Source organism: Pseudoliparis swirei, chromosome 19 (assembly GCF_029220125.1).
Source record: "Pseudoliparis swirei isolate HS2019 ecotype Mariana Trench chromosome 19, NWPU_hadal_v1, whole genome shotgun sequence".
Taxonomy (NCBI): Eukaryota; Metazoa; Chordata; class Actinopteri; order Perciformes; family Liparidae; genus Pseudoliparis; species Pseudoliparis swirei.
The window spans coordinates 11,922,042-11,994,130 of record NC_079406.1 but is presented as its reverse complement, the minus strand read 5'-3'; the positions used below and the strand labels follow the sequence as shown (position 1 = coordinate 11,994,130).

Here is a 72,089-nt window from a genome sequence, read left to right as displayed (position 1 = left end):
TATGGACTGTTTCTCCACTTTCAAAACACCTGCCACGCTGGGGCAGATGGCCAATCAAAGTCGATACTCTCACATCTCTGACATTGCCAAACAAACGAAATTCTAACAAGAAAATAAAGGGTTAGGATTAATGGGAAAACATCTCTTGGTTGACATAGGATTTGTGAATATTTTGTAATGGCTATACATTCATCATTAATTTAAGCCTCATAAAAAGTGTTATCTTGACAGATTATATTCTTTTCAACACAGTATACTCAAGGATGAAATAGCACCAATCTATCTTGCTGCTTTTTTATTGCAGCTCCAAAGAATGCTGTACATTCACCTCCTTACGATTTATCCCTGCATAAAGTGTTACATCTGTAAAATAAAAAAATAAAAAGAGTACCTCCCGTTAGAAGGGTTTTTATTGTAGTGTCACATTTCGAGCACCGAGGAAGGTGCTTTAATTAATGAATGAATTAATTCAAATTTCTTTGTTCCACCACCCATACTATCAGACATCCTTTCTGATTTAATCTTTAAAATGAACATTATACACAGTTAAGAGGCTTTACAAAACACAATTTGGTAAATTGCGCAAGTGAAAGTATTTATCAAGGAATTGCAGTGGCCATTTAATAAGTGGCACTTGAACTTGTCATGTATAAAAACAATTAATGTTGGATCTAAGTGTTTTCTCTAATATGTGTTTAACTTCTGTTTAACCTGATAACTTTTAAAACAGTGGAAAGTTGAATGATCCTCTATTCGTTCCCCGGCTTCAGAGGCGCTGTCACTTCACATTAGCGATAACAATCAGCTCGACCACGGCCTCCTCTGTCTGGCAATCAGTCTGAGAGTCTAAAACACCTGCTCATGTTAGGCAGTTTCCATGGAATAATGCCGTAATTCCAGCAGGAATTGATTGGGATGGGGGAGGGGACGTGGAGAAAAAGAAGGAAAAGGAAAAACAAATATGCGCCTGCACATACAGTAGACTCAATTGGAAAGAATGCCACTATTTGTTTTTTCTAGCGAAGGAAAAACCTCCCCTCTCTTACCATGGAAGATCATAGAGGTTTTGTTTTATGAGATGGTCTGCATGCACCACTTCCAAGTAAATTACGCCCCACTTTACCCTGGTGCAGTCTGCCGCCCCCTTTGATAGTTGTGAAGAAAATATGAGCGGTTATATCTGCTTCGCCGTGGGTACCTTTATTTATTTATGGGAATTAAATCAAAGTTCAGGCTTAACTCTGTATTAAGATTTTTGTTAAAGTAGAAAAGCCACTTTCTTTTTGAAATTCCCTGAATATCAAATAATATTAAATAAAGAGGCAGACCAAATTAAACATGAAGCCTCTCAGCTCCTTACTCACCTTTATGTCTTTGCGGTATTTCCCGTTTGCTGTTCTTGGAAGACATGACACTCTTTTAATTTGTCCCAAAGCTCAAAGAACTCCCTCCTCTTTCAGACACTTTTACAATCCATCACTTTTCTTCAGACACCAACTGTTTTTCATCAGCGGTATCTTTATTGACACACAAAAATGCATTTGCTCATACAGTTCAGTCATCCACTGTAGTTATAGCTGTTGCAGGAGTGGTTCTTCAAGGCTGCACCGCACACATCGGTGGGAATAATTCTTTCTTTTCCATGTTTCCACCATTTTGACAAATACAAGTATTCCCACTCCTTTCAGAGGGGAGGAAAAGTGTTGCAGTACTTGCCAAGGTCAAAGATGATGCATGGAAGACATGATATCAAAGGGCTGGGGAGGATTTGGAGAGTGTGCAAGCACACCTCTTGGGCCCTGGAGAAACACAACTTTTCACACATCCATCATCCCACAAGAGCACCATTAATATTGACATTCTTCACCCAGCATCTTGCTCAAGCTGGATTTCTCTTTCCGAACGGGCAATCTGAATTCCTTAATTCCTTTCAGAGCATCTGTCTCATAACCTTGTCTTTGAGCGTATGTCATTTGCTTTGACAAATTGTACTTCAGTGCAAACTACGGCCACTAGTGGTTACCAGAAAAACTATATGATTATGTGATTAGAAAGATGAAACAAACTGTGTCTTTTCAGCAATTACGTGTGGATAAACGTGTGTTTGCACCTGATTTTTCCAAGCTATTCATCCTCTATATCAATAGGAGTGGTAGTGACTGAGAATTTGATCTTTTCGATCTAGATTAACTGATGGAAAACGATCTGTGTGCGGTGGAACTTTCCGCCTGATCTCGGAACAGGTTGTCATGTTACTTGCTGTTTACTTTGTCTTCTCAACCTGCTAAGACATGAGATATTATTTCCCCACTCACAGGTATTCTACGACCTGTCTCCCCTGAGCCTGCACACACACAGACACACACACTCAGCCCCCCCCCCCCCAGCCCCCCCACACACACACATGTACGCGTGCACGGACAATTTCCCCCTTGGTTAATGGGTGAGTGAAAGAAACATTCCTCAACCGGGAGAATGAGGTGCACTGAAGGATTGTCTGTGTGTGTTTGTGTGTGTGGGAGAGTTTGTGTGTGTGTGTGTGTGTGTGTGTGTGCGTGTGCGGGAAGAGTAAGACAAAGAAATCATTTCACTGCAGTATCTTTCCTCCAAAGACAGTGAACACAATGAGCTGTAATCCCTCCTGTTGCAGTTCAGGAGACACACACACACACACACACACACACACACACACACACACACACACACACACACACACACACACACACACACACACACACACACACACACACACAGGCAACAGAGACACACTCGTGCTGTGGAGCGAGGCCAGGTGGATTACATCAGGAGTTGGGTATTACTTCAGGTGACGCCTTGTCATCTGTAGGGTGTCGGCGTTTTACACAGATATTTTGCAGCGAACTCTGGAGAGAGGCATTTTGTCGAGGCAAAAGCAAACCATCAAAGAAATAAACATGTTGTCAAGGCAATATCAAGCATGTTCCCTTATACCTGCGACGAGGAGTTGCAGTAGGCCTATTGCCGCTGTTTCTCTACTTAAACACCTGTGACACACGATATGAGCAAAACCTGGGAAAAGCATGGTTGTGGTTCCCTTGGGGAAGTTGGGGGGACAAGGGGATGTGTGCGGCCTGAAGAAGTGTGTGTTCCTGGGGTGTTTGCCATGCAGCCAAGTGCGTTGAGCTTAGGTGCTGCTGGTGTGTGTCCAGCTGGACCTGCAGGATGTTTTTATAAGGGAGGCCCCCCTCACACACACACACACACACACACACACACACACACACACACAGGTGCATTTAACTCTGACTGCGCAGGGTTACGTGGTCAGTGCACCATGCGTCACTGCGCAATATGTTTGGTATGCAGCGCGTAGGTCGTGGCGGGGCCTTTCCTGTAGCCGCTGTCTGCTTCATCGCAGCCAGGCTCGTACGCCTTCTCCTCTCCGCTGTCTATCTGTCAGAAGGTTGTTCAAAAATCTGGAGGTTTGGTCTGGCCTGCCAGGCCTCAGAGGGACCCCCACTTGCATGTTTCCCAAAGGCAACAGCAGCAGGAGGAGGAGGCCTGATGCTTACAGCCAGTTGTGTGCAGTTACAGTAAGTGCCTGGCTATTCACCGCAAGGAGGAATACATAAATAAATAAATAAATAAAGGGAACTCCAATTCATAACATTTTAATTGGCTTTTGGGGCTTAGCTGTGGTTCGCCTGTGGTTACCACGGTCAGGCAAGTATGGAGCGCAGCAGCCACTGGATGTTTTAGGCTCCTAACCACACGAATGATCTCTGCAAGACACACACACACACACACACTGAGCAACTACACTCTCATTCTTTCATTCTCTAAAGGCCAAGAGTGCTGTACTACAGTGGTTGGCATTTACTTTGATGAAACCAAACGTCGAAATCCAACTTCCTCTTTAAACCGTGTTAGAATAGCTGAACACTGCAGCAGAACATCCCGGTGAACCCTCTAATAGGCCAAACTTCTCCTCCAAACAAGTCAAATCAGACTGCAAACACACTGAGCTTGTTTCTGTTTGACCTCCCGTTCTGCTGTCTGTGTGTGCGCTGAGTGTTTTGATGTGTTTTGACTTGAGGCTTTTGCGGTGCGTATGGTTCCCATACCATTTGGAGCTGCACTGGATGCGATCCTGTCAGCATGCCCAGGCTCGCTGCGATGAAATGTGCAAGCAGCATCTGATGATGTCATTACCTGTAGGAGCTTTCCAAGATGTTTCTGTGCACCTTCATATGTGCATGCAGCCTGTGCATTCCTTATGTTTGCTTATAACATGGATTACGTTTCAGAGTGGCCCCTCAGTTTAGATGAGTTGATATGAAGGTCTGGACAAGAGTGTGCCCGTGTTTTCTACTGTGTGAATGTTTCCTGGCTCCCTAGTGATTGATAGAAAAGTCCCCAATTAGAGCCTGAGTTCATGTCCCACATCTGCTGATCCCATCCACCCAGCTCCAGGAGTTTCCTACCTATTTATGAGAAAGCCATCCATCCACCTTCACGCCTCCTAATCCCCCAGCCTCCATTATTCCTGGGAAGCTCAGTCACCATAGAAATCAAGAGCGAGAAACAGAAAAACAAAACAACTATAATGGGGGAAGGGGAAGGGGAATGTAGAAGAAGAAAACAGGGAATGAGGCAGGGAACAGTTGTGAAAATCCTCCAAAAGTCAAAGCCCTGTAAAAATATATTTACAGAAAAAGAGAGTGAAATAAAGAAAGAGAGAAAAAGAATCAGCCATGGAAGTGTCAATGTGGAGCTTGTGACGCATTGTCGGTGCGGGGTTTGCCTGCTCAGGCGAATGGTTCTCAGGGGCTCTTTATTTTTGAAGCTTGACTGCAAGGGAAAGAGCCGCCAACCCTGACAAGCTGCTGGAGGAGCCCCGCATGGGGTCACTGAGTGAACCCCATCCCTTTCAGACAATACTCACACATGCTCCTTGTGCACGCACACATGCATTTCGGTGAAGATTATCAGCGTGGTGCACACTTACAGCACATATCCTCATATTGTGCACAGGCTCATCAGAGTGTTACTGTTGACTGTTTCTCCATTCTACCATTGTTGGCAGCCTCTTCTATCCCTTCTGTCCTCTTCACTCCACCTTAAAACAAAGCAAAACACTTGCTCGCCTTATTACTCTGATGAGAAATGTCTCAAATAATCTGTGGCCATAGAAACCACTCATAATACAGACAGCAGAGAGCCGTGAACAAATTCAATCTTGCAAGCTAACATAACATTTCCTGTTCAAGTGCATTCAGATACATGTGAATTGTCCTCCTTCTACCAATCTATCCATGTGTTAATTTGACAGACTGGTGCTTGCTGTTACATAATGAGGACAGCGAGTGTGAGAGGCAAAGAGTGATAAACCTGACATGTTATTGTTTTGATCGGGAGAATCCCTTATTAAAGCAAAGGTTAAGCCTCCAGAAGGCTGGCTACTGGCTGGATGATGGGATTAGAGAACACATAATTGTTCAACAGTCACATGTGTCATACAAAGAGAAGCCAAACTCTTTGTAATGAGGATTAGGTGTCTTTTCCATGGATTCATTTATCTGTTGTGTGTAACATTATTGTGTGTTTTGGTGATTTGTGAGAGCCTGTATCTCTCCCATCCCGACTGTCTTGGTCTGATTGCACACATGGGTCAACTACCTCGTCTTTCCACTGTGCACTTTGTGAGATTTTTACTGTTCAGTGTGGACACAGAGCACCATTGGCCAAAACCCGTCAAACTAGCACAAGCATGTTTCCTTGCACAACAAGTTGTGAACTAATAGAGTCTTAGTGTTTGGCAGCAGAGCAGGGTCGAAGTGAAACCCTGGACCTTGACTCACCTCGGCAGATAATTTACGTGTTATATGTGTGTTGATTCACGAGAAGACATAGTACTTTATGAAACCTTCTGTATTTTGTGCTGGACTGATGAAGCACATTGGCGTAGTCTTCTTTTAGATGCCTGTGTGAAGCTGTTTATTGTTGTAATATATTAATTGACTCCCACAGGCACAATAAAGTCAAATGAAATAGCCACAGTTGTGTAAATCCTCCATCATAAGGTGTAATAACAGCAGATTCATGCGAGATTGACATTTTCATTTTTTTGGCACCACTTACTAACAAGGTCCTCTTTACAAAAGTTGTACTGACTGATAACTTTAATACTGAATAGAAGGACATTCAGTCATGCTTTTTGGGTTGCCAGGTTGCTAACCCTTGAGTCAATCAACAAGCCCCTAAAATGGACTCTTTGACCACTAAAACCCATCTATTAACAATGTAATTAACATGAGCTTACTTAGTTAAATCAACCCCTTGAATCAATTTAAGGGGTCTTTCTTATTGAGATAAAAGAGACAAAGAGACAAAACATGTGTGCTAGATGAGGATTGTATATAACCTGGCAACACCAGAAGTGCACTTCTTTATATCTGCTTTATAGCATTAGTAGTTAGAGTTATAATGTTTTCAGGTTGACAGTCCATTCTCGTGAATGTGGTTAATCATAAACGTCAAATGGAATTTTTTAAAAATTTGTCACAAATGTCAACATAGACTCAAGGATTATGAAATGATGTAGTGATGATATTTTGAACAGACATGGATGTAAACTACAACATGGCTCCATGACTGTAATTCGAGGTAATTTTTGATACAGTCATTAATTGCAGCTTAAAAACCCTTCATAAACGTCATTTTATAGAAAGTGGTGCCCTATTTCTGTTCTTAAAGTCCCAATGAAGCGGAACTTAGAGTGGCCTTAACTTCAGTAGATAGAACAGTTACAAAAGGGATTTAAATCAATTCCTTCATATTTGATTGGACCGCTAAAAAGTCGACGGGCTTAGAATGTAACAGATACGGAGCAACAGAGGAAAGCGACTCCACACACACCTCACTTGTTGCTAAAAGTAGCAGATTAATTGATGGATGGGTGACATGATATGAGTGGTTGAAATATGTAGGTATAACTCATGTAAACAAATGTTTATTTAGTTTTACAGGAAGAAAAGATGATTGGATCTGTTGAGTGTAAATGCAAACTGGAGCGTGTCCTGAAATAAGGTTTGGCTGTGTCGATGGGATACTTGCACTGTACAGCAAACTTCAGAAACAGCATTAAACATTACAGTCACATTGTCATTTTACAGCCTGTTTTAGAATTGCTCATGACTCTAATGTAGGAGTGAGGCAATCAGTGTATGGGAAGCTCAGGAATCTAAATGAACTTTTAAGTGCATATTTGTGTAATGAATTTTCTTGCACGACAGGCAGTTCAATTGTGGGAACTGGTGGACAGAGCAAGTCCACACGGACCATCAAGCTGTCTGACGTGTTTGCAGGCTGAGCTGTTAGCAGACTCAGATCTAACTGCTGCTGTGTGGACTGTGTGTACATGCAAAAGAAAAGTGTGTCACTGATCACTGAAGAGTGAAGACAGTCAAAGCAGTTGGTACCCTGAACAACCTTGTTCCTCATTGTCACACGGACATTAGTAAATTATGTGTTCCTTGTTGTAATTTTAGAATGTATGCTTATGTTGATAAGTTCATGTCTCTGACTTTGAACTGGACAGGCTGGACTTCAAGGTCCCATATTTTAGAAAGTAAGATTTTCATGTCCTTTTGGATTATAAAGCAGGTCCAAGTGCCTTAATAGTATCAGAACGCTCAATCCACAGAGTAATGCACACAGCCCGTATTCAGAAACTGTGCCTCCAAACGAGTCGTCAGATCCCCATCATGACAGTTGACACACACAACGAGTCCCCGGCTGCAGTATACATCATAACAGCAGCATGTAAAGTTACACCACTGCAGCTCAGCAAAAACAAGATATAGTTGTAAATTACTCTTCACAGATGAATTCTGAGTGTCTGGCCTACATTTATGTATCAATTCTGTTCTGTCTTTGACTGTGTTGGCGATTTGACGGTGTCTTTGTTTTGTTAGAAATAAACTAAAAAAGCTGAGAGTGTGTGCGGTCCTGCTCGTGTACTTCTTCAACACCCTGAAAAGCGTAAAATGGCCCTCAGTGGAGCGAACCTTTACACTGCCTATCACTCCATTACCAGCCGTGCCGCTTGACTCAGGCCAATGTGCAAAACATCTGTGGAAAAGGCCTCATGCCTTTTCTTTAATAGAGTGTCCCTTAGAAACATTTTTCCTACTCCCCATTTTTATCAGAAGCACAGAAATACCCACCCACTTCTGTCATGTAAGATTGGTTTGCCTCCAAGTATGACATGATGGAGCTCATCTGGATTGAGTTAGGGTGGGGCACCCTGTGGAGATAGAGTGGACAGGAATGTCATTACTTAATTTATAAAACCTCGTTAGTAGCTCAATCACTCGACTTTTAGGATGCAGTCCCTTTGTTCAGAGGGAGCCCCTGTACCATGACGGTGCACCATTTTGCTTTAAGGAAATGCCTGTCACCCCCCTCCACACCACCTCAGCTCCTGTTTCTTGTATGTTACATGTGCACCACATGTTGTGCAAATTTCAGCACCATAAAAAGTGTTTTCTCCTGCCATTCAGGCTGTAATACACAGATAGTTCGAGCAGGAAGCTACAGTTTGGTCATTCCATTGGGGTGATGCAGGATGTTAAAGTATTAACTACGTGTAATAATTTCCCTTTCCTTCAAAACCCATCTAATATCTTTACTTACTTACTTATCCATGAACATCTACAGTGACTTCATACAGTCCCCACCTCCCCGGCCTGCCTCTGTTCACACACTGAACATGTTCTTGAGCCTTATTCAAGAAAGCCAATAGAAACAGCTCCCGAGCCATGTGCTACAGCTTGTGTGCTTAGGTAATTTTGGGTAATTGGTTGCACATTACATTAGCAAAATCTCTGATGAGAGTCTCAGTGAAATCCTGTCAAGTAATGGGAAGCCACAGAGATCCGTAAACAAAATATTAGCCATGCATGTACGTTCATTCAGTGTGATATACATTTTTCAAATTTAGGAACAAAAAAACACCAGTATTGGATTGGTACTTGTTTTACAAGCGAGTTGAGGTTTGAGGATTTGGTATTCGGATAGATATTGGATGGATGCATACCTAATTTTGCACAAATAAGTGCAGAACCTTCATGATCATAACATCGGTTATGTTATCTATCAAAGTTATAATCAGGCGTCAAATCATGTTATGTCTTCTCAGTTTTATTGAAACTAGTTGTTATAACATTCATGTCCTTGATGCATTTTGATGTGAATGAAAGCAAATTGATGCACAGAAGGGAAGGTGTCCTTGTATGTTTGCCCTCAGGCCAGTCCCGTGGCTGAGGAAGTATTTGCGTAGGTGATTGTGTTGGCAGTCTTTTCCTGGTTCAGACACCTCGTGTCCTTCTGGTGCTGCGTCTGTAAAATCCCTGTTGAATGACATTTTCTTTTTGAGTGACATTTCCTCATGAAAGATTTAAGTATGAACATATTTCCATTTTCCATTTGAATCTTTCCAACCATAAGATACTGTCTCCCAATCAATCTTAGTACATTTATTTTTGCGAAATAAAAGGTGATTTGTGAAGACAACTCACCCTTTTGGACCTCTACATCAGAGAGAGTATTCATATCTCCACAATGCAGTTGCTGTTTATGGCAGATTATAGTTCTTGTAACCATTTATGCCAGCATAGTTGAAATAACTCACATTTTCATAGTCTTTTTTTATTACGTGAGAAGGGTTCTAATGAAAGAAATCCAGCTTGTTTTCCAATCCTTCTTGTGCATGTCGAACACTCAGCCCAGGACCCATCAAAGCCCGGCCTCCCAGTCGGTCTTTGATGCCAGCGCAGAGCAATCAGACTAATTGGCCATGGCAACATTGGTGAACAATATCAGAAGGAGAAGAGGAGAAAAAGACAGGCTTGGAAAACTGAATCAATATCATTAATCAAAGGCAAGAATCTGCTAATAATGGTGTCTGTTTTCTATTAGTGGCCAAACACAGACGTTAACCGTTCGTGGGGATAGGGATTATCTGGCTGAAGCTGTGGCCCCGGCTGTCCTCGGCACGACCAGAGACAAAAGTTCACAGTTGAGTGTGCAGAAGAGTTCACAGTTCTCATCGCCCTTAACCACAAAACAACGAAACACAGCCACATCTCTATCTGTCAAGGTTACATTGATGGTACAACACACATCTGCAGGTGCAAGTAAAACTGACAACGTGCATAACAGAGAGGTAGAAGATGCAATTTCATCACTGTATTATATGTATCAAAAGAAGGAGCTGTGTGTATGTGTGTCTTTATTTGCTTTAGACACAGCAGAAGAGCTGTCTTCGAAGGGCAGACGATATGAGTGTCTGTCAGATTCAAAACAGGCCTAATCATCCTTCCTTTGAGCAAGGCTGTCTGGACAGCTGTGAGTGTTGCTCTTCTGTCTTCGTCAACCAGATCACGTCAAGTCACAACACTAAGTTTCATTTTATTTAGGCAGCATTCACACCAAATCAGGCGTTGCATCCTAGTCGTCAGTCCTACCATTTAGTAGAACGTGGGTTATGAGCTTAGCCCACACAAGAGAAACACAGCAGCCTGCAGTGAAAAGTTAAAACAGAATCAGCTTTTGGAGAAACACAACCGGACATCCTCCTGGGATAGCCAATGACAAAATCGGTGATCAATGAACCCTTCAAATCAAATAAGTGTGACTAGAATGGGCCCTTAAAGTGACACTCCCCTACTGCTGTACAAGCCTGCACTTCTTACCGCAACGGCTGATTTGGTGTGAATGCCATAAATCTGTAATACAAATGTTTGGCTCCACTTGGGACAGCATAAGCAAGAAAGGTACACCAATTATTACGTGGTTCTGTTACACTAAACCACCCCTTTTTTATGGTGTTAGACCATGGAAAGAGTGTGAAAAAATCAAGACTCCACTCAGCACCGCACTGAGCCAGCTTACGTGAAACATAAAGTCCCAAGCAGCTTGTGAAGGGCCGTTCATAAGACCAGTCAGGCACCCTGGCCTCCAGCGGCACATACGGACCGTAGCGGCATTTGTAAATTGGATATATGTGAATTTTTCTGTGCGCATTTAGGAATCTTCGTGTTTTCATTTGTGAGTCTCTGTGTGCATTTGCAATTATTGAGACTGACTGAAATTTATAATAGTCTCTGGAATGGCATGCCATAGCTCGCGTTGGGGTCACTGTAGGTGTAGTCTGCTGATCTGATGAGGATTTACAGTCACGCTGAGACCCAAAGGACCCCGACTAAGGTTCTGTTTGGACTATCGAGAATCTCTTTCCAGGCAGCTGTCGGCCTGGCCAGTGGCTCCGGTTGGACTGCAACGCTGGATCCAATGCAGGGGAGACAAAGTCAGCTGCTAGGGTTTCCATGACACTGCCAATGGAAAGATAGAGCGTTTAAAATACATCAGTGGAAATACCTTCAATGAAAGCAGCTTTCGCCTACTGATAAAAGAAGCTTTTGACAAAAAAAAGGCCCTGCTCTCCTCTGATGTTAATCAAGGTGGTTGAAGGTTTTAAATCACCATTTTAGATGTTTTATTACATAACAATCGTACTTAACAAACCCTTTTGCCGTAACCCATTTTTACAGAAAATGTTGGTAATTCAGTCCATCACTTTGATCTAGACTGAAATATCTCTTGGATGGATTGCTATGACATGATATGTTCATTTATGATGCCCAGAGGATGGATTCTACTGACTTTGGTAATCCTTTGACTTTTCCTAGCGCCATGAAGTTTACATTTTTATTTTCGAGACAAACAATCATGTCTCCATCTGGATGTATTGTATTAACTTCAGTGTTTCCACAAGTTTTTCTATTGTGCCATAATTAGGTCAAAATGTAAATACCTGCTAAACAAATTCCCATCAGCATTTGCTGTACTTTAGGTTTAGTGCTAATTAGCTAACTTAGCACTAACCTTAGATCCTGAACATGGTAAACATTACACCTGTTAAACATCAGATTGTTAGGATTGTGTCTGTGACTGAATCTAAAAAGGTCCTAAGATTCAGAAACAGCCCTGTTTATAATGGCAACAGACCGATTTTTCTTGGTTTTCATTTTTCTCATCACGATTACACAGCGTGGACCCTCATCATACAGAGTTGTACAACTTAGGGGGATACTTTCTTTACAGTATAATTAACAACTTGCAACACATGGTTTACATATTATTTTCTATTTATAAGCAATGCGAGATAATGAAGTGTGCCTGCTGGCAGAGGCAGAGATTTAAACAGATTTATTCGTCTGTCTGTCTGTCGGCAATTCAAAGGCATGTATGTAGCAGATACAGCGTCCGGTCCAGGTTACTTGGGGGTGCAGACAGGGTCAACAACATGTGCTATGACTACCAACCAGTCCCCTGGAGCTCCAGACTGCATCTGTTACATTCCTCACAAAACAGAACAAAACACTGTCACCCTGTTTGTTTGGGTAACCCGGAGCACATCAGTGACTACAACAGGGTGCTTTAAATGCAAACGTTGAGTTTATTTAATGTGGTTTACAACTCTGTGCCACCTTTGGCTGCCGTCTCTCACAGAGCTGGGTGCTCCGACTGCATTACTAACTCAATAAGCCCCAATCCACCCCAATACTCTTTCTATTTGCACTTTATACCTGGATCTTTCATTACAGCACCCCCCAAATTCATGTATCCTCTTAATCTCTTCTACCTATGCTTGGTTTACCCTCCTGTCTGCTCCTCGCTCTCATTACTCCTCAGCCATCTCGTCTCTTTCTCCATCTCCTCCCACATTCATCTCTCTGTTCTATTTATTCTACTCTCGCTGTCTGTCTCTCTGCCCCTGTGTGTTAGATTGGAGCATGGAAACAGATTCCCTTAAGTACCTGCTCAGGAATCTTCTCCACGATGATAGCTCCAGACCCTTTCCATGCAAAACTGGGAAAACAGTCAACCCAAACTCACATTTTCAGATGGGGAAAGAAAGGAAGAAAAAAAAAAGCCATTAAAGTGTTTTTGCAACCTTTGAAATGTAAATTACTGTCACTGATGGGGTCACCTCTTTGCTCAAGGCATTCGTCAGAATATTTATGAGCATGTAATCTTGGAAAGCATTCATTCGAGTATGGTTCAAATGGGGTGCTCATAAATTACCGTAAACTACCATAGCAAGAGACAGATGAGCTGTTGTCACCCAGATTTTCTTTATGCCACATTACTGCTCTGTCAGAGCTCAGTTCTTTGTGTGAACTGGCTCTCATAGAGCTGCGCACATCTGGCACTAGAGTGCTGACACTTGAGTAAACCTCTGTCCTCTCACCAACCAGGTATATGTCCTCAAGTGAGTGTGAACTGCAATGTGCTAATGTACCATCAAAGGAACAACAGATAGAAAATAAGATATGTTGATGATTTTCATCTGGATTTTTTATTATCGCTAACAGTCAGCAATAAGTCTTAAACGTGTATGTATGTCTAAATAGTTCCATATGATTAATCCTGAAAGTGACAGCCTGATATATTGTGTCCATCTTGTGTGTGTGTTTGTATATAGGCACAGAGATGTGTATTCAGAAGATGAGTGACGGACACCCATGGTAGACTGAGAAGAAGACTGATTTGATCCCATGTGAACCTAACATGGTTGCGTCAGTCGGACTGGATCATCAGAAGCCAATGAAGCTTTCACTGTCTAACTTTATTCCCTACTGCACCATTAATGAGTAATCTGTTTTCTGAGGCAGTATGGACAAAAGGGATGTCCGCATATTCCTTGTGTGGTTATTGCTGCTTTCAATACCTGCTCTAAGGTTCGATTCAACACATTCATTTCCTGTGAACAGTACCTTTTTCCTTGTGTTTGGTATTGTGTATGTTGTGAATGTGTAAAGCTAAATGTCCCCGGGGGACACTGGAGGCTGCCGTACGACACAAAGCAAACAGCATGTAAACCTGTGAGATGATAGACTTTCCAGCTGCCTTCTGTGTCCAATTGTTGCAGTCTTTTTTTTACCCCAGCCTCTGTTTGTATCTCACCAACGGCACTTAACAACCACTTCCTTTTCACTCAGTCAAATAACCCATGTTGATACAACCAATTGTATTTATGGAAAGTCAGCTTGAGGTGATGAAAATCAGCCTAAGTGAAAAGATTGCCTTTTGTTCTCACTATCTGCATGAAAAAGGGGGTTATCTCCAGATCAGATTTTCCATGAGGTATTTTAGTGGGAAAGAGATGGGGAAGTTTATACAGAGCACAGACATTGTTTTAGCTTTCAAAAGGGCCCTTGAAAGTGACAAAGCTGCTACAATTTCCCTGTGATATTCCACTCCAAATATTATCATGTGGTTAGACACAATGTATTATTTTATCACTTGGAAAAATGCAACTAATCTGTTTGATGACAAGCACAGAGATCGAGAACAATGATTGTGATGAAATATGTTTTTAGTTTAGATCCTGTCAGCATCAAGGCAATGAATAGCGCTCCACGCAGGTTTTCAAGGCAACATGTGATTTAGAAATCGCCCATGAGTTCGTGACAAGCACACGGCGTAACGAAATGCCTTTATTAAAACGCGTATAGCTCTCCTTCATGGTGTGGCCATTGAAATGTCCATGATTGTCGAGGACACGCAGGTCTCCACCCTTGAGCAGATTTATTTTCACACATGCTGGGTGAGGTGTCTGCAATTCCTCCCTGCCCTGTCATTGTTTGTTCTGCTGTTAAGTGTGAATATGAGCAGAGGCCAGCCAGAAACATAGCCTTGTTTAAGGGCTTTTCCTGCTCCGCTGAGTGCCGTATGCTGATGTCACACTAACCCAGCAGCTTTCCAGAAGTCTGTGGTCCGCCTTGTCCATCAGTGGGGTGAAAAGCAGACCGTGAGGATATGCAGCCATCCTCAGAGTCAGAACAATTCGCTGTATGACGTACAACAAAATTCATAAAAGCATGCAGTATTCTCCCTGATTCCAACATTACTTATTCATACATGCACAATTCACCAAAAGAAGTTTCTCTGCCGTTCTCAGGGCAATGCATTGGTGTTAATAAGTTAATGGGAGAAGGCGTTAGGTCTTATTCTGTGTTGTGTTCAGCTAAATTGCAAATGACGTGTGTGACTATGTTCTGTGAAGTCCGAGTTGTGTTTTCTTGTACTGGTCTGTCTCTCTAATTATTCCTGTACTCATGTCTGATTTTTGCACACATACCTTTTGTCTAAAAGTGGGCAACTCAAAACAACTCTTGATCACCTGGACGCACACCAATGACAATATGTTTAGATGAAGGCAGACTTTCCAATATGTGCTCCATATTGACTTCAAACGGATGTGCACATGATGAATTCCCTGTCCAGACACTGAAGCATGCAGTGAATGAAATGGAAATCCTACCAAACACAGCACTGCATCATCTTGCAGTGTTGTAATCTTTTTTTATACAATTAAAAATACAGTTTGTAAAACAAATAACATCTCTGTTCCTCTTCCTATTTAACACACACACACACACACACACACACACACACAAACATCTCCCAAATGAATCACCCTCCCAAGTGCTTAGCATCATCAGCATTCCCTGAACCAGCTGCGACTGCAGAGCACAACTGCATGACATGAGAGTCTCAGGGGTCAAATGAAATGCACACTTTAAGTGCCACTTCATCTTCAAGGCATAACAGTGAGCATCAGCTCAGGAGCAAACTCAAATAACATCGCATTGTGTCGGCCTTTGTGCTTCTCTCTGCGGTTATTACGGCTCCGTGGTCGTACATTGTGAAGCAGGGTTCTCTTGCACTTTTCTGCTGACACGCATGACTTCTCCTCCAGCCCCTGCTGTCTGTTTATGTCGATAACAACCAAGGTGAGATGGAATGCACCTCCACCACGCTACACACACACGCACACACACACTCCCCCCCCCACACACACAGACCTCTGAGACGATGAGGCTGCCTCAACTTGCTGATATGAGCTGTTCGTGTTTTACTTTAACGCAGGGGTAAATGTTTTGATTAAAAGGCCGTTACTATTTTGCTAGTCACAATGGCTTTGTAGTGGAGGGGTTTGCTGCCGTGCTGACGGATGGACGGCCGCTCCCTGCCTCCAGCGAGCGGTTGAATGAGAGAAGAGTTGTCATCACCCAGCTGCCGAGACCATTGCCTGAATAGAGAGGAAGACAAAGGGGGATTGGGGGGGTCAACGAGAGCAGGAATAGGATGGAGAGCCAGCGACAGACAATGTGTTGAAGTGGGAGAAGATGTCTGGGAAAAGAACAGGCTTTAAGAATGAGAGGAGAGAACATGTGTGATGGAGGAGAGGAGGTCCGTATTGGGCGCAGCTAACCCTCACACCCCTATCCCAGAAGGCACTGAAGAGATGGAGTCTGCATTACCTAAAAGGGGGGAAAGCAGGTGGTACTGTGAGGCCCACAAAGCCTTTCTACCACGCCTGTGATCAACAGTCCTGCTTGGCTGTTAGAGTCCACAGTTAAATGCTCCGGTGACTCTGGGGTCCCATGACATGATGACAAGTTTCAGAGCATTTATTAATGCGGAGACTATTACGCTGGTTGTTACGCATTGTGTTAGACGGCGACGTCAGAGGATGACGCCACGTCATAAATGTTCCGAACAAAAGGAAGCAGCTTCTCTCCAAAGGGATGAAGGAGGAATACATGGGGTGTATTAAAGATGAGCTTGCACACTCGTAGACAGAGATCAGTGCTGATAGGGCACTTTATATCAGTTGGTTTCCCAGTTGTTTTTTTCTCTCAAGCCTCAATCTACTTTGATGCAGATGTCAAAGCTTGAATAGTGGGATTAACATGGCTATTGACCTCACGTTACACTGTTATCATATTTAAATCCAAATCTGAGATTATTTTACCAGCGATGGTAAATGGTGTTGTGTGAGCCGATCAGATGATGTCTGTGGCTGCAAGAATGTAAGTTATTTGTCACACAGTGCCTCCTATTGTAGACTGCTGCAAAGTGCATGTTGTTTTACCCCAGAATGTTCCTTTAAACACAGACATATAACTAAATTGCACATTTAGATGCTAGCAATTTCCTCACTTAGTGTGCAGACATTCTAGTTGGTTCTGGGTTGGACACTGCATGATTCTTTCTGAATTCCTTCAACACACCATTGGGAACCTGTACCAGCAGAAAGTAATTCTACAATTAAAGAAAAAAAACAGGAATACAGTAACATTTTACTTTGAGCATTGTTAACTTTGGTGTTTATGGGAGGCAGCATTGAGACATGTGAGGCAGACAGGATGAACAAAGTGGTGAACCGGCTGGCCGCCATGGGGTTTAACCTGACACTGGAGACTGGAACACAATCCCTTTAACCTCCTCGTGGAGGAACTAATGCATGAAGCACACAGCGTCCACCTCATAGGCTACCGCGAAGGTATGACAACTTCCGGAACATTCTGACCTATTGGCTCACTCTATAGCTACTACACACAGTACAACACAGTTGAATTTCTGAGTTTGTATGCACTCATTTGGGGGTTTCTTTCTTTAAAAAGATTTTCCTTTGATGCATCTCGTGTTGGTGCAATGCACAACATGACCCCCAGGTATCATGACATGTATACTAGTCAAGTCTAAAAGTTGAGATGTTCAAGAGTGTACATTTGGGGAAGGTAAGGATAAAAGCAACTAAATATCACATTAAAATCAAATGAGCAACAACCTGAGATGATGTAATTTACATAACATTTTAATTGAGAAGGTGAACATCAGTATTTATGTTCAAATTAAATGGATGTCAGCAGTTTTCATGGCTTAACTCAAAGAATGTTGATCCAATTTTCTCTCTTGGGAGGCAAACAAATAAGGATTTCTGTGTGTGCGTGTTTGTTTATTTGTTTGTTTGGCCTGTTAAGATTTTGACAATAATCCAGCTGGTTGTGTAACCTAATGAAGCACACAGGACTAACCATTACTAAGATACACTCATGGAGCTGATTGACCAGATATGCTAAACTAAGCACTTATTAATTCCAATGAATACAACTCCGTGTGCACGAGGGAGGCACATTTTGGTGTTAAAGGACCCAAACTGCAACCATATACAGTATATGCAAATAAAGTGTATGCAATATAATATATTTTGTTTACAGTACAATATAGTAACTATGTTCATCTCACTTTTAGTTAAAATCATTCATGTGTATGAGGATTGAGAATAACCACATTGTAATTGTGTTCATTTGTAATTGTGTTCATAGTCTATTTACAGCATGCCATCGATGAAAAGGCCTAAGTCTCGAGATAATAGTGTTTCAGTTGGCATGTGGAAAGATTAAGTAATTATTTGGTGTTGTTGTGATGCAAAAATGTGTTCATGTTTTGGGATTTTGTGTGTCGAGTTTCGACAAAGACGGACAGTTTACTTTCAGAAATTGTGTTTTAGTAATCTCCAGTTCATGTGCATCTGGGGACATATGTTGCTTGTTATCCTCCGTCTCTCTACCCTCGAAATTTGTCTCTGGTGTCTACTTTATAGGGAATCCCGTGAAAACAAAGTGGGGAGAGAAATTTTGTTCTTGGCACGAAAGGTCTTGGCTGATAGAGCTTTGGTGGATAGAGTGAGTTGTTCATTAATTGGTTTGTGTTTAATTGACACTGTAATGAACCTCAACTTGATCCCAGTCTGCGAGTGTAATGTAATGCACTGAAGATTATGCAGACATTCAGAACAATTTTTTTAATTGGATTGTTTTTCTTGTTATTTTAGAGAAAATAATACCAGAGCTGGTATGGCAAACAGTCGTGACTATAGATATTATGTTCTACATCCTGGTGGTGCCAAAACCTTGTCAAAGTTAAATACCGATTCTTACCCGGAATGCAGATGAAGTGGGATTTGTTATTATTAATTATTAAGTTCAGCTGATATTTTGATTTGTAAATGCTATACCTATACCGTATTCTACTTTTTTTTTTACTGTGGTTTGTCAACATGTAAGAAGCATATTGTGGCGGAATGTCTTCTTTTAATATGTGTTATTGATGATGCATATTATTATGTTCCAAAGCTCAGAAGTGACGAAGAGACTTTGGTGACTGCGGACATTATATGAGGAATCATTGTGTCTGATTATTTCTTCATAAATTATACTATTGTAAATTAACTTGATTTTTTTGGTTCGTTTTCCTATAATTTATCCTTTTTTAATGCGTTCTAGGTGCACTACATGTAACATGTAAAGTTGTATTTCCATAATACTGTAATAAATTACAATTTTAGAAATCCAATTGCCAAGCGCAGGGCTGTCACCTGGTTTGCGGCGAATCGCTCGCCGATATCACTGATGGATAAATCCCAGGAATGGTAGTCGAGCGCAGATCAGAGTTTAGGGGAATATGGCTCTCTCCAGAGGTTTGAGATGCTGTCAAAGGGTTTTCTCTTGGATACCTGTTCTTATAATAACCTGCGTGGTGTTGTGGTCATACTACGCCTACGTATTTGAGCTATGTCTTTGTAAGTATGATGAACAGTAGATGTTTACCGTTTTAATTGTAGCCATCGCAGATTGCCGCACAGCAGTGTTGATAACAATATCGTGTGAAACAGAGCAGGAGCTAGCAAAATAGGCGGAAGTGGTTGATGTTGTGCGCTTTTATTAAGTTAACGGAACATTTAGCTATTTCAAAATTTACTGGTTATTAAATGTGTCATTGCTACTAAGAGGTTAGTGTTCATACATAGTCTATTGTTGTGTCTCCTCCAGCTAGCTACAACCTTTCAGTCTGGCTCGTCGTGTTAGCCGTTAGATGTTGTGCCTCTTTTGATAAAGTAAGGGGGAACAGATGCTGCATTGTTGCCAGTCTCTGGCACCCGGTTTGTGTTTTTATTATGCCATATTCTTGTTTTTACAGTTACACTCACCAACACACTGGAACAAGGTGAGTTGCCCACGCATGTTTGTGCTATAAGCAGTGTACAATACAGTGTGCTACACATTACATTACTTTTATTGTTTGGTTGTTTAGTAAATTAACCCACCTGGTGTGTGTGCTTGCAGTGGCCTATCTATTGGTCTTTCATGTTTGTTTTGTGATGTTCTCCTGGACCTATTGGAAGTCCATATTTACCCCTCCTGCATCACCATGCAAAAAGGTATCCTGAACTGTTAAAGATGACGGACTGAACGCCGTGTTATTGATTCATTGCACCATAAAACGGTAATATAAAGTGATATGCCTTTGCTTCTGATGCATGTGTGTTGTTCTAGTTCCAGCTGTCATACTCAGACAAGCAGAGATACGAGATGGAAGAGAGGCCAGATGCTCAGAAACAAATCCTGGTTGAGATTGCAAAGAAACTGCCCATCTTTAGTCAAGCTCAATCTGGAGGTAAATGGTCCTTAAGTAATTTACAAATTGTTACTCGGCAAGGATATTATTTCATATGGAATTATGAACTCATTTGCCATATCTCAAAGTTAAAGGAGTTACAAGGGAGGTACACTAGCCACAGGCCGTCATCTCGAAAATAATCCGTGAGTGTTGAAAAGAAGTTGGCGAGGGCAATTAGCCTTGTGTGTGCTCTTGAGCATCCCCCATCAAGAGTATTCAGACAATGCATCTCTTTCATTAGTGCTGATTACTAAGAGTAAGTCCTAGGCTAGAGTAAGTCAGCTTAGCTCAAATGTTGTTCATTTAACTGGCCATCCTTATGTCTCCAGCTACCAGGTTCTGCGACCGCTGCCAGGTATTGAAGCCTGACCGCTGTCACCACTGCTCGGTTTGTGAAACGTAAGTCACTTTCCTTCTCAATCCATTTATCTACAGAGATCGTTCAAGGCAAGGAGAGACTGGTTGGCCTGGGAATGTGGTTATGACTAGAATCAATCAGAGCAGATGTTTACCACAAATAATCAGATCACACCTTTTTATCACACGTGTAAAGAAGGTTGCATAAAAAGTGGGAGATTTATTATATTAAAGTATTTACTGATTTAATGTATCTGTTGTACTGTACACCTGACGTCAATCTGTTTTTCTTTGAAGGTGTGTCTTGAAGATGGACCACCACTGTCCCTGGTAAGTCACTCAGCTTGCATTTCCTTGTTTTAAGGAATGTATGCATTAATTATGTGCTGATGCCCAAATGTACTTTTCTTTTAGGGTGAACAACTGTATCGGCTTTGCCAACTACAAGTTTTTCCTGCTTTTCCTCTCCTACTCAATGCTGTACTGTGTATTCATTGCAGCTACAGTCTTTCAGTATTTTCTCAAATTCTGGGTGGTAAGTGTCATTAGTCTGAATGATCACTCGTGCCTAACATAATTTAGTTATATGAAACAGATGTAGTTGCACATAGTCAGCACTATTGCAGTTCCACAAGAATGGAGAACTAAACCCTAGGTCATGAGTTATACCTTTTTTTGGGTTTCTTTTTCTCCTGTTTCTCTCGCCCAGGGTGACTTGCCGAATGGGCCCGCGAAGTTCCACATCCTCTTCCTTATGTTTGTGGCCCTCATGTTTTTCGTCAGTCTCATGTTCCTCTTTGGCTACCACTGTTGGTTGGTTGCCAAGAACCGATCCACTTTAGGTGAGGATTTACATATTTATTGGAGAACCCCTAAGATTTTGCTCATGAACCTTTCTCACTACCTTGTAGGTTCTTTGTTTGATTAGATGTGGTAGAATTTACATCATATTCTAATTATTTTTCTAGAGGCCTTCTCAGCTCCAGTTTTTATCAATGGACCAGACCGAAATGGCTTTAATGTCGGCACACGCAGAAACCTGCAGCAGGTATTTGGAGAGGATCGGAGGTTGTGGTTCATTCCTGTTTTCACAAGGTGAGTCATAAGAGACAGCAAGTTAAGATCCATAATAAACCAATTTTCCTCCTCTTGCTCATTAATTCTGGGGTGCTGCTTATTTGGCATGAGCATTTGTTAAATATTAGACATAGCTCTATACAAGAAATGTTTGTAATTGACATAATTAAAATATAAAACCAGAGAACATAATGCCACACAACATGCATGTCATTTATATACTATTAGTTAGTAATGTGATAGAATACAGGGGATATGGATAGTTGACTGTCTGCAGAATACAGAGATGTTTTATATGTAGCCGTGTTGGAGCTAATTAACAAAACGTAGTATGAGGAATTGGATCATTGGCGGGGACGTGCTAATGGTCATGGTTCCTTAACTAGCCTCCATCTTTTGTTTATGCTCTGGACACATCAGCCAAGGGAATGGCCACTACTTCCCCTTGAAGAATCGTAGTTCTGAGTCCCACAACCCCTTATTAGCCAATGAGGACATGTGGGAGGAGTCGGACGATGGCTCTGAGGATGGAAGCTTGGGTGAGTCACTTTCATTTTGTCATAGGCATATTTATACATCCATGTGTTCTTTGCAGTTCATTGAATACAAACTGCAGTTCAGTTTCTTACAACTTTAATCATTTAATATATTTTGTATTCAAGTAAAAAAAAAATCACCTGATAAACTGGACCAATATTGTTAAATAGTTGAGTCGACGACTATGTCTTAACCCCAGTAAATATGCCAATATGAATATGAATGTGAGGTTTTGGGACAGGGATGTCTATGTGTAAAGATTGTAAAGCACTCTGAGACAAATTTGTAATTTGTAAAAAAATGGGCTATACAAATAAACTGAATTGAATTGAATACCATAATTGATAACTGTTTGAGTGGTAATTCATTTTAATTTACTCTGAATTTATTTTAAAAACATGTGTATGTGCTTGTATTTGCAAGCAAAAGCCTTCCCAAATACTATAATGTTGCAATAATATAAGTTTTCTTTAAATGAGAAAAGTGCATCCTAAAGATTTTCCTGAGCTGCTCAATATCCCAGTATTAGCACCACAATTTAAAGGCAAACATTGTTTTTCATGCACTACTCGTCTTGAGATTTTCTGATATTTTGCTGCCATAACATAGTTTCTTTCAAGTGGAAAGGAAACATCCACAATTCAGTCAGGTGTTTGATCTATTGCTCATAAATTCCCCAATAGCTTGCGTATTTAAACATCACATTTTCCCAATTATTTTAATGTCTGTAATCAACATTTGAAACCTTTCACTTAATTCTGTCAACAAAATGAAATTAAAATGTTGAGACTGGTTTATCTAATGTCCAGATTAATATTCTGGAAATATATGCAAATTAGCACACATTTGATAAAGAATGCCTCATTTGCATATTGTAACATAACATTTCAGAAAACTTGTAATTCTTAATGTAAGTAATCAAGTAGAGAGGTTTCATGGTGATATCTTTTAGTTAAAATAATAAAACAAAGTCATTAAGTTGCAGTAAATATTGCATTACCAAACCAAAATTGTTTCCCTTGTCTTCACATAAAACATGAGAATCATTATTATGACTCACTAGTTTTCTGTAATTCCATCATTACCATAATAGAACATTCTTGAGCAGTTGATCTGGTTTCATCTTAATAACCTAAACATTCCTTTACTCACTTTTGTATCGTCACAGACGGTACTGGGCACACACCTCCAAACCAATAACTCTTGTCTGTATAAAGTCACCAGAAGCAGTTACGCAACACAATTTGTCGCCGTGAAGCAAAAAAGACTTCTGACAGTGAAACAAACCAAAAACCCAAATGTGTTTGTGTTCAGTAATCTGGAGGCACTGATCTCCTCTGCACAAGAATTTGTTTCTCACCGTACTATTCTGCTTCCACCTGGTGGTCATATTCAACATAATGTTAACTTCTGGAACGGCTGAATCAGTTTCAACAAAGACTGATGAAATAACATGATGAACTTGCTCTGTTTTTGTCTTTTTTCACAGCTGAGAACCAAGACCCCTCTGTTACAATAGAGATGGAAGAATAGTTACTTCATTTAAGGACAACAGACACTCATACAGAGGACATGGATTAACACAACACACATAGGCAAAAGCATTCCAAATCATATGGATGTTCATTGCCAAACTTGTGGATTTAAAATCTGCAATTGGATTGTCGTATGTATGTGTGTGTGTGTGTATACATATATATACACACACACACACACACACACACACACACACACACACACACATACATACATACATAAAACAATCCAGTTGCAGGTTTTTCATACTTTATATTCCTCTGGTTGTTCATCTCAAGGCTCCGGCCTCTGTGATATTATATATTACTGTTAATTGGGACGCTTTGATCTGGCACTGTACAACTTGATATGCCTCTGTTTCATTGTTGGGCTGTGAGTTTACAGTGTTGCACTTTCAACCCACTATCTCTGAAGAGTGGTGTCTCTAAATTGACGCACGTAGTGCTCCAGAGATCTCTTGTAGTGATTCAGCTTTCTTGACTCTTCGAGGGTCTCTAACCATTTTAACATAGGACCTTACTTTTTTCAACGACCATAAGTATATTGTAATACCTAATTTAACCACCGCCTTATTAATATATTTATTCTTGTCTTTTGTGAGTCCATTTCTCCTGAGAATGTATGCAGCGCCCTGCTTGCGAATAGATGGTGCCAACATTCTGGGCACTTATTAAGGCAGGAACTCTTATATTTTAGCATTAATATTGAGACCAAATGCTATTATCTATGTCTGATCAGTCCGGTGACAGTAATAAAAACAGAACCAGCATATATTTGTAGCTCTGGTTCACAGCTACACTTCACTATGTTTAAAAATGAATTACTCAACAAGAGTATTACAGCAAAATTAAAGGTATACTATGCAGGAATTTCCTTGAATACTATAGACTCATTAAAAGTAATCCCTTTAAGCATAATTTATGATGACCATATTATTATATTGGAAGTGTGTGGCCATGTCTGTATCTGCAGAGACCCTGCTTTCTACCTGTAATTTATTAAATATTGCTTATTAAAATGAATGCAGTGAAAAGTTAGATTTTACTGTCTGGGATGAGCATACATGAAAAACTGTGATATACATTTAACCCTTGTGTTGCCTTCGGGTCATTTTGACCCGATTCAATATTTAACCCTCCTGTCGCCTTCGGGTCAATTTGACCCGATTCAATGTTTAATGTCGGTGTTCTTTCGGGAGTCAACAAACAAACATAAAGTACCTCACACTTAAACTTGGAAAACAATATTAATTCTAATAATTTTCTGGAGATTTTAATAGCTGGGGTCATATTGACCTCAAGGGTAAAATATGTTAGTAAATATAAAGGTAACAGGAGGGTTAAACATTGAATCGGGTCATATTGACCCGAAGGCGACAGGAGGGTGAAACATTGAATATCATATCAGGCATCCCAAAAATGGTAACACTTTGATGCAAAGTGAAATTAGCTTTTATCATAAGGGCACACCTTAGATGTGTGTGTGTGTATGTATATATATAAATATATATGTGTGTCTGTGTATATATATATATAAATGTGTGCATATCTGTGTGTGCGTGTATATGTGTGTGTGACATTTTTTATATCAATGAAATGGTTGTTTGCACTTTTTATTTAGCCAGTGTACTTTTGTTCATAACGATGTCTTGAATGGAGTACATATATTTATTTTGTATCAGTAAACAGTTAGGTCTTTTAACAAACCGTAATGCTGTTTGATCATGAAATTAACTTTCATCAGATCAGTTTTTCTACTGTTGGGAAAGCCAAAAGAAATGTTGCTCAATCTGAGAAATACATACTTATTGTTTAATTCAAAGTGTTGCTTTTATCTGAGGTATGATTCATTGTTTGAAAGCATGTATAAAACATTAGGAAAGATGTGGATGTCGAGTGTTTCATGTAATCTTGCGTCTATTTATTGTTCTTCAGCTTTTTTCCCCTGCGTATTGAGTTTACTGATTCATTATGGTGTCTGTATATTTTGTTCCATCAAGTGATACTTAAAATAAACGGTTGAAGCAATGTGCTTTTATCAAATAATAGGTTATTTATAACATGAGAAGATGACTAATTATACTCAATTTGCAGATTGGAGTTCAACATTGCGAGAGCACAGTATGGTCCCTTTTGAATAGTCTTTGGGGTATGTGATTGAGGCGCATCCCTTTTTCAAAACTTTCTGAACCATCAAAAGTATTGATACAGTTTCTGTCTTTTAACAAATATAAATTCTTTATTTTCCACCAGTTGTAACATGCAAATAAAATGATCCAAGTTGAACTCTTCATATGGTTCAGTGTCGTCTTCTTTCTTTAGCATGAGAATACACAGCACAAAACAATAAATCAAATCAATCAGATGACTCATTTTGTACTGAGTTAAGGAAATTTGGAGATAGTAGCAGTATTTGTCACAACGAGGAGAACATGAGATGCATTTAAATAAACAAGACAAAATATACTCAAAACAATTCCATGTTCCTCAGGTTGTCCTCCGTTCAGTCAGTGCCGAAGTACCTCTGTCCAAAATGTGTTGGAGCAACTGGATGAACCTCCGTGGTCAAGATGGTGATATCAGGGAACTCCTGGATTATAGATTTGGCTCCTGGGAGAAAAGTAAAATGTATTACACTATGTATGAAGTGTGAACATGTAACCTAAGATATCCAGCAACACTGCTGCTGCTGTTAGGAATTAGTACTAAATAGTGTCTGAAAGTGATACAAAAGCAAACACTCAGTCAAACTTATTTTCAATGATGAGGTTGCCATTTGTCACCAAAGGATGCATCCTGACTTCTGTGTTCCACGTCCACCCTGACGTTTTCAGCTTGCCTAACGAAGAAGTTCTTGACAGGCTATAGTGACCACATTCATGCCAGTTGTGCTGTACAATAGTAGAGCCTAAAAACTGTTGAAGCTGACAGAGTAAAGCTGAAAAAGTCAAAGAGGAGTTCAATATATTACTAAAATGCGTGTCGTATAGAACACCAGTTCTAAAAAACAGTTGATCCTGAACCACAGCTGGCTGTATGGTACAGAAATACACATACAAAGATAAATAATTAACATGTCTCTCCTAAAGCTCTTAAAGGTCATATCTTTTTTAATCTTTTCAGCTGATGTCCAACTACAATAAGTCAAGACTGTTCCAAGAACCATTTTCAGAGACAGATTTGCCAGTGTGTTAACATAATGGACTAAACACAAATTCTAATTTATGTTGGTATAAATTAAAATAATCTTGATGAATGGTGTGCCAAGTCCTCAGGAGTGCTACATTATCCTCACAACATGCTTTCGCGAGAGTGCTGGAAAGAGAAAACTTCTCCAGGAAAACGCTTTTTCTTAAGACTGCTGCGTTGGTCACTCGTATAAAACCGTATGTACTGCTGAGCAGGATCAGCATTGTGGTTACCAGCAGTACATTGTAAGGAGACAATGATAGACCAGATAGAAGAGTGGCAAGGAGATTGGAGACAACATGTGTACATGTGGTGGGTAAGCAAAGGTAAATAGGTGATGAGCTGCTTGTGGTGGTCTACCATGAGGCGTGGAGAAGAGGCTGAGAAGGATAATATGTCTGGGCTGGACTCTGTGCTCTATCAACACTCTCACTGCCTCAATCACAGTGTTCCCAGTACCTGCATACACAGAAAAGTTAAGGTTAGACACATGTGTTCATTTTAAACTTTTCGTATTGATTTCAGGATTTTTGTTGTAAATTTTAAAAAAAAGGGTCACAATATGAGACGCTTTGCACAAAACTGATGTTAGCATCTGAAAAAGGAACTGGAGCCGCGTGCTGATCGATCTGCCCGTGAGTCAGAATGCTAGGCAGGCTTTCATTTCTAGTAAGTATAACCATATGTTCCATCATTCTGACATGATAAAGCATACCTTCAAACTGGCTTGCTCCCTGTCATATTTTTTCAAAAACAAAGCAGAAAAATGCTGCTTTGTGAAACCAGGCTATTAAAATACTATTTGTGTTGGTCCTCATTATGCTATTCAGCAGCTTGGTAGCTATCTCCCGGGCACTATAATTTCCCCCATGAGAGCTATAATTATCAGAACAGTGTGAATGGGCCAGTATGATGTGGAAACACAGACTTGACAGTGAAGGTCAATTAAAGCGAGATTTCTCAAAATGAAAAATACATTAAAGCGTTTTTACATTTGGACAAAAATTAACATATCTTGCCATTTAGGTGCAACCAAGGGCGGTAAACTGGACTAATCAGGAAGATAAACTGTGATCAGTCCTGTGTTACTTACTAAGGATGGGGTACATGAGCAGCACTTTTCTCCTGTATACATCTGGAGGGAACTTGGCATAGTAGACCTTGGCTTTCTGTGTCTCCTCATCACTCTGGATGAGGATCTTGCCGATGCGGATGGAGCGACAGCAGTCCCGGAGTCCCTGTTCCATGGCCTCACCTGTGGGGAGACACAGGGGAACACAGCTTTGATCAAAACCTTGTTTATTAAAGCACAACTGTTGTTTGGAGCCAGTGTGCCAGCATTACTTTTTTCAGATATTTTACATTATCTGCCCTAGCATAACTGACATAAGAGGATAATATAGGGTTTGCAATAAATGCATTAGGTTTAGCATTTGACAGCGATAAGAGTCTCATTAAATCTGACGGACAAAGAAAGTAAGAGTTGCTGACTCCTATGCCTTAAGATAATATATTCTGCAAAGTACAGAATTGGCCTATTATTTCTTATTAATATTATCAAAAAAAGTTCACGAACAGAAAAAAACTGCCTGCTGATAAAAAGCAAATAATCCAAAGCACACAAAGGAATGACCTGATGAATATGTGCATAAAAGAATGTACAGGATGAGTGCAGTCGCCACAAATGACATGTGCATGAAAGACATGATACTTGCCCTTAAAAGGAGACTAATTTGGTAGGTGCACTACGGCAGGTTTGACTTACCACTCCTCATTATACTGACTCCACAGTTGCCTCTTTCAAACTTGACACCTTCATACTTGTACCCTGAGGGGACAAACGTAGTATGAACACTGTAGCTGTATTAAAACAGCCAACTGGTAATGTATGCTCCAGGGTAAAACACTGGATGGGAGCCTTGCACCTAGTTTCATTTGTGTTATTAGAATATGTGAGCTCTTAAATGGATATTGAATGATGGAGATTAGTTCTGTGTCAAACCTTTAAACCTAAAGTGTGACTTGATTAATCGAGAAAGAGACCCTCACCTGTTGGTGTGGTTACAGTGCACTCTGAGTAGGGGAGCTGATTCAAACCCTCTTCAACTACTAATCGGATCTGTTGTTGGAGAAAGAAAAAATGTACAGCTTGTAGTTTATAAACATACATGTACAGTATGTAGTATTCAGGCATGAAAACGGGTCAGAAGTGAAAAAGGTGAGGATAGGCGCACGCGCGCGGGGGGGGGGGGGGGGTGACTTCCACGAACATCGATGTTGGACGTTGTATGATAATCTGTAGGTCCTCCATTCTGGTGATCGGGCCCTATAATAATAGTAATATTGTGTATAATATGGTCATTCATGAACCAACTTCCTTTTTTTTTGGCGTGAACAAGTCTTCAAGTCTTGAGCTCTGCTGAGCCTTGACTCTGTTCCTTGAGTCTGTTCCTTGAGTCTGTTCTGCCTCTACCTGGTTGTCACGATCTTCTATACCATACCTGCCATAAATATACTGATACAATACCATAAAAACAGTATACCATAAATAAGACACTGGTATATTTATCTATAATATTAATAAATACAATATCTGTATGGTTCACTTTTTACCAACTTTTTCAACACTTAACAAATGGCAGTAATATTAGTATTAGCCTACAAGATATTAATGAAACTACATGGAGCCATCATAGCATTGATTATACACTATGAGGCCGTTAGTCTGTATCTGACCAGATGATTGAGTTCATCAGGATGAGCAGCTGTAGAGTTACACAACTTTACAGACTGAACTTAAACATTTCACTTCTGGCATCTTCTTATATTTTTATTTTTAAAGCCGAAAATTCCGCCACTTAACGCCCCTCTCTGTTAGCGCTGCGCAGTTAGCGCAGACAGCTTGACACGGAGCAGCGCGTGGGCTCTGATCCCGCGCTCTTTTAATGAAGTATCGATACTAAAAATATGCTAAATCACATCGTTTTTAACGTACGGGCACTTTGTTAGTATCGCTACACCGTGCAGCATGACAGCAGCAGATGTAGCGGACTAACATTCAAGCTAACCTAAACCACCAAACGCTGAAGACATCTTGACGCTGATTGGCCGAGACGCGACACATCAAAGATGTTTTATTGCGAAGAGCACCACTCCACATTTTCTCCGTGTCCCACTCCAATCTCATAAACACCGGCCGGCCTATTGACCCCCCCCCCCCCCAACCCCAAAACAAAAACTTTTCGGATCTACACGATTCACGTAAGTCACCTATTTTGGCAGTAGGGGCGAGATCCCCCTAGCGACGCTGGCACTCAGTGGCACTTGCCAGTAGTTGCCGCAGCTACTCAGTGGCACTTGCCGGCACTTGCCAGCAGTTGCCAGCAGATGCCACTACTAGTCAAAAAGTGCCACTACTAGTCAAAAAGTGCCACTGCTAGTCAAAAAGTGCCACAGCTAGTCAAAAAGTGCCAGCAGACGGAGGGTCGGCCAGGCGCGTCTGCGGCATGTCTGCGCAGTGACGAGTCTGCGACGACTCAGTGACAAGCTCCACTGAAGTGCCCGGACAGCGGAAGAAATCACTTTCATGATCACACAATGGAGGAGCTGCGGTTTAGCTAGATAGATAGCTAAAATAGCTAGATACACAGATGGATGTGTGTGTATATATAAAAAAGACACTAATTAATATATATATATATATATTAATTAGTGTCTTTTTGTAGACACTTACTGACAATATGCAATAAGATAGTGCTGTACATTACTGCTGTACTATATTTAATATTGTTTTGCTACTACTACGTTTCACTTCGTAATCTATTACACTTATATACCATGATATTGTAACGTCTCGGACGTTATGGCACTGATGACACGGAGACGGGACGACGTTATTAATCCTCCCTTTATTGGGCATCCACCAACACATACAGCGTGTTCCTCTCAGTTTAGCAGGTCGAACGTCAACAACAACGGTTCCCGTCAACCACCCTTAACTCCCGTTTTCCGACAGGTTAACCCCGCCTCCCCTCTACTCCGCCAATCACAGGCACGCCCCCTCGACCAGCACGCACGGTGCCACACTTTGATTGACAGCCACTTCACAGGGTCGCTACAATATATTACGAAGTGAAACGTAGTAGAAGCAAAACAATATTAAATATAGTACAGCAGTAATGTACAGCACTATCACATATTGTAAGTAAGTGTCTACAAAAAGACACTAATTATATATATATATATATATTAGGGCTGTGAAACGATTAAAATTTTTAATCGGGTTAATCACAGGTTTTTGTGGATTAATCATGATTAATCACATATTACCGATATTTTCGGTATATTTTGTGAGAACATAGAGATTTATGACAAAAGACGGATATATACATTTATACATTCTTCTATACAATGGTGCTGCAACTCAGCAGTTATTTAGCAGTTTTCTTCCATATGGAACATTAATACATCTTCATCCTAAACAGAATGTTTAACCCTCCTGTTACCTTTCGGGTCAATTTGACCCCATTCAATGTTTAATGTCGGTGTTCTTTGGGGTCAATTTGACCCCAGGCTGTTTTTCACTGTGTCAAACATATAAGAAATATCAACTTTTTTATTTCTTTAAAGGGCTATTTAGGTGGTCAACAAACAAACATAAAGTACCTCACACTTAAACTTGGGAAGCAATATTAATTCTAATAATTTTCTGGAGGTTTTAATTGCTGGGGTCAAATTGACCCCGAGGGTAAAATATGTTAGTAAATGTAAAGGTAACAGGAGGGTTAAACAGAACATTTTTCTCTTGTTTGTCAACCATTAACTCCACCATGATACAATCTAAAGGCCTCTAGTCTTCCTCTAGCAGCTGCTGAGGCAAACTGACTGTGTGGGTTTTCTTCATGAACTGGGCCGTGATGAAAGGGACGGCGGGGACACCGCTGCAAAGCTGAAACCTCACCGGCCCGGACAGGTGGACAGATTGACAAGTGACTTTTTTTTGCTCGGTCCGATGCGCGCGACGGAGCTCTGTGGCGCGAGACGGAGATCGATAAGTGTTAATGCAACGCGAAGAGACAGAAATGACATGTTGCTGTGGAGATACGATCAACAACAGACGTTTAGTTTAATAAAAGAACAAAGACGTGCTATAGAGAACATGTCAGGGGGCGGGCCAATCTTTTTAATGTCATGCGATCTACCAACACTACGCCGCGATCGACTGGCAGGTCGCGATCGACGTGTTGAGACCCCTGATCTACAGGAAGTAAAAGTCGTAACAAGGTTTCCGGAGGTGAACCTGCGGAAGGATCATTACCGATGAACAGACCATCTGCATGAGAGCGGACAGAGTTCAGATTGAAGTGGTGTATTGGAAGCTCATTTGCAAGTGACTTTTTTTTCGTCACAACGACCAACAACAGACGGATTGGAAGCTCATTCTGCGCATGCGTTAAATGCGTAAAAAAAAATTAACTAGTTAAACCTGTAATTGGATTAACTGAGTTAACGCGTTATTTTTCACAGCACTAATATATATATATCCATCTGTGTATCTAGCTATTTTAGCTATCTATCTATCTATCTATCAATCTAGCTAAACCGCAGCTCCTCCATTCTGTGATCATGAAAGTGATTTCTTCCGCTGTCCGGGCACTTGAGTGAAGCTTGTCACTAAATCGTCGCAGACTCGTCACTGCGGCCGACCCTCCGTCTGCTGGCACTTTTTGACTAGTAGTGGCACTTTTTAACTAGTAGTGGCACTTTTTGACTAGTAGTGGCATCTGCTGGCAACTGCTGGCAACTGCTGGCAACTGCTGGCAAGTGCCGGCAAGTGTCACTGAGTGCCAGTGCTTACGCTTTAGACTAACAGTGGCATCTCCTCAAAGTACAATTTCATGGCGGTATAACAGTATGACATGGTAAAAAAATTAATTATATATTTTTTATTATTAAAGAAAGGCGGGTACATTATACATATCATGGTATATAAGTGTTATATATTACGAAGTGAAACGTAGTAGTAGCAAAACAATATTCAATATAGTACAGCAGTATTGTACAGCAATATCGTATTGCATATTGTAAGTAAGTCTAAAAAAGTACATTATCTATGCAAGTCTGTGTCACTTGCCACAGACTTGCCACTGAGGTGCCAGTGAGTTGTCGCTGAGTACTGGCACCGAGCGGCACTTGCCACAGACTTGCCACTGAGGTGCCAGTGAGTTGCCAGTGAGTTGCCATTGAGTTGTCGGTGCCAGTGATTGCACTCGCCCTCTCTCTATTTTGGTTTCAAAACGGCGAATTTCGCCGAAAGGTGAGGGATTCTCATGCCTGAGTATTAAGTAACGATCTTACCAGTCGATCAGCACAAAACACAAAGTCTCCTCTGCTGGTTGTCCTGAAAAAATGAATATGTACATAGTTCAGAATGTACTTTTCACGGAAAATTTACCAACCCTCCTCATGTCTCCTGTTATGATACATACATTTATGGTATTGGTACTAGGCACTGATCCGATAGCAGTGTCCTCTTCCAGTTTGACTTTACCTCAGTGTGGAGCAATTGGAAATGAGGCTGAAACTACACAAAACTTTATATTGATGCTTTGTTCAAAACTGGTTATTATATTCTTCTAGAGGGTTTTTAAAATTATATAGTTAAACATGTTATTTATTATGATAGTGACTAAGAAAGTGTATTTAACCTCTTAACATCCGGTTACTCTATTTTTGCCTAAGTAGCTTTAAGGTTGGAAAATCATTGTATTCCACAGTCTTGACAGTATCCTGCATATCCTTCTACAGCTTGTTCCAGATCTTCATATATATATATATATATCTTTGGCACATCCACTGGATATGAAAGATAAAGTTCTGTGGGTTTGAAGGATGTTTGGCAACACAGCACCAGTGTGAATCAGCTCTTCGTCTGGCAAGAGTTATATCGAAGGGGTTTGATTGGATCAATCATCAATACCATTGTGCTGAAATCCATCATTTACACTACCCTTCACCAACCAACAGAACTACATATTGTTATCATATTTAAAGTTAGGGACACTATGTTGACACAGTTTTATGAGACTAGACTCTACAGTTTTGATCCTGTTGCCTTTTCATTTGGTTTTGAAACTGAACGAGTGTGGTGTCTCATACACAACTTTAATATGTCCCACGACCATCCTATTTGCTGTGATCCCAAGATAGAAGAGTAGGGACTCACTTGTCTCTGATTATGGTCTGCAATTCACGGATCTGGTCGTTCAGAGGGAGCAGTTTAAGCTGAGGTCCCAGGTTATCTTGGTGTTTGGTGGCATCAGTTGGGTCCGAATTGGACAGCACTGGAGACACGCTGCTGCTGCTGCTGCTGCTGCTGCTACTGCTGTTGTTGTTGTTTGCAAACCGTACCTGTTTCATTGGATGCTCCTGGTCACTGTTCACATTGTTCAGTTGCTGATTGTGGCATGGCATCCTGAGGCCGAGATCAAAAGGGTTCTCTTAATACTATGCTGAAGCCAGACCCAGTTCAACCGCTGTCTGACAAAGAAGACAACGTGGTCTTGCTTTAGCTTCGGCTGCTGTTTTAGAAGTGAGTTTCTCAGAGACACGCAGCTCCCCTACAGAGACAGCCCGCCAGCAAAACGTTGACCGACCTGTCGATGCTTAATCCCGTCGTATGGAAATCAAACTAGCGGCTGATATGTTGTAAAAAACGTGGCTTCAAGTTTCTCGTTTGCTAGCTTTGACAATGACAGCGTTGGCGATGACCGGATATGACGTTACCTGCGCGCCGACGGCTTTCCTCCTCTAACAACATGGCGATGATGTTGCTGCCGCTGAAATGCGGCATTCACTTCCAAAGACGGAAATTAGCGCTTCTCCTTCGACAGGCGAGCTCGTATCACAGTTGGAATAAAAGTCGCCGTGAAACTGGGACCGACGGTAAACGCCAAAGTACATATTTGGTGAGTGAAAGGGGGGTCGGCCGGCTGGAGAGGACGAAGTGTTTTTGATGTGACTATCACCGCGCAAGGGCAGAGACGGAAAGTGCTCTTGACTAACTTTCAGGGAAGTTAGATGAGGTGATTTGGCCAGTTTGTTTACGAGAATGGTGACTGCCACGTCAATATAATGTTAGTCAACGAACCGCTAACGTTGAGCGTCTGAGCGACAGCTAATTAGCTAACTAGCTAACCTAACTAGCTAGTATTACGCTAACTAGTAGCGTTACTTGTATGCTCGACGTCCCAGTCGGGTCTGCACTTTGCCCCCTTGGCTGAGTATTTGAAAGTAAAGAGCACACTGTTGAAACGATCATTGTTGACCAGGCTAATGATGCAGCTCGTCAGTGGCACCAGGCACGTGCAGCTGTGACAGTGCACGTTAGATAAGACCACCTGGGGAACCTAACGTGTCAGCCCTATGTTATTGACTTACAACTCTACCCTTAAACAACAAGTTGGTTGCCACTTGCCACTTGCCTAGGTCCGTCTGATGCAGTCTAATGTTACAGCCCTGCCATACGTTCAGTTACCAATTTAGTTCAGTTTACAACAAATCACACATTTACATTGAATATATAAATATACTTGGTTGGACATATTCTAAGTAAGTAAATATGTAAACTTACTTCTCATGACAAATTATGATTTTCTCAAATATGTTTATAGTATTTGATCACATGACGTGTTAAGTCATCAGAGGTCAGAGGTTGGATTGCACAATGTCCTCATGGAGATACAAGTATCTAATATTTGCTCTCGGCAATAAATATGTCTTTTTGTATATCTATGTTTAATTCTGGGGCAGTGGTAGCTTAGTTCTGATTGTGTTTTAATTCAATTGCTTTCGTTTTGGTTACAATGAGTTTTATAAGGGACAAATATTCATGGTAAAAAACAATTATCAACTACCACATTGATCTTATATCGGTTCAGAATGTCACCACTCTTTACTCTTTATACCCTGCCTTTGGTGACTTTAATCTGTGACTTTATTACAACTGTCCATCCTGGAGAGGGATCCTCCTCTGTTGCTCTCCTGAAGGTTTCTTCCCTTTTTTCCCTCCTGAAGGGTTATTTAGGAGTTTTTCCTGATCCGATGTGAGGTTTTGGGACAGAGATGTCTATGTGTACAGATTGTAAAGCACTCCGAGACAAATTTGTAATTTGTGAAAATGGGCTTTACAAATAAACGGAATTGAATTGAATTGACTCATACATGTGTTAAGTGTTTGTTTTTATTGGAATTAAATAGGTTTGCAGTTTAATATACCCTATTTTGTGTTTCATTAGTTATGTTATTCCTGATAGTGTTCCAGACTGTCTGTCTGAATGTGAAAACATCCTTAAAAATTATTCGGCAGAAAACAAGACTCGTATTTTTCTCATTTCAGCTGAGTTCACCATCACATCTACGGACAGCAACATGGACTACAAACAGGAGCGAAAACAGTCGGAACATTTTGGAGGTGGTAAAAGTAAGTATGGTTGAGAAAAAAACGTGAATCATTTGTGTTATGAAAGTCAAAAGGAGAATAACACTGCTTGATGTTTTCCCAGCATTTGCAGATTACAGACAAAAGAACATGTTGGCATGGAAATGCAGGAGGAAGGCTAAATGCAGATCCGAAAAATGTAGTGAGTACAGTACCTTCTTTTCACAGCTCATCGGTTTGGTTTGGTTCATTTGGGCTGGTGTGAAAGCTTTCTATCAAATCCTGGAGGGTACTAAACCACTGAACTAATTGAAAAGGTTGGTCTCGTTCCGCTTTTAAGCAAATTCTGGAGAGGTTTGTTTGTGGTGTAAAAGCATTTTATGATGGTCTATGTGACTCTCGCAGTATTTCAAAAGGTGTGTGACAGCAATCTCACAGTAATAAGCCAGAATCATTACAAGACAGCTCCTTTTTGTCCCGTCTGCCAGTTAGTCATTATTCATAACATGAGGTATATTGGAAGTCTCATAATACTTATAACTTTAATAATCGCATATTTCTTTGTGAGCTCTTAGTGACATCAACAAACATACATATAAACAACAGCAGCATAAATGTCAGTCGCTTAGAGATCTATTCTCTACACAGGACTTTGATTTACCCACATGGGTCCTGAAGATGCAACATGACAGTCGCCAAAGAATTTACTTGTCAGTCTGTATAACTTCATGTTTACTCCTTTGGGTTTGCATGTACAAAGTCAGTGTGAACAGGTAGTTGTCCAGTAACTAATTCAACAATGTACCATTTTTGTTTCTTGGTCCAGACCAAATGAGCTGAACTACAGGTGTGAGTGCTGTCTATAGTCTTTGGTCATTGAAACATTTTGTGCTGCTTCTTTGAAGGACCAATTTTACATATTTACACTAAACCAAACTCCTACATGAATGGAGAATTATGCAGTGGCTCTTTTAAAATGATTGAGTCCTTTCAGTTTTGGATTCTAAAAATTGTGTTTTGGACAAGAATCATTTGAAAAATCTGTATTATATATAAACCCTACAGTGTCTATGTTTTCAAGTGGTTAGTGGATAGAACATTTGTTATATGGCAAGCGACATGGATTGTAAAACACCTTTATTAATATTATCATTATTATTGTTAGGAATGAATCAGCCGAAACAGACGACTGATCCGATACCATTTTAATTTATAAGCTGTATGAAAGTAACTCGGATCATTCTTTTGCGGCAACATCAGGTATTACTTAGACATTGCTTTCCTAACTTTTTTAAAGAATATGTTTTAAATAGATATTTTGTTATTTTAAATTTATTATCAAAATAATGAGAAACTTGAAGAAAAGAACAACATGAATACAAATTATTAGTATTTATTTGTTCTGTTTTTTCACACTATATTTCTTTAGTGTATACAAATACTTGTATCCTCTGTTTTTATCTTTTCTGAAATTCAGTAAGAGTCTTAACAATTGTACTATTTGTATATATTGCAAAAAGCTACACTGACGTTAGGCATATCTTCTTTAATTATACATTAACTGCTCTCCACATGTAGTACAAGGACCTCAGTTGTGTATTTAACTTAATGTTAATCCTCTCTTTGCAGTGTCACGTACTGTTTCATTGTATTTGATTAAAGGCAGGTGTTGGGCACAATCTCTGTAATTTGTTGGAGGCTCTGCCATGCAGCAGCATTGTAACATGGTGCCACCATATTGATTGGATTAGAGGAATTACTGCATATTCTTTGGCCCATGGCGAGTCCCTGTGGCAGGTGTGCGGTGGAGCGTGTGTAAACAGCCATGTTGGCACCAGTGGGCTTTGAAACTCAGCTAGGATGACAGCCCAGGTGTCTCCTGGGACTTGTAGTGTCAGACTGGACCCCCAGGCCCACCTGGAGACTCCGCTGTTGTTGTCTCTCCCAGATCTCCCAATAGACTCTCATTGACATTTGATGTTCCATGTGTCTGCCCAGAGAGCCAACTTGAGGCTATTATGATTGTCACATTAAAATCAAAATTGAAGTTAGGCGCCAATATTGGCAAACGTTAGGTTGGTTGAAAATGAACATTGTAGTTTAGAATACTTGTCATTGTTTTAATCATCTAAACTGTATCTTACAGGAAATACTCTGAGGGTAACTAAGGGTATTGGAATCTAAGAAGAGGCTTTCCTTTTGTTTTTTTCTCCACAGCTGAATGAAGTGAATTCAACCCAGATCCTGTCTGCAATGCTGTCTTATGTTTGGCCAAAGGATAGACCAGACCTCCGGGTCCGTGTTGCCATCTCTCTGGGCCTGCTTGCTGGAGCCAAGGTAAGTTTACAGACAATGTCATGGTATTAAAGATGGGTTCATTTCTATTTTACATGCATAACACTAATTTAATCTGTTGGCTCTGCGATAAGTAGTGTTATTAATCTTTAACCTACATCAGAAAATAGTTTGATTCAGTCCCTTTCTCATATTTAGTAATGCTTAGTCTTACTTAGGGATGGGTATCGTTTGGATTTTTTCCGATACCGGTGCTAAACCGGTACTTTTAAAACGATACCGGTGCCTAAACGGTGCCTGAACCGATACTTTAAAAAAAAAACGCACAATGAGGACATTAAAACCTCTTTGGCCATGTTCCCTGTAGAAGCCGTTATCATGGAGCACTGACAAACAACGGATATCAGACTGTTAACATACACAATATATGTTCTCCATTATATGATGTGATATGTATTGTCATGTGCAGACTTTATAGGGTTAATCCTGTCACTGTGTTGATGGGCAAAGAGAACAACCAATCAGAGGTACTGAAGATGACACGTGACAAATAAAGTTTTGCTTCTGACAGCGAGAGTTACACTGAAACAAAGTGATGCCCCACGGTCTTTATTCCTCCGTCATTATATTCCCGGTAACACCGGGTATACAGCCGGGATCGCTGGACACCAACACATCTGCGAGCAGACTGTCACACTGAGCTAGCGCTAGCTACGAGCTAGCTTAAACATGGTTATAATGGCTAATTTATTATTTCTTGGGCTACTTTTATGAATGCAAGACTTGCAAACAACGATACGGTACTAATCTGAGTTAAGGCTGCTCGTCATCATCGGTCTCCACGTGTTCAAGGGGACCGGTGATGGTCTCCCCATCGCGTCCAGCCTGACGCTGGTGTCGACACGGGTTCACGCAGTCACACACGGCGCATGCCTCCGCTGTCAAAGTTAAATGATAGGCTATCGTAACCTGCTGACAGGGCGGAGTCACCAGAGAAGTTCACAACAATAGTTTTTTTCAATTTCAATCGGCTCAGGCACCGGAAAGAAGCACCGAAATGTGCGTTGCGTTTCGGTCCGGGTAATACCGGTTGTATTGGAACCGGTTTCCGGTACCCAACCCTAGTCTTACTTAGGCTTTTCTTTATCTGATTACATTAGGACCTGTTTTTCTCTGTTACAACCTGGTCAAGCTGATGATATACTCTATTTAAAAGCTCATTGTTTTTACGGTTGTTCTAAGAGTCTCTTTTTTTTAAATTTAGAAGTACATCATAAAATGTAATAGTGAACAATATTCTGCATCTCATAACATGATCGGAGCACTGATCTAAAGTAATTAAAGCACAGTAACACATATTGCTCACACCTGACACCTCTACGCCACTGACAATGTTGCTGATGCTTTTGACAGTGTTACAAGTATACAACAGTGGCCTCTGAGTGAAATGATTGTGGACAGTGCTAGCGTTCGCTAAGTCGATGCAATGTAGATCCTTGCTCTCTTTTTGGAAACTTGAATAACATACTCTCCATACTTCACTCATCTACTTCCACAGTGTTTTTTGCATGCTGTTGCTTGTTTTGTGCTCTTTTTGTAAGATAGTGTAGAAGTGATGGGTCATTGACAATTGGAAATTTCAATTAGTAATATACATGTTTTCTTCTTTCGTAAAAGATGTATAAATCCAGAGATCGAAGCTAACTGAAGCAGTGAGTTGAAATTCAAGTTACTGCTTACGTCAATTTCACCCACATTATTAAGTGTCAGAAATCAATCTTAACTTCGTACTGAAACGAGTAAGGAGGAATTATTATAATATAAATCATTATTATTATTATTATTACTTCCTTAACGCTGACTCATTCCAAGACAGCAGAATCACGCTGGTGTAGTAAAATGGTGCACTACTAGTCCGGCTTAGGCGAACATCATGTCTGCTTTTGTTATTTGTCAGTGGCACATCATTGCAGTTTGCCACTGAGAGGCTTGAATTGAAAAGCCTGGTCGTGTGCTGTGTTTTCACTCAGGTAAGAAGCTCTGTCCTTCAGCTGAGAGTTAGCTGCTCACTAATCATTCCTTTCATGACCTAATAGTATTTGTATGTCGGTGGAAAAAAAACCCTGGAGGGGAAAAAGCAATGACATTTGAGAAAATAAACAAGTTTAATACCTTACCATAAGTCTATATCCAGCATATTTTAGAATATTTCATCCTCTGTATTTTATTAATATAAAGAATAGTGGATGGTACATGTGAGATCGTCACACCAGGACATCTATCAGGCATCTGGTCTTCCAGCATTTGCATAAATGTTTACTACTTTTCAACACCATTGTCTTATTTCTAAGCATGACATTTGAAACACTGACTATAGGAAATATAGCTCATGTTAATAAATGTCAAATGCCAATTTATTCAGGTAGGTTTGGATTTGTGATTATTGCTTATAAAAGGCCTACCTCTAAATATTTGATTGCTTCAGGAGCATTAGAAAAGAATAGCCAGTGTTTCTAGTTTGCCAAAACCCCAAATAACTTGGCTCTTATTCGTTAAAATATTTGCAATCAGAAAATATCTCCTTTCGAAATCAAATCACACCTCTCCTTTGACCACCAGTTCCTCAACATGAGCGCCCACCACAGGTTGTTGCACTGTGTAAAGAACCTGTGTAGACCTACAAACAGTGCGCTTTAAACTAATTGCAACCATCAATCAGTGTGGGATATATTTCCTCTTTGTATGTTGATGGTCTGTAATTTACACCCTGGAAAACAATCACAAATTCACAGCTCCTAAATAAGCGTGTACTGCTGCCGCTCAGCATGTTTGAATGAGTGTGCTGAGGAGGAGAGAACTCACACATGCAATCCAATCTCCTCCTTCCATTTTCCTGCTTGGCTGGAGTTAGCCTCGGTTTCGGCAGTTAGTCGGTTTGAATTGAAAGCACCAGCAGTGGGGAGACCATTTTTAAATCAGCTGACTAATTATGTGGTTACAGTGCATCACACCTCTGCACTCATATTTCATTTCAAATAACTGATTATATATGAGCTCTTGTTTTCCTTCTGCCCTCTTGCTTCTGTGTGTCATACTATAAGTTTAAGCTAATTCTAGATAGCCTAAAGCCGTTTCTCCACGGCTTGACACAATATCTCTATTATGAGATGACATCAGCAGGTCCAGATTGACAGTGTTGATTTAATCTCCAATTGGCCATTAATGGATTAAAAAAGCACATTCAACCTTATCGTGTATTTGTGGTAACATTGAGGGCATGGTTTGGCACTGTGATAAAAGGCCCAGGTTTTTTTGTGTCTCATATTTTGTTGTCTTGTTGAAAAATTTATTGTTTTTCATTGTGGGGGTTGGAGGACCTTTTTTTTGGTATACTTCCGAAGTGTAATAAACGAGAACCCAAGCTTTTAAAGTGGTTTATTAGGTGTCCTTTCACATTAGCAATGTTGAGGGGTTTATTTTTATATAATTAAATAAAATTTATATCATACAAAATTTGACAGAAGTAAAGAATTCAATTCAGTGTATTTGTATAGCCCAATTTCACAAATTACAAATTTGTCTCAGAGTGCTTTACAATCTGTACATATAGACATCCCTGTCCCAAAACCTCACATCGGATCAGGAAAAACTCCCAAATAACCCTTCAGGGGGAAAAAAGGGAAGACACCTTCAGGAGAGCAACAGAGGAGGATCCCTCTCCAGGATGGACAGGTGCAATAAATGTAATGTGTACAGAAGGACAGATTTAGAGTTAAAATACATTCAATGAATATGACAGAGTGTATGAATAGTTCATAGTAGGCATATTCCACGATCGAGACCTCCACGATCCATCAGGTAGATGGAGGTAGAGAGGAGGAGTGGGTGGAGTCTCAACAGTGGGCGGAGTCTCAACAGTGCAGTGGCGTAGTTGGTAGCAGGAATTCCACGATCCAGACCTCGATGATCCATCAGGCAGATAGGATCTATGCCGTCTCATAGGGTCCGATGACCCCATGAGACGTGAAGTCAAAAGGACTCCGGGGAGAAAGTAGAGTTAGTAATGTGTGATTGAGAGATGAAAATTCATCCATAAGGAGAGAGAAAAGAGGAGATAGGTTCTCAGTGTATCCTAAACGTCCCCCAGCAGCATATAAGCCTATAGCAGCATATCAAGGGGCTGGACCAGGCAAACCTGATTTAGCCCTAACTATAAGCTCTGTCAAAGAGGAAAGTCCTAAGTCAACTCTTACATGAGGTGACTGTGTCTGCCTCCCGGACTGAAGGTGGAAGCTGGTTAAAAAAAAGAGGAGCTTGATAACTGAAGGCTCTGGCTCCCATCCTACTTTTTAAGACTCTATGAATCAATTTCTCTGCATCTTTTTGAGACAAGATGTGCCTGATTTTTGAAATATTACGTAGATGAAAGAATGCAGTCTTTGAGATTTGCTTCACGTGGGAGTTAAAGGACAAGTCCCAATCAAAGATAACACCGAGATTCCTTACAGTGGTGTTGGATGCTAGAGCAATGCCATCTACAGAAACCACATCACCAGATAATTGATCTCTGAGGTGCTCAGGGCCGATTAAAATTACTTTTTTTGTCTGAGTTTAACATCAAGAAGTTGCAGGTCATCCATGTTTTTATGTCTTTAAGACATGCTTGAATTTTACTGAGTTGGTTGGTCTCCTCTGGTTTGATCGATAGATATAATTGAGTATCATCTCTGCATAACAATGAAAGTTTATGGAGTGTTTCCTGATAATATTGCCCAAAGGAAGCATGTATAAGGTAAATAAAATTGGTCCAAGCACAGAACCTTGTGGAACTCCGTGACTAATGTTGGTGGTTATCGAGGCTGCATCGTTTACAAATACAAACTGAGATCGATCTGATAAATAGGATTTAAACCAACTTAGTGCGGTGCCTGAAATGCCAATCGACTGATCCAGTCTCTGTAATAAGAAGAAACAAAACAAAGTTAAAATTGAGCCCTCCCCGTGTTCGAGTTTGAAAGGTTCAAATGAAATGGGTTTCATAAGAAAATGATCTGCTGTGTTCTCTGGCTGTCCTAATGTGTAGCGAACTGCCTTGCCTGAGTCACACAGCTGTTCCCATGCACTTAATTAGCCCTACTAACCATTTATATTCCATTTGCAGGAAGCACCAGCTACCTTAACAGCACTAGCACAACCAGCCAAGAAGAATACACTCTTACACAGCATAAATATAAATGACTAAAGACAGTACCTTAATTAACCAAATCAACCAAGTAATTCAGGTTGATTAGAGTACTTGGTCAAAAAGTAATACATACATACACACACATATATATATATATATTATATATATATCACTGATTCTTGAGATAAGGGACAATACATGTCCACTGAAATGCAAAGCTTGGCTTAAAAATGCAGATATAAATTAATTGAAATGGACTTTAAAAGCTCAATATGAAAGACTTAACTACACCAATGTACTTAGTTTTGTCTATATTTATATATTTTCATAGCAATTTGACCAGGTGCAAGCATTGCCCTAGAATGTACATGCAAATTAACATGTCCTCTGCAAGAGGTCACAGGTTCTAATTGCAAAGAAAAGTCCTTAAAAATGTAATAAATGCATAAATATCATTATGAATTGCATGGCTTTATAAAATGTAACCGAATACATAAAGCAAAATACCCATCAAATTATACATTAAAAATTGCCGCTCAAAGTAGTGTCCTCAGTTCATGTCTGTCAGACTTTTTACAAATAAAAAAAAAATCTGGCATATTATGGTCATGCTTCTTCTCTTGATGGATGCAGCAGTACAGCACATGGTCTCGTAAATTTAACATTTATATATATTTTTAGCAAACAAAGTTGATATAACTGTCGTCACAGGTTTATTATGTGAACATTGTCATCCAAGAATGATTATTTTAAATAAGACTTGTGAAATAAATGGAGGTGTTTTTGGTGAGTTTATGTAGGCAGCTAGCAACTGGGAAAAATCTAAATGGCTCCAGTGTACGGGATACGATTCAGACAATAAAAACGTTTAATTTCATCAACTCCGTCAGGCATCAACTCCGTCAGAATGGCTGTCTGACTGTTGACGTTCAAGCTGACGGAGTTGACAAATGCTCCAAAACATCATTATTTGATGCATAATAAACACAGATTGTGTTTATGATTTAATATTGGCATAATACTTATAATAAACTGACTGACTGGCAAAAAATAAATCATCAACACAAATGTTAATTTATATTTATGGCTTTTATCTGCCCTAATGAGGATGAAGCGGTATTGATAATGGATGGATGGCTTTTATCTGTACTGGAGGCAGACATGGCTAGATGCAAACTGTCAGTGGAGGAGCAAAGAAGAAGAAATAGGGAGTATCAAAGAAAAAGAAGACAGAGAATTGACAGTGATCCCGACAGCAGAAGGGACAATCTCGAGAAGGAGAGACAAAGGTGGAAGAACAGGGTCCAAAACAAAAAAATCAGAAAAATAGGAGAATTAGGACCAAGTGAACAGAGGCACTGCAGGAAGTATTGGAGGAAAGGTCAGAAAAGGTCAAGAAGGTCCAGAGCAGTGCAGAATGCAAGGCAGGAAGAGACACCCCTTCAGATAGTCCACTAGAGCAGAGTATGGAGGAGCCAACTTCCAGTAGACGTGCTCAACCGAACCAGGATAGGTTTAGTTTAAGTTAACCTTTTACTTTGTTTATAGTATAGAGCTGGTCATGTATTGAGTTAATTCTTGGTCATTAAAGATCTTTACCTTTCACCGTCCCCATTTTCTTTGCCCGTTTGTTATGTGTGCCATTTCTCTAAATTGATGGTCTCGCAACACACAAGGATTCTGGATCCTGCATAGTTCATTGACTTTGCTAATAAGTTTTAAGTTTGTCCTTAAACAGTTAAATGCACTTATAATCCAAGCATAGAGGGACTGAAAACACATGAATGTCTCATGTGAGCTTTACGGCCTTGTTAACCTTGTTTGCTGTCATTTTACATTAGTCCGTCAACACCGTCAGTTTTGTCCCACCCTAAGATCTGGTGTTTTGTCTTTTAAAAAAAAAAGCCTTTTACTTATGTTTATTTTATTGAGTTAATTCACTAAAACATTGCATGGACTACATGCAGTGGTGTCTTAACTGCATATAACCACAGATTAAATATGTTAAATTTAAAAATACATAACAAAATTAAGTTTTTTTCCAATGGCGTTGTTCCTCGACTGTGTAAAATAATAAAAAAGGGAATACAATGGTTTTTTTAGCACTTAACTAGGAGTAGGCACACTATTACTAGATATTTAAATACTTAAAAGTGTTACTCAATCATTTAAATTAAAATAAAATGATTTATAATGCATCAGACGGAGTTGACAAATGTCAACACACAAATTGGATAAATGTCATTTTTTATAAAAAGGGATTTTTATAAAAAACGTGTTCCTTTACATGGTTTGTTAGGTCAGACCTGTGTTTATAAGAACATCTATTCCAAATGAATGTGCTGCCCATTTTAGTTTTTTAGGTTTCAAAAGTAGTTTTGTCCCTTATCTCACGAATCAGTGATATATATATAGTACCTGTGTGCTTATATATATATTATATGTATATATGTATATTATATGTATATATATGTATATATTAGGGCTGTCAGCATTAACGCATTAATCTATGCGATTAATTTGGCCGCGTTAACGCACTAAAATATTTTAACGCAATTAACGCAATTTTTATTTGTTTATTTTTAATTTTTATTTTTTTTAAACCGCGGCAGTACGGTTTGACACTGTTTCCGTTTTTAAAACAATTATTTCTCCGCGAAAATAAGGAGCAGAAATCAGTTTAACTCATGGATGAATCAGTCGGGTTTCCTCCTGCTCCTCCTTCCTCACGTCTCCCCCTCTGATACACAGAGGAACGGAGGGGCGACGTGTCGGGTGACGCGGCGCGGAAAGAACTCGTCACATGAAACCTTCACCGTGATTTGTCAATCCGTTTGTCTGTCAACATTTCGGTAAAAAAACAACCAATGAACACTCAGTAAATCACAAAGGACCTCCCACCTCACAGGTTAGGCTCATTTAGCAGCCTGTCAGTCAGAGAACCAGAGAACACGGCGTGAGGACAATGAGCCTCATTTCAGAGCTGAGATTGTTCTGGAATGTTTGATGTATAACACGTGGGGGTGTGTCACATGCAAAAGACTTTAAACGGTGAATTTAATTTATTTTGTAAAATGTATAAAATGCCCACAGCCTCCAGAGGGTTAACGTGACATATTTGAATGTCAGTCAGTTACCAAAGCCACTGGTTCTGCTGCAGTTCAATGTTAAAGATGACAGGACCAATGGGGTCTCAATATATATATTTTTTTTACTAATCTGATGTTTCACTGAAGAAACAATTTATCATCCACGATATTAAATACCTCGCTGGCACTGTATATGTAGGAGCCTCTTTGAAAACACAGCTCTGTGTGAAGTTTTGTCTTTAAAAAGAAGGAAAACACTTTTATGCGCGATTAATTAATCGCAATTTCAAAATGTGCGATTAATTAGTTAAATTTTTGTAATCGATTGACAGCCCTAGTATATATATATATATTATATGTGTATATATATATTATATGTGTATATTTGTATATATATAAATATATATTATATGTGTATATATATATATATATACACATGTGCTACAGAGGTCTAAAAAAATATGTCACATCTCACTGAACGTTTTCCCCTCCCTCTCTGCCTTCCCAGATGACCAATGTGACAGTACCCTTCATGTTTAAGTATGCAGTGGATGAGCTTAACCAGATGTCTGGACAAATGCTGCACCTGAATGACGCGCCAAGCACTGTGGCTACCATGGCAACGGCCATGCTGATTGGCTGTGAGTCCCGTACTTGTATTGCAGTGGCAGGTGCTGTGCTCATCAGAGGAGACTGTGGGACTGCCTATTATCTACTGGCTGACCTTTCTCAACACATTCATATCAATGGTGCTCCGCAACCCCCGCCTCTCCCTCATTATTTTCATTATGTGCTCCATTCTGCACCTGAGTTCACTTCTGTCAATCCTCGCGGCACTGTCGTGAGCGCTGACAACTTTGCAGTATAATACCTGTTTGCTTCCAAGGCAAACAGAGCTCAATACATTTCTTCAGCTGGAGGGTAGTGTCATGTTTTATGCAACAGCCAAGGATGTTGCTTTCATTTCAACCCTTAAGAGCAGTCTTTTTCCTTTGTCTTTGCCCAAGTGGGTGAAATGTATTGTGAATGTGAAGTTCATTCCATCTGTTGATGAAGAGCCAAATGAAATAAATAAATATTGCGAAACTGATACCGACTGAATGTCACTCTGGCCTTGAGTGAGATCTGCTTGGATGCAATGTACACTTAGCCCTGTAGCCACTTACTTTAATGAGTCCACTTAGGTCTTGCACACTAATGCTGCCTGTTGAATAATTGGAGCACATAAACAGGACTCCAGACAGGATGAATTAAGAATGACTAGAAAGAATGAAGGAGATGCTCGTAAAGAAAGGAATTGTAGTTTTTGTTCCCTCTTTGCGATACTCGAGGCCCAGTACTTGAATCCTGCGGTGACGGGTGTAATTTGGCTGAAAAGGTTGCACAGTGCTCATCGTACCTTGTCAGATGTGGACATGTTCATTAGATGAGCATTTCTATTTAACGGCACATTACAGCCCCATGAAAACCGGCAGACAGAGCGATTATTACCCTGTCTTTGTTCTCGGCAGACAGTCGGTGAAATCACGAGAAGGACACATGCCATTCAAAGATAGACTATTAATTTGTGACAGTCATGCCATCTGCTTGTATAACAGTTTATGAGAAGTGTAAGGAATCAAATAATTGACTTCCTTGGAATTGGATTGGAACTTAAACTCTAATTGAACTACTTATATTTTTGCAGCACATTAGGTAGCTTCCTTGTTAAAAACTCCTAAATAATGCAACAGTAAAATAAAACTTAAAGAGATGCTATGTTGCTAGCATCCACTCTCATCAGATCAGCCAGACAAAAAGTCTGGACTCAGACATTGGTGAAATGAAGCCTGTTCATCAACTCAACTCTTGGTCACATATATCTGTCCCCTATTCTATTATTCCGCTCACACACTGGACACACTTGTGTACACTCGCATTCACATCCCCCCCCCCCCCCCACACACACACACCTCCCCCTCCCCTTTGCAGTGTGTTGGCCTGCCATGGTAGTGAGGCTTCAGACAGCATCCTGCTATGTAATTACAGAGGCTTGGGGAGGCTGCTGTTGTAGCCCAGCAGTACTTTGCAGACCAGAGATAATGTGGAAAAAACCTGCCCCCTGTCACCATCATTTTATAGCAGTTGACAAGTTTCTAGCCCCAACTGTCTCAATACTGCATTACACTTAACAAGCCAGGAAATGTAAGGGGTTGCATTCTTGTTTTGCTGCCTCATATCACTTTAGAAGTACATAACAGTCCTCAGTGTTCAGGATGAGGATATGTTCTCACTTGATCGCGTCCAGTCCTGCTGTTTAAACCTCCCAGGTTTTCACAGCAGTTGTGATAAACTCTCCGTCTCCTCCGCTTCCCCAGATGGAGCCTCAAGGGCTTGTGCAGCCTTCTTCAACGAGCTGAGGAACAATGTGTTTGGCAAGGTGGCCCAGAGCTCTATCCGACGCATCGCGAAGAATGTCTTTCTCCACCTGCACAATCTGGATCTGGGTTTCCATCTCAGCCGCCAGACGGGAGCACTGTCCAAGACCATCGACCGCGGTACACGGGGCATCTCATTTGTCCTCAGTGCACTCGTCTTCAATCTAGGACCCACAGTCTTCGAGATGGGCCTCGTCAGTGCCATTTTGGTGAGTCTTATGTTGACATATCCACGCAAAACAGACACTAATGATGGTAATCGGAGGCTTCAGCAATATTGTAGGATACTACTGAAAAACACTGCTTACAATCTTCTGGCTTTTATTTCTTGTTGCTGTTACTGTTTCAGCCTTTAATGTTAGAACAGGACCTTTCATCCCTGTGACACTGTTCACAGCAGATTGTCTGGAAATTAATTTCAGGAATATTGTCACATTTACTTTCTAAATGGAATATGAATCCCCATGAACTTTTGGTGGCAATGCAGAGCCCATTAGCGTCAATGACGAATCCCAAAGCTTTGTAGCAGCTTAATGTCCTCCTGTGGAGTATGCCCTGAACAGATGCCCCCCTCCTTGGCCACCACTGAAAGAACGGCTTTTCTATAGTTTCATGCTATTATTTCACTCTGGACCATAATGTCAGCTTGCCTGTAGTGAGGGCAGACTCCATTGCCCAAACAGCGAAGCATTAGCACAATTAGTTCTTCTAGATTCCCCTCCATATGTAACACTCAATTTCATAGTGAAATGGTCAAAAACAGTATGTTCGCAAAGTGCAACGTCGGAGTCCGGTGGTCTGACGTGGTTGCTTGACTTTTCACCACAAAGCTGTTTAGCCAAAACATGTACAGGATCATTTGCATCTGTGCTTTTTTCTTCTGCAGTATTACAAGTGTGGTGGACAGTTTGCAGCAGTGTCCTTGGGTACCTTATCAGCATACACCCTCTTCACCATTCTCGTCACTCAGTGGAGGTAATCGAGGATGGTTGTACTCGTCCTATCTGACCGTAGTTTAATTGGTGGTTTTATTGCTCAAGTTTGTTATCACGTGAAAGGGAATCAGTAAGCCGTTCTTTGCTGACAGTAACCATGTTCACTCGTAGGCTCAAATATGTATTTATGTTATTCTGCATATCTCTCTCCACACAGGACTCAGTTCCGGATAGAAATGAACAAAGCAGACAATGATGCCGGCAATGCAGCTATTGACTCCCTCCTTAACTATGAGACTGTTAAGGTGAGATTCAACCCCTGACACCCCCCACACACGGACACACTCAACCACACATATACAGGCATACACACCTACCATACATTCTTTCAGCTCCTCATCCCATCCCCCCACCATATATTTCCTACCTTATATCTCCTCCTTTCTAGTCTTTTTCCTCTATTCCCTGAAGCAAGGCACATTGACGTGAACTAATATTTACTCATATATTACTTTGTTAATAGTGCTTCACTTGCATCATTGCCACTATCAGAATGTATCTTTTTAATCAAAGAATAGTTTTCTAACTCTGTCTCGGACCCTCACGACTATTACACACAAACGTCTTATTATAACAAGTCAAGTTTACCTTTTTAAGTAGAATTTATGACCGAAAGGATGGAAAATCACTTTCAAGCTGTACTATATGTTTACCTGAAGATTATCATATATGTATATACACTACCGTTCAAAAGTTTGGGATCACTTAGGAATGTCCTTATTTTTCAAAGAAAAGCATTGTTTTTTTCAATGAAGATAACATTAAATCAATCAGAAATACACTCTATACATTGTTAATGTGGTAAATGACTATTCTAGGTGGAAACGTCTGGTTTCTAATGAAATATCTCCATAGGTGTATAGAGGCCCATTTCCATCAACGATCACTCCAGTATTCTTACGGTACATTGTGTTTGCTAATCGCCTTAGAAGACTAATGGATGATTAGAAAACCCTTGTGCAATTATGTTAGCACAGCTGAAAACAGTTATGCTGGAGATATAAGCTATACAACTGGCCTTCCTTTGAGCTAGTTGATTATCTGGAGCATCACATTTGTGGGTTCGATAAGACTCTCAAAATGGCCAGAAAAAAAGAACTTTCATGTGAAACTCGCCAGTCTATTCTTGTTCTTAGAAATGAAGGCTATTCCATGCGAGAAATTGCAAAGAAACTGAAAATTTCCTACAGCGGTGTGTACTACTCCCTTCAGAGAACAGCACAAACAGGCTCTAACCAGATCAGAAAGAGAAGTGGGAGGCCCCGGTGCACAACTCAGCAAGAAGACAAGTACATTAGAGTCTCTAGTTTGAGAAATAGACGCCTCACAGGTCCTCAACTGGCAGCTTCTTTAAACGGTAACCGCAGAACGCCAGTGTCAGCGTCGACAGTGAAGAGGCGACTCCGGGATGCTGGCCTTCTAGGCAGAGTGGCAAAGAAAAGACATATCTGAGACTGGCCAATAAAAAGAAAAGATTGGTATGGGCAAAAGAACACAGGCATTGGACAGAGGAAGATTGGAAAAAGGTGTTATGGACAGATGAATCCAAGTTTGAGGTGTTTGGATCACACAGAAGAACATTTGTGAGACGCAGAACAGGTGAAAAGATGCTGGAAGAGTGCCTGACACCATCTGTCGAGCATGGTGGAGGTAATGTGATGGTCTGGGGCTGCTTTGGTGCTGGTAAAGTGGGAGATTTGTACCAGGTAAAAGGGATTTTAAATAAGGAAGGCTATCACTCCATTTTGCAACGCCATGCCATACCCTGTGGGCAGCGCTTGATTGGAGCCAATTTCCTCCTCCAACAGGACAATGACCCAAAGCACACCTCCACATTGTGCAAGAACTATTGAGGGAAGAAGCAGGCAGCTGGTCTGCTGTCTGTAATGGAGTGGCCAGCACAGTCACCAGATCTCAACCCCATTGAGCTGTTGTGGGAGCAGCTTGACCGTATGGTCCGCAAGAAGTGCCCATCAAGCCAATCCAACTTGTGGCAGGTGCTTCAGGAAGCGTGCGGTGACATTTCAATAGATTACCTCAACAAATTAACAGCTAGATGCCAAAGGTCTGCAATGCTGTCATTGCTGCAAAAGGAGCATTCTTTGACGAAAGCAAAGTTTGAAGAAAAAAATTAATACTTCAAATACAAATCATTATTTCTAACCTTGTCAATGTCTTGACTATATTTTCTATACATTTTGCAACTCATTTGATAAATAAAAGTGAGTTTTCATGGAAAACACGAAATTGTCTGGGTGATCCCAAACTTTTGAACGGTAGTGTATATATATATATATATATATATATTATGTATACATGTATATATATGTGTATGTGTATATATACGTACACATATATATATATATACATACACATATATGTATGTATATGTATATATGTGTATGTATATATATATATGTGTATGTATATATGTGTATATATATATATATGTTAGGGATGCACCGATCTGATCGGCGCTGATCCATATCGGCCGATATTCCCATTATCGGTTTTGATCGGCGTTCTCAAAACGGCCGATCAAAACGGCCGATCAGATGACGTAACATCTGCGAGAAAAACTATCAGAGACGTTTCAATCGCGGCGCATCGCAACGGAGACGCTGCGCCCGGCGAGGGCCGGCAGAGGTCCACGAGGGGATCCTCACGCACCGAGCGGCGTCCCCCGAGTTGAATCTCTGGGTCAACTCAGCCGACACTCGCATGTCTGCCCCTATAGACTGATGTTGACGGTAAACGCATTCGATCGGGAGCGCGCAAGGGTTTTGATAAAGTTAGCGGAAGGATTGAAGTGACAACATCCGGTTTTGCAAAGTTAGCGGAAAGAACCACGTGAAACAACATCCGTTTTTTCAAAATAAGATGTCGACAAATCATACACTAGCATATAAAAGTAAACAATGAACTGATGTTGTATCTTTATAGATCGTTTCTGAGATTTAGCTTAAATTATGCTAACATTAAAACATTTTTACTGTACCAAGGAAGAGTTTATAAAAATAAGTCAGACTTTTGTATGTTAAAAAAAGTCCTGTATACAGATTTCCCCAAGAGTTCCAGGAAATGAATGATGCAGATGTGTTCCATACATAACTGAAATCCCCTACAATAGCAATCAAACAATTTTAATGTATCAATTAGGACATTTTTCAAAGTAAAAGTCCTAAATGTTTAAAGAAATCTGTAATTTCTTTAATGTTTGAGGTGCTTTATATATGTATTTCCTCATAGTCCTAGGCAACAATGCTACACAATAAATAGAATGCTTCAATCGACACCGTGATCGGTGATCGGTATTATCGGATCGGCAGATACTGATTTCAGTGATCGGTGATCGGCAGATACTGATTTCAGTGATCGGTGATCGGCACAAAAAACCTGATCGGTGCATCTCTAATATATGTGTGTGTATGTATATATGTGTATGTATATATATATGTGTATGTATATATATATATATGCATGTATATATATGTGTGTATATATATATATGTATATGTGTGTATATATATATATGTATATGCATGTATGTATATATATGCATGTATATATATTAGTGCTGTGAAAAATAACGCGTTAACTCAGTTAATTCAATTACAGGTTTAACTAGTTATTTTTTTTTTTAACGCATGCGCAGAATGAGCTTCCAATCCGTCTGTTGTTGGTCGTCGGGACGAAAAAAAGTCACTTGCAAAATGAGCTTCCAATACACCACTTCAATCTGAACTCTGTCCGCTCTCATGCAGACGGTCTGTTCATCGGTAATGATCCTTCCGCAGGTTCACCTACGGAAACCTTGTTACGACTTTTACTTCCTGTAGATCAGGGGTCTCAACACGTCGATCGCGACCTGCCAGTCGATCGCGGCGTAGTGTTGGTAGATCGCATGACATTAAAAAGATTGGCCCGCCCCTGACATGTTCTCTATAGCACGTCTTTGTTCTTTTATTAAACTAAACGTCTGTTGTTGATCGTATCTCCACAGCAGCATGTCATTTCTGTCTCTTCGCGTTGCGTTAACACTTATCGATCTCCGTCTCGCGCCACAGAGCTCCGTGCGCGCGCATCGGGACCGAGCAAAAAAAGTCACTTGTCAATCTGTCCACCTGTCCGGGCGGTGAGGTTTCAGCTTTGCAGCGGTGTCCCGCCGTCCCTTTCATCACGGCCCAGTTCATGAAGAAAACCCACAGTCAGTTTGCCTCAGCAGCTGCTAGAGGAAGACTAGAGGCCTTTAGATTGTATCATGGTGGAGTTAATGGTTGACAAACAAGAGAAAATGTTCTGTTTAACCCTCCTGTTACCTTTACATTTACTAACATATTTTACCCTCGGGGTCAATTTGACCCCAGCAATTAAAACCTCCAGAAAATTATTAGAATTAATATTGCTTCCCAAGTTTAAGTGTGAGGTACTTTATGTTTGTTTGTTGACCACCTAAATAGCCCTTTAAAGAAATAAAAAAGTTGATATTTCTTATATGTTTGACACAGTGAAAAACAGCCTGGGGTCAAATTGACCCCAAAGAACACCGACATTAAACATTGAATGGGGTCAAATTGACCCGAAAGGTAACAGGAGGGTTAAACATTCTGTTTAGGATGAAGATGTATTAATGTTCCATATGGAAGAAAACTGCTAAATAACTGCTGAGTTGCAGCACCATTGTATAGAAGAATGTATAAATGTATATATCCATCTTTTGTCATAAATCTCTATGTTCTCACAAAATATACAGAGAATATCGGTAATATGTGATTAATCATGATTAATCCACAAAAACCTGTGATTAACCCGATTAAAAATTGTAATCGTTTCACAGCCCTAATATATATGTATGTATATATATATACATACATATATATATATACACACTTATATTCCCTCTAGTTATTATAGAGTAGTGTGGCACCAACATAAGACCACAGAGTGCGGTCGTGCAACCTGTTGTAAGATTTCCAATGTTTATATTCTGTAATATTATTCTTGACAATCAACAATAATATTGACTTTAAATATTCTACTTCTATATTGTTTGCTCTAAGATTAACTTAATAGCTAGTAAAAGGGTTGCACACATACCTCTGCTTAGAGCCGCTCAATTAATACAATTTCCATTGAAATCACAATATGCAATGAGGTGCAATATTTGTTAAAAGCAAAATATGCATCAAAATACAATTTAAAATTAGATAGTGTCATGCTTCAGCGATGTCCTGGCCTGCACTGTTAGGTACCGATCCCCACAATAATAATTTGTGATGTGTTTCAGTGAATATGAGAATAATAATGATGATCATTCGCTTCAATATTGCGAAGCATTTTCAGAATTGCAAAATCAGTCAAAATAGATATTTTTTCAAAATTGCTGTGTCCTGCATCCTCTGCTAATTTTCACAATGTGTGAACTGGAGCCGTAGTCATATTGTGTTCCTTAGAACTGCAATATTATTTAGAAACAATGATGGCTAGCCAACAATTGAATAATATTAATTATTGTCAGCCTATATAAATAACTATTGTGATAAAATTATTACAATTCTCAAAATTAATACTTATGAACAATAATATTGCAATTATATTTATTGGGATAGTATTTTTACACATATTGACCTAGTGCTGCAAGTAATGATTATTTAATTATCTTTATATCTAGCAATTGTTTTCTCAATTAGTTAGCATCACAAATTATGAAAGTATTTCAAAACCGTAAGACATTGTCATAACTTTCACAAAAGACAGAAAAGTAGCAAATCTTCATGATTCAGAAGGTTGAACTAGAGAAGGGTTGGCATTTTGGATTTAAATAATTATCAACACACTACATTGATTTCCTGGCGATCAGCTCATCAAGTAATCTATTGAGCTTTATATTGACCCACCCACAAACGCATAATGTCCTTTATTTTGAATGAGAAAAGCGGGACAGAAAATGAGAGCACAGAAAAATGAGCAGTGTACAATTGCCCACTTTTTTTCACTCCAGTTTTTGGCCCGTCTACTACTATTATTGGAAAATATATAATGTTCAATAAATAATAGAGATGCACCGATCAGGTTTTTTGTGCCGATCACCGATCACTGAAATCAGTATCTGCCGATCACCGATAATACCGATCACCGATCACTGAAATCAGTACCTGCCGATCCGATAATACCGATCACCGATCACGGTGTCGATTGAAGCATTCTATTTATTGTGTAGCATTATTGCCTAGGACAATGAGGAAATACATATATAAAGCAACACAAACATTAAAGAAATTACAGATTTCTTTAAACATTTAGGACTTTTACTTTGAAAAATGTCCTAATTGATACATTATTGATTGCTATTGTAGGGGATTTCAGATATGTATGGAATACATCTGCATCATTCATTTCCTGGAACTCTTGGGGAAATCTATTTACAGGACTTTTTTTAACATACAAAAGTCTGACTTATTTTTATAAACTCTTCCTTGGTACAGTAAAAATGTTTTAATGTTAGCATAATTTAAGCTAAATCTCAGAAACGATCTATAAAGATACAAAATCAGTTCATTGTTTACTTTTATATGCTAGTGTATGATTTGTCGACATCTTATTTTGAAAAACGGATGTTTCACGTGGTTCTTTCCGCTAACTTTGCAAAACCGGATGTTGTCACTTAAATCCTTCCGCTAACTTTATCAAAACCCTCGCGCGCTCCCGATCGAATGCGTTTACCGTCAGCCATGTGAGTGTCGGCTGAGTTGACCCAGAGATTCAACTCGGGGGACGGGGACGCCGCTCGGCGCGTGAGGATCCCCTCTTGGACCTCTCACTCTGCGGCCCTCGCCGGGCGCATTGTCTCCGTTGCGGTGCGCGGCGATTGAAATGTCTCTGATAGTTCTCGCAGATGTTACGTCATCTGATCGGCCGTTTTGAGAACGCCGATCAAAACCGATAATGGGAATATCGGCCGATATGGATCGGCGCCGATCAGATCGGTGCATCCCTAATAAATAATATAAAAAATACTTCTGTAATTTCATGCCACTGATATAATGATAACATAACAGTAATGCAAGTATAACCTTTCAAAGAGAAATTGACTTTTCATTTTAAAGAATATTCAGACATTGGAATATGAAAAAATATTAAGATCAAATAAAAATACACAACCAAAACAATAAACAGAATAGATTCTGTGTTAACAGAAATGCATAATTTCTGTGCAATGTCCAAGTCTTATAATGACGGGAAAAACCGTGCTGTTTAATCTGGCATCATGTTGGCTACAATGTTGGTGACATTCTTATGTAAACAAACAAGCATGTAAATATAACGGGCACTATCGAGTTCATCATAAAATCTGTCCATATTTTGTACAATAGGTCGATCACGTAATTATTGTTTTGGGTCTTTTTACAGACATTTATCACTGAACATTTAGGATTATACTCCTGGTTTAATCCATGACCAAAATATTTTCTCGGTTATAGTTTTGGTCTGGAAGTGTCTGCTACAGGCTTTATTATGAATAGAAATGACTGCTGCAAGCCACGGTAGTTTATGGGTGAGTGTGCTCTCACAGACATCTGACTGAGGTGATGCATATGTAAACATTTCTGTATACCTCTCTCAGGTGCATGGCTATTCCCAACCTTTATTCTTTGCTGTTTTAAGCCTCTTTCTCGGTAATCTCATTGTACATGGAACACATACAAACATAACCACCATCCAGTTTAGGGTGGTTTGTTTGGCTGTTTTATATACATATTTTATTTTCTTTGCTGTATTATTTTTCTTAATGTTTTGTTCTGTGTTATTTTGTGTCTTCTGTGCCAATGCGGACGGATTTAGCATCTCTCTGAGCTGTGAGTGTGCATATGTAATTAGATCTCCGCCCACTCAGAAATCCGTTCCACTTTCACAAAGAGCTAGATGAGAATCTGAACGCGATGCCTTGCACTGCCTCTGTTTGTCCTCCATGTGCTACTTTCTTCTCTCTCTCTCGCGCGCATTCACGCTCTCTCTCTGATTTCCTGCATTTCCCTATATGCTAATCAGTGGCAAGTCGGTTGGAGCACAGCACCACTGCCGTTAACTCGAGAAGCAAATCGCCCACTTAACCGGAGGTGAAGAACAATAGCGCAAACTAAACAAACGGCAATATTAGGTAATTGGCAGCGTTGAGAAGGGTTGTTGTTATTATCATGGCATAGTTTTATGTGCTGAATGTTTTAGATGTGCTTGTTGCTGATTCATGAGGCTATATCTCTCTAAATGAGTGCTGTATGTCTTAATCAACATTAGTGCTGCTTGTGTGGTGTAACACTCAGGTGTGAGATGTCTGTAAGCCCTATGGCTTATGAAGTCTGAAGCAATTCTTGTTTAACTTGCAAGTTATGTCTAGGCTTTCCTTACAATTATAATTGCCTCATATCTTAACTTGTTCGATGGCCTTCTACATCCTTTAAGATCAATGGGCTGGAGATGACGATACTGAGACTTAAAAAAGCCAACTGAGACCCTGACTATGCCCAGAGTGGTCACAGAGAACAAATGCAGCCTTAAGGCAGGCTGCGTTCCTATCTGCCTGACACTGCTCTCCATGCTCCCTTAAACTTTAACCGTGACCATATTTTGTGTCTCCTGTTTTCTCTCTCAACTTTTCTAATCTGAAACCTCAATTTTTTCCTCCCTCATGGCATGTTTCTCATTTTGTCTGCAGTACTTCAACAATGAGAAGTATGAAGCGGAAAAGTATGATGGATACCTAAAGGTCTATGAGTCATCCTCTCTAAAAACCACATCCACACTCGCCATGCTCAACTTTGGCCAGAGTGTCATCTTCAGTGTCGGCCTCACTGCCATCATGGTGCTGGCCAGCAAGGGCATTGCAGCAGGTGAGTGAGTGAGTCTGACTGACTGTCTGACTTTCTAACTGTCTGACTGAGGTGGAAGTGATCTTCTTAAACCATGAAAAAAATGTATAGCATCCTAAGGCTCAAAATGACCTCAATTTACCTCTTCATGCCCGTGGTCTGTGTCCATAGCACAATAGAAATAAATGTGCGTTTGGAAATAAGAAAAAACACCTCAACAAAATCAAACGGACAGAAAATGACAAGTACAACTCCCGATAATGGAAACCGAATGAGAACAAAGCACAGCAAGCATGAAAAAGTGGCATGAATAGGAAATAAAACTGCCTTGATGCAAAAAATTTAACACAGCGGGTGGAGATAAATTCTGAATATAACATGCTTTGTCTGCCTTCAGCCCTTCACCACTTGAAAGAAAAAATGATTTGAATGTCATTTATTTTTTAAATCTTGTATACAAAGATACATACATGATACAATAGTGCTGGATCGTGTGCATGTCTGTAAGTTTTGCTGTTGTTGTCCTGTAGGCACGATGACTGTTGGAGACCTGGTGATGGTGAACGGCCTGCTCTTCCAGCTCTCCCTCCCGCTCAACTTTCTTGGCACAGTGTACCGAGAGACCAGGCAGGCCCTAATAGACATGAACACTCTTTTCACCCTGCTCAGCATCGACACTAAGATCAAGGTAACTTGTCGGCCGGACATGCACCCTCTGCATTGTAGCAGTAAATTACAAAATGTGTCTTTACTTTTCTTTTGTTCCTCTATAAAGAGATCAGTAGACTTGTATAGAATACCACGTGAAAACTAATTTGCATATTAAATCTGAAAATCTTGACTGAACTGAGATTTTTTTCTCCAACGACCGTGCTCTTAATGGTGGTAAAAAGAAAAGTGGTACAAGATTTTAACACGGGTCTGAGTAATTCTACGCCGTATAACTGACTGTAAAAAATTATAGGTTGTAGTCAAACATAGTAATTACATGCTTGATGTGACTCAAGCTTACTCATCTTTTGCTACTTGTAGAGCATGACATTATTCGCTGGTCGGGATGTTATGACAAGTCGCAGCAGAAATGTGATTGGCTATTTTGATGATTTATTATCATTAATTTAATTCAGGTTTTCAACATAACAGAGCACAATCCAATCTTGTTTTATTTGTGTTTTGTGTTCCAGAGGGATCTTCCTATCTTATAATGTGAATGTAATGATATACAAGTGTTGTTGTTGTTGTTGTTGTGCTGTCATCTGCTCAATCAATGATGGTGCTCATTCACCCTCTGTTTAGAGGACCTAATGACACATTGAAAAGCGACAAATGATTATCAAAATAGTTTCTGATGATCTCAGTTCTAGTGTAAAGAAAGATGCACTGCCCTTTATATGGGGGTGTGACACTGCATAGTGTAATATTATTGTATTTGTGAATTCACCCTAAAAAGCAGAGAAATATTTAGTCATAGTTGAAACAAGATAATTTTCTTTAAAAAAAGGCTGAAAATGTTCCGCTTTTGAACATGTTGGTCCTGTTTCGTCAATGTCATAGCTATCAATTGTTTTTGTTGGACATTTCATTGCATTATCTGATCTTTACACAAGACGACAGCCCATCTTGCGGCAGAAGAGCACCTTTAAGTGCAAATGTGAGGCCTAAGAATATGAATGCCATTCCCGTCTCCAGCCTGTAATTATAGTAGGAGTAATGAATCTGTCCAGTTATTTTTCCACTCATCAGTAATACTCCACTCCATTGTGATTCCCTGTGGAATTGCACTGCCCAGCAGGCCATTACTGTCTGAATGCTTTGTTTATGTGAAACACATTGGCCTATTATGTAGACGTAAAATCATTTAAAATACCCCCTTACTTGAAACTGCTTCACAAGATTAAAAGAAATAATAATAATTTTGGCTTTTTCCATGTTGGGGGTGTGGAAAACGATCATTTGTTTATACAAATGGACTATGTATTAACTGGCTGAGTTGGATTGGTGGTGATTATGTTGTTATTAAATAGCATAGAAAAGGAAACAAACGGGCTTTTACTCCCAGGAAAACGCTTTATTCACTGTTGACCTTGGCTGCATCTCAGTACTGTGGCTCAGCTCAGTATGTACCGAAAGTTTTTCACGCCTATTGATCCTTTAGTTCCCATGAAGGGCAGCGTCTGAAGATTCAGTTGAAATGACCTCTGGAATTCGCTGTGAACGTCTCTGCTTTATGCAGCCCATGGCTCCAGCATTATACCCCTTTACAAGGTGTTGGAGTAACGTTGCATCATGCCGGGCCTCATCTGCCAGTGGCTGTTCTGTATCCGTCTCCTCTCTGTGTCTCAACCCTCTGATGGTTTTCTCTAGGAGAGGGAACTTGCCCCACCATTAGCCGTCACACCACAGAATGCCACCATCCGCTTCGAGGACGTCTATTTTGAATACCTGGAGGGCCAGAAAGTCTTAACAGGAGTGTCCTTCGAAGTGCCTGCTGGGAAGAAGGTGGCTATAGTTGGTAGCAGCGGGTCAGGGTAGGTCATCTTTCATAGAACTACACTGACTGTCAAACCTTTAGCCAGGTGTGTGCCATATGATGTGTGTGCAGTGCATGTGTCTTATCATCAGATATCATGAGTAGATTGTGGGGGGTGCAGCTCACAGACAGAATGATGCTTGGGAGTTTTTCCTGAGCCGATGTGAGGGCCTGGAACAGGGATGTCGTATGTGTACAGATTGTAAAGCCGTGTACAGATTGTAAAGCTGAGGCAAATTTGTGATATAGGGCTAAATAAAATAAACTGAATTGAATTTAATGCTGACGATTGGTTCCACATCCGGTTGCAGGAAGAGCACCATTGTGCGGCTGTTGTTCCGCTTCTATGAGCCCCAGCAGGGGAACATCTACATAGCGGGGCAGAATATCCGAGACATCAGCCTTGACAGCCTGAGGAGGTCTTTGGGGGTCATACCTCAGGTCTGAGACACTCACACAACACAATCAACATAAACAAAACGTTTTTTTCAGAAGCACATTGATTGTCTTTCTTTTGAGTTTCTTCCCCACAAATAAAATGACTTTAAATTTATTTATCATGAATAAATATAATGTATTTGAGTAATTATTAATAATTATATACAACAAGGGGGCAGCATACAACTTTACTAGTTAACAACAGCATTAGAAATAGGCTGAATTCTGTTTTTCGCTGCAGTGAGCTCAGAGGCTGATCTGAACAGATGGTACATGAACAGTATTTTTTTCATTTGCGTTAGTTCTCTTCCTTCCTCCTACCCATGTCTTTGTATCTGCAGTCCTCTGCTGCAATAATAATCTCAAAAGAATAATTTAGTTTTCTCTAACTGTTGTTGTCAGGATGCCGTTCTGTTCCACAACACCATCTTCTACAACCTGCAGTACGGGAACATCAATGCCACTCCAGAGGACGTGTACCAAGTGGCTCGTCTTGCAGGCATCCATGATGCTATCCTCAGGATGCCCCATGGCTATGACACCCAGGTTGGGGAGCGGGGCCTGAAGCTGTCAGGTTTGCTGCAATATTATGACTACTGTTTAAATAATGGCCTCCTCTGCAGAAGCCAGTATAAGAGCTGTGTGTTTTGTGCATGTCCCTGTACACTACACTAAGTTAACCCTTGTGTTGCCTTCGGGTCAATTTGACCCGATTCAATGTTTAACCCTCCTGTTACCTTTATATTTACTAACATATTTTACCCTTGAGGTCAATATGACCCCAGCTATTAAAATCTCCAGAAAATTATTAGAATTAATATTGTTTTCCAAGTTTAAGTGTGAGGTACTTTATGTTTGTTTGTTGACTCCCGAAAGAACACCGACATTAAACATTGAATCGGGTCAAATTGACCCGAAGGCGACAGGAGGGTTAAATATTGAATCGGGTCAAAATGACCCGAAGGCAACACAAGGGTTAAAACATTTGAAACCCAGAAATAATTTCAAACTCCACCATCACATCATGCATATTTGTCTCAAAACAATCATGCAGAGCAGCACTATATGTTAAAAAGAGGCAATAAATCAGTATAACAGCATATTTCAGAGAAATTGAAGCAATATGGCTGGTGCATTTAAAATATGCAATATATGGCAGGGGGATTAATTATAATTATGGGAAGCCATTGTTTCAGGACCCGGAAGGCCTAAGGCAGGGGTGCTCAATACGTAGTATGGTAGATCGCATGACAAAAAAAAAAAGTGGCCCGCACCCCTGTCACTTTCTCTATAGCGCCACATTACAGCAGCAGCATGTCATTTCTGTCTCTACGTGTCACGTTAACAGTCCTCTGCCCGCTGTCTCGTGCGCCGCAGAGCTCCGACACCGGTTTGCGTGCATCGGGACGGAGCAAAGAAAAAGTCACTAGCACCCACATAATAAGTAGCTCGCATGCTGGCCTAAGGGAAGAAACTACTGGAGAATGTGCGACAGCGTCATACTCAAGGCGCCATTTTTTCACCAGTATATTGTTCTAGTATAAGGTTGCAGCAGTTACTTTAATTATTGATTAATATGTCAATTCTTAAAATTATTGTTTTCATTCATGAAAACATGTTAAATTTACAGAGATGTATAAAAATGTAAAGCAGAACATCCTCACATTTGACCAGGCAGGAACAGACAGTGTTCTGCGGGTTTTTTGGTGATTAACTTCAGCAATTATTATTTTATGAAAGTTGCAGATTAATTAACTGATAATTTCAGATCTAATTTAATATTAATATTGTCATATGATGTATAACTTTAGCTATAGTATTAACAGAATATGGCTTATATATTTATTTATCGAATATCAATGTGTGCTTTAAAAAATCGTTACAAAAATGTTACCTTATCTCACTGGTGCATCTGTTGTCGCTGAACTCCTAACTGCATTACATATTATATGCCACCATTTTAGGAAAGCAGCCAATGTCTGCAATATTGTCTCATTATTGATCTTTAAGTATTGAATCTAACATGTTTTGATATTTCAATTCAATTCAGTTTATTTGTAGAGCCCAATTTCACAAATTACAAATTTGTCTCGGAGTGCTTTACAATCTGTACACATAGACATCCCTGCCCCAAAACCTCACATCGGATCAGAAAAAACTCCCAAATAACCCTTCAGGGGGGAAAAAGGGAAGAAACCTTCAGGAGAGCAACAGAGGAGGATCCCTCTCCAGGATGGACAGGTGCAATAGATGTAATGTGTACAGAAGGACAGATTTAGAGTTAAAATACATTCAATGAATATGACAGAGTGTATGAATAGTTAATAGTAGGCATATTCCACGATGGAGACCTCCACGATCCATCAGGCAGATGGCGGTAGAGAGGAGGAGTGGGCGGAGTCTCAACAGGGCAGTGGCGTAGTCGGTAGCAGGAATTCCATGACCCAGACCTCGATGATCCATCAGGCAGATAGGATCTATGCCGTCTCATAGGGTCCGATGACCCCATCATCATATTTGACTGTTAATTTTGTACAGCTCAAGGTTTGATGGTATACTTTGTAAACATGGTCTAAGTACAGGATCCTTCCTCACACTATTCTTATAATAGTGACAACTTTGACAAATTAACCACGTTTTTATGATTTTGAAGTGTGAATCCAAAATCTTCATAATAGGCTATAAACAAACTACATCATGGTTATGGAGGACTTAAAATGACAAGTATAAATAAATAAATAAATGCATGAATAAATACAAGAATAAATAAATAAATGCTTAAATAAATGTATAAATAAATAAATAAATACAGGAATGAATAAATAAATGCTTAAATAAATGTATAAATAAATACAAGAATAAATGTATAAATACATAAATAAATACAGAAATTAATAAATATAAGTTATAACTCAACAGGACATCATTAAATAAATGTATTTCTACATTTCTTCATTTATTTATATCTCTATTTATGTGTCCACACGTATTTCTTCATTTATTTATGTGTGACATTTATGTGTGTCCGTATATGCAAATGAGCTGGGCGGTCCGAACCTCATTGTTGAACAGGATTGGTCAAGTCGGAGAGCAAGACAGAAGCAATCGATCCCTAGCACTTGGATCTGTAGACGAACAGCGTTTATTATGCATTCTTGTCTGTACATTCTAAATACTACTGTTGTTGAGTCACGGAATGTAATTTAAGGATGTTTTCAGCCGAGAAGTTAGTAGTTTAAGCATCAAATCTGTGGTCGGTTTATCGAGATTCAGCCTAATAAGGATATGCGACGGAGATTTGAGGTCCTGCTCATGGGACCAGTGAGCTCAGGCGCTCAGCGCTGTGTGGCCGCCGAGAGAAGCCTGATCTCGGCAGGACTTTTTGAAATGCTCCGCTGGCTCTGACGTCTCCGTAGCAGCTAAACATGAGATATAATTAGGTTTTGGAGGATCTAAAGAGCACAAAGAGTTTATTATTTATTAAAAGATAACGTTACGTCAATTTGACTGAGGGTTAAGATTCATAACTTCATGTTGTAGCGACCCTGGGTCAGGAAAGCTACGAGACGTTGTATAGTTATTACCGTTTATTCGTAGCCTACGCCAAACAACAGTGAACACCGCAACATATTCTACTCCACTGTAAAGTATTTTACAGTGAATAATTGGAGTAAATTCATGAGCAAGAACAGTTGATGTGGTGACGTCACAAGACCAGAAAGACCGTCCTGCGTCCTCGAGAGTCTGGACCCCCAAGACCAGACTCCCAAGACCAGACTCCAAGAAAACACGAGTCTGTACTCTGTGTACTTGGAAATGATAAACGGCTGAAGTCAGAAAGCTGTCTAGGCTAAATTCTGCTAACGGTTAGCTGAGCGAGCCAACTTGAGCTTCATGTGCCAGACAGAAGTAGTAGAGCACAACACACCAGGTGCATCACACTCCTGTGACCAATCATGCTTTAGACAGAGGTTCGGACCGCCCCAGCTCATTTGAATATACGCACACGTAAATGTCACACAGAAATAAATGAAGAAATACGTGTGGACACATAATAGATAAATAAATAAATGAAGAAATACAGAAATGTAGAGATATATTTATTTAATGATGTCCTGTTGATTTATAACTTGGATTTATTAATTCCTATATTTATTTATTTATACATTTATTTAAGCATTTATTTATTCATTTAAGCATTTATTTAAGCATTTGTTTATTTATTCCTATATTTATTCTTGCATTTATTTATTTATTTATTTATACTTAAGTCATTTTGAGTCCTCCATACATGGTCGCATGAGTGCAAGTACAAACACGATGAAGATGTGAAGGCGGACTTGGCGGTGTGATGACGTTTTGTGTCTTGATGGCAACTGACTTTTAAGACAGGTAAAAACATCAAAATAAACAAGAGCAGTGTTTACTGACATATTTTATATCGTGGAACAAAACGTTAATTATCTTTTAAGCTTGTGTCAAGCACATTTCAGGCATCTTTCCAAAATCAATAATAAAAAAAGAAATCATTGATTTTGAGATGAAATAACTGGGTTTTATCAGTTATTTTAACTGGGAGGTGACCCCGGGGAAGACCCAGGATATGATGGAGGGATTATATCTCCCGGCTGGCCTGTGAAGGTCTCGGGATCCCCCATAATGAGCTGGAAAATGTTGCGGGTGAGAGGGAAGTCTGGGTGAACCTGCTGGGTCTGCTGCTCCCGCGTCACGACCCCGGACTAAGCGGATGAAAATGGATGTATGGATGGATAACTGGGTTTTAGGACTCCTTCCTTCTCTTGTGTCTTCAATCTGTTGCCAAGAATATACATGGCAGAAATAAATGTGACTGTGAGACACTCCCAGCAGTGAGGAATATTTAAATTGGCACAGCTCTAGTTTATATTAAAAGTTTCAGTCTAAAATTGCTTTTCAGACTGATTGTGAGGTGGGAACAAAAGTAGATGATTAAACTTAATTGAATTATTACTTTTGACCTTTATTTTATGAGATTCATAATGAGTTGTAATCTGTAGCAGCACCATTGTCATTTTGTTGTCCTATTCTGTGTGTGTGTGTGTGTGTGAACGTGTTTAATGGCACATTGCCTCATTTGATCTGCAGTGATGGCATACGACTGTGTCGTATTTGGCTTCTAGCATCACTCTGCAACTCATTTAGCCCACGTTAACACACAGCGTTTAACACACATAGTGTGAGCACTTTCACTCAACATTCAAGATGCAATTACTGGCAGCACAGATTTCTTTTAGTGGAGTGACTGAGTGAGTGAGAGAACGGACAAAATAAAGATATGACTAACTTCTCACTAATTTCACTGTATGTGACGGCTGCCAATGAGTTTTTTTTCAAGGTAGAGGGCGCAGTCTGGGCCTGTGAGACTTCTAACTATCTCCACTGCCAGCAATATTTATATCTGCTGAACTCTGTTTGGTTTCAAGAGGCCACAAATAGCTCATATGTAATAAAGACAGTCAGACACAGTGGAGAAATCTTTGTGTCTTTCTGATTCTTCGTCACATTCATCCGTTTGAGGTCTGATGAGTAAGACCAGAGAGATGGACGTGCTGTATCTTCCCATATTTCAATCCTTTTGGCTTTAACCTGGTTAGCTTTTATTCATGATGTCTTTTATTTTGTTTCAGGAGGGGAGAAGCAACGTGTCGCCATCGCCCGTGCAATACTAAAGAATCCACCTGTCCTCTTGTATGATGAAGCCACATCCTCTCTCGACTCTATCACAGAAGAGGTGGGCTTGACAGTGTATGAACACACACGCTCTGACAGACACAGGGATGCATACCTAACATGCCCACAAATGCCCGTTGTGTGCTGCACGTTGACACCTCCCTGTGCTTGCATACACATTTAGCAGAACAAACACCCACTCAGTCACCTGCTGTAGGTGCACAATAATTTAGCTCAGTCCTGCGTCACATACGTGCTGTGACATACCCCCCCCCCCTGCGCACACACACACACCACCCACCCCCATGTTCTCCCCTGCCACCTGTCATTGTTTTCTCCGACTTAATCTCCAGCTCAGCTTAAACCCCAGTCTTTGTAAATGTTACATTTAATGAGAAAGTTCAGTATGCCCTCTCTGAACTTCAGAAAAAAGAGTGGGGCAGTAGATGTGTGTTAATTGAGATGTTCAGTTGCTTTTTTTATCTCATTGGTATTTTAAAATTATCAAATCTAAACAAAGACAGAAAAAGCATGTGAAGGTGGATGTTGCTGAGCAACATTCTGTTGACTTAGCTTCTCCTTCAAATCAAAGATTGAGAGTACATTTCAAATATATCTTTTCATTAATGTGCATTTGTTTTAATTATTTTTTCAAGCCACCATTATTTTTAACCTGAGAAAGTATTTTCTTTTGGAACAGGCTTTCAATTCCTCACAAAGTGATCAAGCTATTGCCTTTGTGTGCTTTCAGAACATCCTGACTTCGATGAAGGAGATGGTGAAGGACAGGACGTCAGTGTTTATTGCCCACAGGCTTTCGACAATTGTAGACGTAGACGAGATTATCGTGCTCAGCGAGGTAAGAACTCATCCACTTGTTTTTTTATTTGATCCCATACCTTTCCTGATTAACATCTCCACTTATAATGTCAGGTTCATAAAAAGCAAATAATATCATGGTTTAGAGTTTGCAAGTAAAAACATGCGCTGTGTTAATTGCCAGTCCAATTAGCATTAAAGGGAAGGATGATGACATGCACTCTGCGTGACCTTCAACATCTGTATCTGCCAGCGACAAGAATTTAGCAAGCAGCCTCTCATTTATTTTGAGATACCTTCCTACAATGTATGTAATGAAAACATGCTTTGTTTAGCATTTCTCATTAACTTCAACAACAACAGGACACTGTTGGTGCAAGTGAATGTATTATTTTCTCCATAAGGGCTCATTAAAGCAGTCAGACTCGACGTGCTGTTTTGGTCAGATGGCGTGTCCTGTTTGTCTCGGTGACTAATAATGTATGTGCCAGCTTCCCAGGCGCTGATGAGGCCTCAACCAGGACTAAGCATGTCTTGTAGTAATGGTTTATCATGGTTTTTGGTCAGATGTATTTAAGTCAGGATGAAGGTGCTATGGAGACATGAAGCTTGTTTAGGAGATGTGGAGACAGTGAATCTTTTTGGTGCATTGTCACTATTTTATTGTGCATCGGAGAAATATCCGAGGGAATAAAAAAATGCTGCAGTACGTAACGGGTTGGGCTCCAGCCACTGTGAAGCTCCAAAACACAGTGTAGTCAGTTATTATCTGGAAAATAAGAAATAATGACAAATGTAGCACGGATGGATTGACATTTTCCACCAGTACTGGAGTCTGTTATGATAAAATGAGAGGAGGTTTCTTTGAACTGCGGCGAGTGAGCATGTGACATTCCATGTTTCCAGAGTCAGATGGCAGGGATCAGAGGGTCGTGGCGAGGAGGCATGTTTGCGTGTGAAGCCGCCATGCCGTTTGCTGCTGGTGTCACCAGCAGAGGACTGCCTGGAGTGCTCATTAAAATAACGAGCGGAAGCAGTCACGTGCTCATCTCGGGTGCACTAAAGATGATGTCAACACCCCTGCATGCTCACGGGAGGTGGGGGAAGGGGGTGTCTTCAGTTGTGTTTGACTGTGTGGGAGGAGTGTGTGTTTTGTTGCGTGCTTATGCGAGTCAGTTTTTTTGCGAGGGGAATTGCAACAGTTGTTGGGGAGGCGGCAGGGATTCTACGGGGGAGCTGACTCTCCGCAGAGAGTGTGGTCAGTGTTGTTTGATCATGGCGAGATGCTAACTATAGGACTCTGTCTTTATGGTTTGTTCATTTTTACTTCATTTGCACTGCGAGTTGAGGTATCATGTCTTTCTTTTCTTTTTTTTCTCTGCTAGGGTAAAGTGGCAGAGCGAGGAAACCACCACGCCCTCCTCAGCACCCCTGGCAGCTTGTACGCAGAGCTGTGGAACACCCAGAACAGTAAAATCCTCAACAGCAACAAGAGCTTGCCCGAGCCTCTGGCTGAGCATCTGTCCCAGAAGGAGGAGGAGAGAAAAAAATTGCAGGAGGAGATCCTCAACAGTGTTAAGGGCTGTGGAAACTGCTCCTGTTGAGAGGAGCTGCCACCTCCGTGTCTCTACATCCCTCACAGATGGCCGACACTGGAATCCCTGCTCTGTGCAGTATTTGGGAGGGAGCGGAGTACGGGTACATCCCCACTACTCACTCAAGCCAATCCCCCACCCATGTAACTATTCCTCCTCTTCCTCCTCCTCCTCACATGAATAAAGGCTCGCCAACGTGAAGAAGGAGGAGCCGAACAGGGAGCAAGTGTGTTTAGCACTGGCTGGTGTCCAGAGATGGAGCTTCTATGCCAGTTGTCTCAGCTGAAGCCAAGCATAAGAGACCTTGTATATCACATACGTGTCTGTAAGACATCTGTTAGTCAGCATGGTAGCCCCCCCCCCCACCCTCAATTTTGACATCAGGTTTATTGACATTTTTCCACTGCACTGAGAACAGATGAGAGTACACGTAATGGCTTACATATGCCTTGATATTACAAAATGTGTTTTAAATTTATTTTTTAAAATTATTTTCAAAATAAACTCAATCTAAAGGTAGCTTTTGTTTTACATTGGGTATGTGCATATATCTTATTTTATACTGCGATTAGATATACTGAATTACAGATTATTTTGCCGTATGTGCTGGTCTGCTTCTGCTGCCATAATGCACATTGCACATGATGTTTTTAGTGCGTATTCTAAAAATAGGAAATATGGCAGATAATCAAGTATTCTGAATTCTACTCACAATATAACATGAAGGTTTGGACTACTGAACATGCTAAATATCTCCCTTGTGAATGATCAATATGTCACGTTCGTGTAAACATAACACACTGAGAATGAGAAGAAGTAACTAATAAATCATGAATCCTCAACAATCATTTACTACAATAGAAGCCACATTAAGAAGCAAGAACTTGAAAGTCTCCTCTGGGAACATTTTACTATCATATCGTTTAGCCTTGGTTGATGGGCCCCTTCTAATGAAAAGTTACGACAAGACATTTTAATAGTGCTGAGAACGCTTTTTGTATTGTATGCTCAGAAAACAGAGACTTCCTCCTGAAGCTAAGATGTTTAAAAAACTGGCAACACACTTCTGTCCTAATTTGGGACAGGGCTGTTTTGGCTGTGATATTCACATTTTGTTAGTAACCTTGATACGTTGTTCTAACTACAAATGCAATATTAGTCTTGTATGATGCAATGTAAAGCCGGTTTCATAGTATTCTGGAGGACTATATTGAGTGTGACTACACTACAGGCAGACAAATAAATGTGGTCTAAATAACAAGGTCTTTGTCGAGTTTAATGCTAGAAGTAAGAATAGCACTATATATATATATCATTTCATTTTTTAGATATTGAGGGGGTCACAAGATTATTAATAAGCAAAAATAAATAGCCTCATGATTAAAGGAATAGTACATGCAGCTGGTTAGCTTAGCATGATTGGTTAAAACCACCTGGTTGCTCTGCTGACAACACAATCCACCCCCAGAAATACAGTATATGTCATTTGTTTAATTGAAGGTGCACCAAAATATAAAAATGGCAAATTGTTAATATCTTGGCACTGAGCAGTTACCAAGCAACCAGGGGAGACTCCAGGAACAAATAAATAGTCATGCACATAAACCTTACAACAACATTTTAGTTTCTTCACTTTGGTTATGCATTGAACAAAC

At 40.2% G+C, this 72,089-nt stretch overlaps 3 protein-coding genes across 5 annotated transcripts; 2 read left to right on the top strand and 1 right to left on the bottom strand.

The window, feature by feature from the left end:
• Positions 1-19,355: 19,355 nt before the first annotated feature.
• zdhhc15b (zinc finger DHHC-type palmitoyltransferase 15b) lies at positions 19,356-26,158 on the top strand. 2 transcript variants are annotated; one of them, XM_056440281.1, is made up of 12 exons: positions 19,402-19,483; positions 19,734-19,798; positions 19,882-19,908; positions 20,028-20,122; positions 20,238-20,358; positions 20,691-20,760; positions 21,016-21,048; positions 21,133-21,253; positions 21,428-21,560; positions 21,687-21,813; positions 22,216-22,334; positions 23,822-26,158. In XM_056440281.1, the coding sequence occupies exons 4-12, from the start codon at positions 20,063-20,065 to the stop codon at positions 23,863-23,865; spliced, it is 828 nt and encodes a 275-aa protein (XP_056296256.1). In that variant the 5' UTR covers positions 19,402-19,483; positions 19,734-19,798; positions 19,882-19,908; positions 20,028-20,062; the 3' UTR covers positions 23,866-26,158. The 2 variants fall into 2 exon arrangements, with proteins under 2 accessions (XP_056296255.1, XP_056296256.1); XM_056440280.1 differs by lacking the exon at positions 19,734-19,798 and having other exon boundaries at positions 19,356-19,483.
• uprt (uracil phosphoribosyltransferase (FUR1) homolog (S. cerevisiae)) lies at positions 23,264-34,539 on the bottom strand. Of its 2 annotated transcripts, XM_056440284.1 has the most exons (8): positions 34,282-34,367; positions 33,545-33,639; positions 33,414-33,456; positions 29,106-29,175; positions 28,822-28,884; positions 28,150-28,311; positions 27,417-27,515; positions 23,264-26,477 (listed from the first exon to the last, which is right to left on the bottom strand). In XM_056440284.1, coding segments are annotated over exons 2-8 (546 nt in total). In that variant the 5' UTR covers positions 33,547-33,639; positions 34,282-34,367; the 3' UTR covers positions 23,264-26,370. The 2 variants fall into 2 exon arrangements, with proteins under 2 accessions (XP_056296259.1, XP_056296258.1); XM_056440283.1 differs by lacking the exon at positions 33,545-33,639 and having other exon boundaries at positions 34,282-34,539.
• A 292-nt stretch (positions 34,540-34,831) lies between these two features.
• Positions 34,832-71,695, top strand: abcb7 (ATP-binding cassette, sub-family B (MDR/TAP), member 7). Its single transcript, XM_056440279.1, has 16 exons — positions 34,832-35,023; positions 36,454-36,537; positions 36,620-36,697; positions 38,713-38,832; positions 47,573-47,705; positions 49,422-49,690; positions 50,368-50,456; positions 50,634-50,721; positions 59,190-59,364; positions 59,874-60,031; positions 61,708-61,871; positions 62,185-62,314; positions 62,714-62,885; positions 67,978-68,081; positions 68,772-68,879; positions 70,225-71,695. The coding sequence occupies exons 1-16, from the start codon at positions 34,832-34,834 to the stop codon at positions 70,441-70,443; spliced, it is 2,283 nt and encodes a 760-aa protein (XP_056296254.1). The 3' UTR covers positions 70,444-71,695.
• The last annotated feature ends 394 nt before the right edge of the window (positions 71,696-72,089 follow it).

What these genes read in the sequence shown, in the direction of transcription:
- zdhhc15b (XM_056440280.1), top strand. Translation starts at nt 19,366, where the DNA reads ATGGCTCTCTCCAGAGGTTTGAGATGCTGTCAAAGGGTTTTCTCTTGG. An exon ending in CACCAACACACTGGAACAAG is followed by an intron (nt 19,909 to 20,027) that starts GTGAGTTGCCCA and finishes GTGTGCTTGCAG; the next exon opens with TGGCCTATCTATTGGTCTTT. An exon ending in CAAGAACCGATCCACTTTAG is followed by an intron (nt 21,561 to 21,686) that starts GTGAGGATTTAC and finishes TTATTTTTCTAG; the next exon opens with AGGCCTTCTCAGCTCCAGTT.
- abcb7 (XM_056440279.1), top strand. Translation starts at nt 34,832, where the DNA reads ATGACGTTACCTGCGCGCCGACGGCTTTCCTCCTCTAACAACATGGCG. An exon ending in ATGCAGATCCGAAAAATGTA is followed by an intron (nt 36,698 to 38,712) that starts GTGAGTACAGTA and finishes TTTTCTCCACAG; the next exon opens with CTGAATGAAGTGAATTCAAC. An exon ending in CTTTGGGGGTCATACCTCAG is followed by an intron (nt 62,315 to 62,713) that starts GTCTGAGACACT and finishes TGTTGTTGTCAG; the next exon opens with GATGCCGTTCTGTTCCACAA.
- uprt (XM_056440283.1), bottom strand. Translation starts at nt 34,529, where the DNA reads ATGCCATGCCACAATCAGCAACTGAACAATGTGAACAGTGACCAGGAG. An exon ending in TGTTTTGTGCTGATCGACTG is followed by an intron (nt 29,176 to 33,413) that starts GTAAGATCGTTA and finishes CTCCAACAACAG; the next exon opens with ATCCGATTAGTAGTTGAAGA. An exon ending in CACTGTAACCACACCAACAG is followed by an intron (nt 28,885 to 29,105) that starts GTGAGGGTCTCT and finishes TTGTCCCCTCAG; the next exon opens with GGTACAAGTATGAAGGTGTC.